Genomic DNA, 72089 nt, shown 5'->3' with positions numbered 1-72089 from the left:
TGACATCATCCATGACATCAAAATTCTCCATTGAATTTTCAAGATCATCCTTTATGATTATGTTTATTTATTATTAAGTCCCTCCTCCACACTTATAAATACCCATCTTATTTCCTCATTTTATTCACCAAGCTTTCTTAACCAACTATTCTCTCTATATACTTCTTTACTCCTTCTCAAATATAGTTTTAGTTTTAGTAGTATAAATATACTACTCTAATGATTCTTATACTCCGGGTAGTACACAAAATAAACCGGCGAGAAGAAAAGGCTAGGGGTCCAAGAGTGTTCCAATTCGAAGTAAAACTTCCGATTTAAGGTATGTAAGGCTTTCATAGCATTGGATTGAGTTCGTCCATGCGCCCAATATTTAAATTCATTATAATTGAGTTATAGTTGAGTTTTATCCAAATCTTGAATTCTAAGTAAATTAATTCTTCTTCTATTGAGTTTGATATTTATGCATTAATATTATTATTATTATCTCTTATATTATTGGAATTATTATTCATGGCTACTTTCCCATGAATCCTAATTGAATTTGATGTTCATGAATATTTTTATACATGTTTTGAGTAAAGATGTTGTCTTTTTATTATTTTCATTGATAAAAAGAAAGTTATATGAATTAATACTATATATGTATTTTATTGAGTTTTGAAAGAGCAAAAGAGTTGAGTTTGAATGAATTTGAGCAAATGATATTTTGAGCAAGATATTTTGATGAGATGTAAATGATGTTTTGGAAATATAATGATTGATGAACATAAAATGAGATGAGTTTGATGATTTAAATTAAAGTCCAATGAGACTAGATGATGAGTTTAATATGAGCACATATTTTGAGAGTAGTATTGAGCACCGAGTTGGGTAAGAGTTTAATTGACTCAAACCCCAGAACTACGTAGCCAACGTAGGATGGAGGCTATGCCTCTTAAGTCCCAAAAAGAGGACTTTGATGAGTGGATCCAAGATGGTGATGTCCTTTACCCTGGCAAGGTATTGGATGGATGTGGCAACGACATCGCTTCGTTGTATCATCGCTAGCTCATAAGTGATGGTTGTCGGTTAGAGAAACTCCCAACTGAGTAAGCATTGCTTATTACTATTATTTTTATTATTATATTTTAAACTTGCATTACATATTGATGTTGAGATGATGTTGAGTTCTGAGCTGAGTTTTCTTGAGAGGAGTTTTCTTGATATTTGTCCTTACCTTCCTGCCATTTTACATACTCGTACATTCCACGTACTGACGTCATTCGACCTGCATCGTTTTATGATGCAGATATAGGTGTTAGAGATCCTCAACAAGCGCTTCATTGAAGATCATTATTTTTCAGCTATTTGGTGAGTCCTTCTTATATTCGGAGGAACCCTTTATCCTTTAAGTATTGTTGAGTATTATGTTTCTTTTAAGGTAGCCATGGATATGTCATTGGCACCATCTAAGAGTATTAGAGGCTTCATAGACAGAGTTTAATGATGTAATTGGAGTAGTTCTCCTTTGAAACTACTTCTTCTAAAAAAAATATTTCTTCTTTCATTAGATGTTGTTAATGGAGAGCCCATATAAATATTCTTATTAAGTCTTCCGCTGATGAATGAATAAGTGATGAGACCAAGTGGTTCTCTCAGAGGCCAGAGATGGTTTCTGAGTGCCGGCCACGCCTAGGGTACCCTCTCGGGGCGTGACACAAATGGGGTTCAATATTTTGTCTTAGCTTATCTCAGCTCATGGTTCGAATTCGAATAAGCACATTTTTTCCCTAATTAGCGTGTTTAATTTTTTTTGAACCCCCTTCATAAAATTTCTGGGTCCGCCACTTGTGGTAGAATATGTATATTGAGGGGATGGGCCATACGCTTCATGGCAGGTGACATGGACAAAAATATCCTCCATGGGTTCTGGACTGTAATTCTGCGGATGTGTACCGATAGGACAGACATATATCATTTCATTGCATTGCATCGCATTTTGTTGATATTTGTGGATTCATGTTTACCAGTTATTGCTCTGTAAATGTTGAATTTGACTTGATATGATTCACTTGATAAGAATATCGATGAATATTCGTGGAATGTATTGTTATTATTGTGTAAAGTGTAAAGTTGGGCTGATTTTATGCAGGTTGTAATTGAGGAGATTCGGTTAGGATGACAGGAGTACTTGTATCTATCGAGCTTTGCTTAGTTTTAGTTATCTACTTGATGAGTACCGTGTTGTTTGGTACTCACCCCTTGCTTCTACACTTGTGTAGGTTGTGAGCATGGACTTGCTTAATCTCCTCGCATTTTCTACCATATCCACGACAGTCATTTCGAGTGTTGAGATAGCTATTACATCCATCAAACAGATACCTCTTACTCTTTTATTATATTTTAGTCCTATTCTAAAGATAAAGACATTGTAACTGTATTTCTTTTGTGCATCGATAATGTATTAGTGGCTTGTACACATGACAACTAATCTTGGGGGAATTGAATTTGTTTTACGTGCTTTCGGTTAAGTTAAATTTTGATTCATTTCTTCTTCTTCCGCATCTACTTTCTGTTAAGTTTTAGGCTGACTTGTCTCGATGGATTGAGATGAGTGACATCACATCCGGATTTGGGTCGTGACAGTTTAGAACAAAGCAGCAGTGACAAAGATATATTGGGGTCTAGCAAGCACAGCCAATAAGCTGTGGATAAAATGGATATACAATTATTAAATAAAAGATCAAAACATATGGCAAGTACCAAAATAAGCTAGCTGGATGGTTAGGAAAGTCATAGAGACCAAGAATGTGTTTGATCAAATTAGGGCTGTTCAAAACCGTCCGCTATTGATAACCCAACCGCAAAATTGGCTTATTGGCTTATTGGTATTGAGTTATCGGCTTAACGGGTGGGGAATGGATTTAAATTTTATAATTAACGGTTTATCGGTGTGGGTAACGGATTACTCAATTTTGTTATTGGGTAAACTGTTAACCCATTAAGAATTTATTATATTTTACTATATTTTTATCCCTAAACATATAAAATATGTATGATAATTATAATTTATAAATCTAAAATAAGCCTCAATAGGCCAAACTCATTTAATTAAACAGGCCAAGCCCATTTAAAGTATACTCAGCAACTAATTACTAAACATAATTTTTCCTAAACCTAAATAAGAGTATAAGAGATTCAGAGTGCCACTTTGCCAGTTGCCCTCTGTCTCATCTCTATTCTCTCATTCTCTCTCAAAGCTCAGTGTAGTGTTAAGTTGTGTATACTGTGTACTCTTCTTGACTGCCATGGTGGCTTGAAATAATTTAAACTAGTTTGATGTTGCTTGAGCATTTATTGGTCTCCAAGATGTCAACAGAAACGTTGTGGCTCCAAACTCCGACGAACAACAGGCTATGCGCCGTTGGGATATTATAAATATGTATTTATTTTCTAAGATTTGTGTTTATCTAGATATTCTGGATTATATTTGTTATAGTTTAATTTTATTATTTTTGTCCAAGTCTATTTTCAGTGACTAGTTTACTACTTTTTTTTAATCCTCAAATAAGTTATGCATTGTTAAATTGTCTTTATTCTTTTATTTTTGGTTTCTCACTGATCTTGTCCTCCATTATTTCATGATATTATTTTCTATCATTTTATCTTCTAAAAATGACGTGTTGGTGATCTATTTAGATTAGCTTTTATTTCTGCATTTAAGATATATGAATATATGTGATGTTTTTTTTTAACAACGTTGGATTTGTATTGCTGCTCCACTTGGTTCACAGTTAATTTTTCTTAATTTATTTGAATGGATTTCATTCACTGTTTAAGAATTTGTTGGCAACCCTTGTGTATGTCATTTTCATTTGACTACTTTTTGTTGTTTGTCTTTCCTTTACATGTTACCATACCACCGATACACCGTCCGATAACCGTCCGATAATTGCTAATCCGATACCGAATCAACCGATATCTTATAGGTTGGCTAGTGGATTAGTACTTTTAAAAGCCGATAACCGTTAAGTCAAACCGTTAAGCATAATAATCCGTCCGATCCGGCCGATAAGCACCCCTAGATCAAATGCAACTGCTTGGACACAGAAAAGATAGTTTGATCAGACAGTTTTACTTCCACATGATAGGAGAACAACCAAGAATGAAATGGGAATGTCTTATGTTAAAAAATATACCTCGACCTAAAACCTATTTTACTATATGGCTTATGTTTTACAAGAGATTGGCAACTATTGATAGATTAGCTCAATGGGGAATATGAGTGCCTCAAGTATGTGTACTGTGTAAGACTACAAATGCGACTATAGAGCACTTGTTTGTACAATGCCAATTTGGACAAAGCTTATGGAACAGACTGCTCGAATGGAGTCATAACCAGAGATTTAGCTCTATCAACTGGGATCAATTTTTGAGATGGAGCATACAACATGAAAAAGGAAAGTCATCATCAGCACAAATATTCAAGATTATATTGGCTGAATGTATCTATGGTATATGGATTGAGAGAAATAGTTGAATCATTGTGAAGAAGAGTAGCAATATAGATTACATAACAAAAGAGATAGCTTATACTACTATTGTTAGATCAAAGTCCAACTTAAGGACTGTTTTGAATAGTTTTAAATTTTGAGCAATAGGTATGATAGAGCTCTAGTTTATTGAATGATTTAATTGAGAACAAAGTATGATGTGATGGCTGCTTACTTGTAATGATTTGCTCTTGGTAATTAAATAATAAAGTTATTTATCAAAAAAAATATTTATGTCGTTTTATTATTTTTTATTTATTCTTCTATTTATTAAAGTGGGAATGTATGATAGTCAAATAAATATCGATATGCATGACCATCTTTAATTTTTTTTAAATTCTTTTTTTTGTTATTAAAAAAAACTTTTTTGTTGTTTACATTTTTTTGTTACCCTTTTAAATCCTTTGTCCTTTTCTAATTCTTTGGCTTCTTTTGTTGAAAAAAATGAATTTTTATGTCGTTTTATTATTTTTGTATTTATTCTTCTATTTATTAAGGTGAAAATGCATGATAGACAAATAAGTATTGATATAGATACATTACATGATTGTTTGTATAATATCGATACATGATTATACATCATTTATACAATGTCGATATATTACATATCAATTTATACAATATCGATATATTACATATACACTACATAACTATTTATACATTATATATACATGTTTATACACTATTTATACAATATCGATACACATTTATACACTATTTAAACAATACCGATACATTATATATACATTACATAAGTACTTATAAAATATTGATACATTACATATGCACTACATAATTATTTGTACATCATATATAGTTGTTTTTACACCATTTATACACATACTGATATATGAAAAAGTTTTGAAAAAAACGGAATTTTTTTTTCTTTTTAATCTAAAAATGCAGCAAAAAAACAAACAAACAAAATAAATATATATATTTTTTAAAAAATTAACGTTGAATTTGTTTTAGAGAGCAACAATGGACTAATGACCTTGGGCTGAGCTCTGTTGAGCCCATGACTCTTTTGGGCTATTTTTTCAGGAAAGAAAAATAGATTTCTTTTTTGGTAAGCTTTTTATTTTTCTATATATAACTGAAATTAGGCCAGAAAGAAAAGGAAGCAAAAATGGTCGGCCTTGAACTGATTTGGGCCTTTTAGTCTTGAGCCCATGGCTTTGCCTTGGGCCGATTTCAACTTTGTAGTCTTGAGTCCATGATCTGGCTTGAGCCGAATTCGATTATTTTTTTTATAAATAGAAACATGACTATATTTATGAATATACCGATGACTATATTTTATGAATATTCATGACATCATATAGGACTGAACTAAGTTCTCTGTGATACTCCATCAGTATATTGATACCATATCGGTATCATATAGGAGTGAACTCTTTTTTTAAGAAATAAAAATAAAACAATTAAAAAAAAATTATTAAAGTCATAATCTTATTTATTAAACTCTAAATTAGTAGAAAATATATTCTTGGTACTACTCCGTCGGTATATTGATACCATATCGGTATCATATAAGATTGAGTTTAATTCCTTGTGATACTCCGTTGGTATATTAATATCCTATCGGTATCATATAGATTGGGCGCTGATGTCAGCGTGCAAATTTTAAAATAAATTTATGTCATTTAAAAATAAAAATGGAATATGAAAATAATGAGACATTTTAAAATAAATACTTTTCCTTTTTGGGTATAAGGGATCATTTCCCAAAAATATTTAGTCGATTGACAGATGACATTGTGCATGCTGGGGAGGGAGGAGGGCACGACTTCTTCTTAGGCTAGAATATGTCAAATGGTTAAATCCCATTAATTTTCATCTTCTTCTCTTCACATCACTACCTGTGAAGGTGGGGCCTCTTGAATCAACAAAGTGTGCGGTCAGTCTCTTAAATGCTTAAAGATGTTCTACAGAATATCTCAAGAAAACTAAGAATTGAATGTCATGAAAAATTTATGCATCTTGGTCATGTCTCATTGAGCAATAGGTTGCCCCATCTAATTATGAGTAACTATTTCACTGTTTTCTTTTGTCTCCAAAATGAAGCTCATCATTCTAATGAGCAGTTTGATTTCTTCCAAAACATGAATTTAAGAACTTGGACATGGTCCTCGATATAACTTCAAGTCCTTGAGTGGTCTACTGTCACATTGAAATAGTATAAAATAAAAACTTTGACAATTTCTTCTCTTCTTTAAGAGGTGCGTACATCAAATTAGTTAGAAGACCAGAAAAGGACTTAAGCCACATTAATTAATCTGATAATTGGGTTTCCTCACTTACCAAAATCCTGGGCCAATTCGTCTTAGATGTTACTACATGTGAGACTTGGAGTCAACACGAGATCCACAACTTAATGTTAAGATCAAATGCTTATCATCATGTCAAAAGTTATAGCTAATAACAGAGGAACAACTTTATTTATTAACTACGTCCATCAAGCAAACACTATGATCGATCATGACTCCGACCCACGTCAATCCAGCCCCTTGTAGGCCCTGCCATAGGTAGGATGTTGGCATTACCTAACACTTGGTATCATAATTCATATGGGAGGAGGAGTTTAATTTGTCCTTGGTCGCTCACACCTAATAAGCTAGTCTTTTGGGTTGGACTCTCCTAACAATTGGTACCAGAGCAGGTCTGATCAATCATCAATGCTTACCCAATCTATGCATCACATGCTCTTACTTGGATCCCGCACATAATTTGCTAAACACTTGGCCAATTTCATTTATATATAACAGAGAAGTAGCAACATCAAATTTTATCAATAGAACAAAAGAAGGTACTGTCATAGGCACCAAATTAAAGGCTTAGGCATTACAAATGGAAGCTGAGTTTTTCCTACTTTTTCTACTGTCTTTCTACTCTTTTATATCCAAGATTATTTCTACTACGACAAATGTAATCACTACAAATCACAACATCACAGGTGGTGAAACTATTGTTTCATCTGGCGGAACCTTTGAGATGGGATTTTTCAGTCCCAGTGGTTCCTCAAACCGATATATCGGGATATGGTACAAGCAAATTCTTCCTGTGCAAACAGTTGTATGGGTTGCAAACAGAGAGAAACCACTCACCAATACATCTTCAGTCGTTTTAAAGGTCACCAAGCCGGGAATACTTGCTCTTGTCAATGACAAGAATGAAACTATATGGTCCACCAACACCTCACGATCAGTCCAAAATCCAGTTGCACTACTTTTAGAGTCTGGTAATCTTGTAGTAAAAGATGCAAATGATGGCAACACCGATAAATTCCTCTGGCAGAGCTTCAATTTTCCAACGGATACGTTCTTGCCTAATATGAAGCTTGGAAAGAATTTTCAAACTGGCCAAGAGGTTTACCTTTCAGCATGGAAGAACGATAGTGATCCAACTCCAAGGGAAATCACTCTTCACATTGATCCTACTGGATATCCACAGACTGTCGTCAAACATGGAACAAGTGTATTAGTTAGTTCCGGACCATGGAATGGTTTACGTTGGAGTGGTGATCGCGTGCCACCACCAAACCAAAGCAGCATTTATAAAATTCAGTTTGTTTTCAATAAGCAGGAGGTTTCCTATAGTTATTATTTCATTAACAATTTGGATTTACCAAGGCTAGTCCTGACTAGCAGTGGTTATGTACAAGGCCTCATGTGGGTGAATGAGACCAAGAATTGGCTTCACGTCAGTTTACCTCCTAATACGTGTGATTTATATAGCGTATGTGGTGCCTATGGGAGCTGTGACATAGATCATTCCCCTGTTTGTACTTGTTTGGAAAAGTTTGTCGCCAAATATCCACAACAATGGGAAAAAGGAGATTGGTCAAAAGGGTGTGTTCGGAGGAAACCTTACGATTGCAACGAGGAACATGTATTTCTAAAATATTCTGGAGTTAAGTTGCCAGATACTAAGTACTCTCAGTACAATAAGACCATGACACTCGATGAGTGTACGCAAGTATGCTTGAGGAACTGCTCTTGCACAGCTTATTCAAGTCTAGATATAAGCAATGGCAAAGGTTGCTTGTTTTGGTTTGGGGAGTTGATTGACATCAAAAGGATATCAGGAGGGCAGGACATTTACATCAGGATGGATTCTTCAGAACTAGGTAAGAACTTATGTTTAAGAAATTCCCAACTATAAATTTTCATTGCATGGATACAATGTAATGCAACAATAGTGGCCCATCTTGATTTGTTGTAGCTGATAGAAAAAATTGGTTGTAGTATCTGAGGCAGGTTCGAATAGAAAGACGGCAAAGATACTCGCAGTGAGTTTCTCACTATTGATAGCAATGGTTCTACTAGGGCTTATACTGCTGTTGTACAAAAGGAAAAAGAACAAACTGAAACTCAAAGACGAATTTGAGCTTCCACTGTTTCAATTGTCGACAATAACAAGAGCCACAAACAACTTTTCGGTGAACAACAAGATTGGAGAAGGTGGATTTGGACCAGTTTACAAGGTATACATTGAAATTTGTTGGAACAATACCCAATCTCTCCTTAGATTAGTGTATCAGAGATGGATCTTCATACTACCATAGTCTTGTCTTTATAAAATTTATGCTCACTTGATATACTTTCGCCATTCCTAGGGGATCCTGGAAGAGGGACAAGAAGTGGCCGTGAAGAGATTGTCAAGGACTTCCAAGCAAGGACTTGATGAATTCAAGAACGAAGTTATCTATATTTCCAAGCTTCAGCATCGGAATCTTGTGAGACTTCTAGGTTGCTGCATTCAAGGGGAAGAAAGGATGTTGATCTATGAATACATGTCTAATAAAAGCTTGGACTCATACATATTTGGTTTGGATTTCTCACCTACTACACAAGCTATACTAATATATAAACTTCGTTATATTAGTCATAACATGTACATCTAGAACTAGGCAAAACCATGTTCACAAAAACAAATAATTTATTAGAAAGTTTATTTTGTAGATCAAACAAAGAGCAAACTACTTGATTGGCCAAAGCGTTTCGACATCATAAATGGAATTGCACGTGGCTTATTGTATCTCCATCAAGATTCTCGGCTACGAATTATCCATAGAGACCTTAAAGCAAGCAACATTTTGCTAGATATAGAAATGAATCCAAAGATATCAGACTTTGGCTTGGCTAGAAGTGTTGCAGGGAATGAGATGGGAGCAAACACAAGCCGTGTGGTTGGAACACAGTAAGAATCTCTAATATCAAACAAATTATACTCTACTTTAACATATCGCTTCTTTAATTCGATTAGTGTTCTGTTTTTTTTTTCCTGGCACAGCGGCTACATGTCTCCAGAATATGCAGTAGAAGGGATCTTCTCTGTAAAATCTGATGTGTTTAGCTTTGGCGTCTTGGTTTTAGAGATTGTGAGTTGCAAGAAAAATAGAAGCTTTTTCGATCAAGATCAAAGCCTTAACCTTCTCGGACATGTAGGCAATTTATTATAGCCTGTATAAGGCATACATAACTCATTTTCTTTCTGTACAACACATGGAACTTATTCTGATCCCTGATAAACACTCAAACAGGCATGGAAGCTTTACAAAGAAGATAGGTCATTGGAACTAATAGATGAGCAACTAGCTGATTCTTGCCATATATCTCAAGTTTTAAGGTCAATCCAAGTCGGTCTATTATGCGTGCAACAATATCCTGAAGATAGGCCAAACATGTCTTCTGTCATTATGATGTTCGGTAACAGTCATGGGAGTCTACTGCCAGAAGCTAAAGAACCAGGGTTCTTCACACAAAGAGAGGTACTTGATGCAGACAAGTCAGGATCGCAAAATGAACTCACAATCACATCTTTACATCCTCGGTAGAGTGAAAAAATTAACTAATTTGAACATGAGTAGTAATTTCGAAGGAAAAAAACTTAAGCTTTGATTCTTGAAAAATGAAAAGTACAGCAATATCTAAATAAAACAGCAAGTTACATGTTATCTACTTATGGATGAACCTCTATCCTATTTCTATTGTACTTCGAATATAAACTTTACATATGTTTCTTGTAACAATTTTTAAAGATGTTACTTAATGTGCTCTCCAGGACTAATTAGCTATAACAATTAACAAAGCTTATCGTGATAATTAGAAATCCCAAAACCATATTAGTGGTTAAAATATATTTAGAAAATGGTACAGAGTTGATACAAATTTTAAAGCAGCACTTTACTCATCTCAAACCAAACATCCTTGCGCGAGACACAACATAGAATGATAGAAACAATAAATGAATAGCAAAGTAGGGCTTTGAGGTGTGATAGACAGATTGTCTTTATATTCTTTACAGATTATTTGGTTGTCTCATTGAGCTATTATATTTCTTTTGCACGTAATGAATTCCTCTCATTCAAAAATAATATTAAAAGAACGTTTTATTATGGTAATAGAACACCATTAATGGACTATTCTCAGTATCAATCTACTAAGAAATGAATCTATTGCATCTCTTTTTCTGATACTGTCAAAGATAACCAGAAAAAGAAGGCAAAAAGAGAAAATAAAAGGGGCAAAGGGGAATCTTAGTAGCTCAGTTGGTTGGCTACCTCAACTTTCACACCTTGTTGGTGAAGGTTTGATTCCTTACTTTGTAATCCCCTTCCCCGACCCCCATTTTAAAAAGAAGAAGAAAAGCGGGAAGAACACTTTCCTTAGAGCTATCTGCAGAGTAAAATTGGATGGATGACTGTAGATTACAACGATACAAATTCACAGATCAGAGGCAGGTTTCAATTGTTGATGCTGGCCATCTACCATGCTCAACTGTCTTCTCAATCTTGCGATATGACCTTGCACCTGCTGCCGAGCTGCTGTAAGTTTTAACAGTTCGTCTGCTTCAGAGAAATTTGTGAACCATTGACATAGAGGATGATCTTTGGTGTCACCACGTTTCTTTTGATCAACATCTTCTTGTGGTACAGGAGGGGGAAAATTTAGGCCAGGTGGTAGTCTAGGCACATTGACTGTTGGATGGTTCTGTACACGAGCAAAGAAAGACTCTGAAGGTTCCGCAAACACAATTTCATCATATGACTCTACTACAACAGGTTTCTTAGTGGAAAGAGCCCCAGATTCATCCTCTGGATATAGTTTCAAATGGTGATATAAGTGTAATGGCTTATCACAAACATCACTGTGGAAATGAAGGGTCATCACAATTTCAAATTCACCCCATCCGGATTCTGATAACTCAAAAGGCGGGTGGTCCACAACCCTTGTAGGATTGTTAAAACTTGAGTGCAATTGAAAAACCACACGTTTCACCACCACACCCAGATCCTCATTAGTTGCACCACGAACATAAATAGTCCATTTATGAGACTGGAACTCGCTCGCTTTCTTACCAAGCCAAAATGCAACATTTCCATACACTATTGGAACACCAACTTCAAGCTCTTTCAGCTTCTTACCAGAACTCTTTTTTTCACTGTCATCAGAAGTATTCACCATTTTGGTACGCTGTGATTTTAGGGTGGGTCCAGTAATGTCCGTCGGATCTTGATCGTGCTTCTTTGTCAACGAGCTTTGAGGCATTCTACAGGTATTCTCCGATTGGTCAAAATTAGAATTTCTGATCGATAATCAGAGTAAGAGTATTTCACTGTTTGCTTTTGATTCTTTCATCATCTTACTGTAAAGAAAATCATGGGAGGAAACAACAAATTAAATGACTGTTATATGTGGAAAGTGTTTTAAGTTTAAGAAAAGCTTATAAGTAGGTATCTTTTTAGATACCCTAATAATATAAAAAAGGGACTGACGGTATATAAAACTTAAACTCTAGTTATAGAGTTTAAATGACCATATAGATTGAAGTACATACTCTTAAAAAAAGGATATTGTATGACTGCCACATACATAAACGGTTTTTAAGCTGATTAAAAAGTAAGGAAAAACTGAAGACCTTTCCCTCAAAGAGAACTGTTTATGCCATGTGTAATCCAAAGTAAACTGGGTGTCGAATCACCAGGGGTTGATCCACAATATGATATATGGATTCACAAAAACCCAGTGCTTTTTTCTAGCCCCTATATATACATACATACATATTTATATATATATATATATATATATATAAATATTTGATGATGAACTCAGTTATTATTGTATATTAAGTTGAGGTTGTTGTACTTGTATGTGGGAGCTCATAAAATTCAATCTTTGAATCAGCCCCTGCGAATCACTGTCTCCCAAGAGAGATGCTCATCATTGTAATGAGCAGTTTGATGACTTACAAAACATGAATTTAAGAGTACGTTGGACATGGTTCTCGATATAACTTCAACAGTCCTTGAGTGACCTACTAACATAGAAATAGTATAAAAACTTTGACAATTTCTTTTCTTCTTTAAGAAGTGCATAGAGCTACTTAGTTAGAAGACAGAAAAGGACTTAAGCCACATTTATTAGTCTGACAATTGGGTTTCCTCACTATCTAAAATCCTGGCCAAGTTGTCTTAGATATTACTCTATGTGAGACTTGGGGTAAACACAAGATAACTTGGTATCATATGGGAGGGGGGTGTTTGTCCTTGATCATTCGCACCTAATAGGCTAGTCGTTAGGGTTGGACTCTCCCGTTCAGTTTGAAACAATTGATACCAGAGCAGGTCAATCAATGCTTCAGGCTGTTGGTCCTCAAGAGGGAGATGGTTGTGTGCCAGTTGTCCCTCATGGATTTCAAGGAGAAAGGGAGAGGAGGGAAATAAGGGAATACATAGAACATTTAACACAATTGCCTACTTAATTTTTCCTATCCTACTAGTACTATTAATTTATTTTCACCAGAAATGCAAATAATCAAACTTAATCAATAGAACAAAAGAAGGTACTGTCATATGCAGTATATAGGTGACCAAATTAAAGGCTCAGGCATGAAGGCATCACAGATGGAAGCTAGTTTTTTCCTACTTTTTCAACTGACTTTCTACTCTTCTGTGCACAAGATTTCTACTACAGCAGATGTAATCACTACAAATCACTCCGTCACAGATGGTGAAACTATTGTTTCATCTGGCGAAACCTTTGAGATGGATTTTTTGGTCCCAATGTTTCCTCAAAGCGATATATTGGGATATGGTACAAGCAAATTCTTCCTATGCAGACAGTTGTATGCCAACAGAGAAAAACCAGTCACAAATACATCTTCAAGCTGGGAATACTTACTTTTCTCAATGGCAAGAATGCAATTATATGGTCCACCAACACCTCACGATCAGTCCAAGATCCAGTTGCACTACTTTTAGATTCTGGTAATCTTGTTGTAAAGGATGCAAATGATGGCAACCAGAAAAATTCCTCTGGCAGAGCTTCATACGTTCGTCTAGTATGAAGCGTGGCAAGAATTTTCAAACTGGCAAGGAGGTTAACCATAGAAGAACTACAGTGATTCAACTCCAGTTGAATTCACTCTACCCACTGATCCTACTGGGTGTGTGTCGGATACTCCAAAAGTAGTGCATTTTTGGAGAATCCGATGCGGGTGCGGCAACATTTTTGGAGAGTCCGGGCATCATAGGCTAGAAGTGTTGCAGGGAATGAGATGGTAGCAAACACAAGCCATGTGGTTGGACACGGTAAGAATCTCTAATATCAAACAAATTACTTTTGTATAACATCTCGCTTCTTAAATGCAATTGGTGTTTTTTGGTTTGTTTTTCTGACATGGTGGCTACATTCCCCAGAATATGCAGTAGACGGATCTTCTCCATAAAATCAGATGTGTTTAGCTTTGCGTCTTGGTTTCAGAGATCGTGAGTTGCAAGAGAAACAGAAGGTTTTTCAATCAAAGCGTAAACCTTCTCGGACACGTAGGCATTATTGGGCATACATAACTCATTTATTTCTGTACATAACCACATGAGTAGTAATTTTAGAAAGAAAGAAAAACTTAGAACTTCGATTCCTGAAAAAAATACAGCAATATATCTAAATAAAACAGCAAGTTACATGTTATCTACTTATGGATGAATTTTGTTTCTATTTCTATTGTTCTTTGATCATACACCTTAGATATGTTTCTTAAAACAAAACTCTTAAAGATGTTTGCTTAATTTGTTCTCCAGAACTATTAGCTATAACAAAGTTTGTCGTGTATTTAGAAACCACAAATCCACATTAATAGTTAAAATATTTCACTTTGCAACTCCATTTCTTAGTTAACATATATTTAGAAAATGGTACAGAATTGTTACAAGATTTTAAGCAGCACTTCACTCATCTAAAACCAAATATTAGAACATATGTAGTATAGTCCCCACATAAGTGGGGGTGTATGCAGACGTTAACTCTACCTTGTCAGGTAGAGAGGTAGTCTAGATAGACCCTCCGCCCAAAGAAAACAATAACACAACATTTATAACAGAAATTGATACTTAAGGAACATTAATAAGTAAAACGAAAATTGCATTACCTGTTCCTAGAAGCAAAGGGTTTATTCCTGAATCAATTCACCATTGAAAGGTACAATAATTGGCTTCTCCTGAGTAGTACCACAGCTGCAATCAAGCTTATCAACATATTAGATTTCCTATTTTAACTTCTAAATCTGTCAGCATTACAATGCTCGCACCTCAATATTCAAATCCAAAAAATAAAAGACAGGGCATTATCAACTCGCACCTCAATATTCAGATCTAATTGCAGCAGGTATTATGTTTTCCCCATTCCTCTTCTACAAATCTTTCCGGCATCGTTCGTCAAGGACTTTCACCGATGAGTGGAGAAGTGGAGGCGGAAAGGGTAAGAAATTATTTTCCAGGAAATTTCAACAGAGGGTATGGGCTGTTTGGCTAAACTTTGGGAATTTACTTATTTTGGGACGTGCTCTTGTAAAAGTGTTTTTCTAAAATATTACTCTCATAAATTATTGGACAAGTTCTTTTGCTAGTATTAAAAAGTTAATTTGTTTGTAATCAACCTTCTAAAAGGTGCTCTCAAATTTTATTTATCGAAAATAGTTTCTTTAGCCACTGGATTTTTTGGTTTCTCTCTTATTTTTTGTTTGCTTAATTGCTTACAACTCAAATAGTCACCTCTATTTATAAGTAGAGATAAAAGGATCTAATAACTTATTTTAGAAGTTCAGGATTTTTTCTTCTTTGCCCTATCTAGAACTACACTTGTAGAATTTCGATTCTCGAGTTCTCAATAACTCTTTAATATTCTCAATTCCTTATGAAATATCTTAGGTATCTATTAAGTTGATGATGAATCTTCATATTTTACTTGTGCAACTATACTGAATATGATGTTGTTATAATATCAAATTATAAAAAAGACATGTAAGAATTACTTTATAATTTATCTTATATTATAAATGATTTATTTATTTATATTAGAGACTTAAGTCAAAACTTTTAATTAAAATGTTCCATGTTGTTTGAATTTTTGACTTCATTTGTCTTATGGGCATAATTCACTTGCACCAGTACAAACACAAAGCAGCATACATACATTTCAACTTGTTTTCAATGAGGTGGTGGTCTACTATATATAGTTAACAGTTGGGTTTTATCAAGACTAGTCCTGACTAACAATGATTACTTCCAACGCTTCATATGGGTGGATCGGACCAAGAGCTGGCATCTTTACCTCGATATACTTTTGAATACTTGTGATACATATAGCTTATGTGGTGCCTATGGGAGCTGTGACATTGATAATTCCCCTGTTTGTGGATGTTTGGAAAAGTTTGTACCTAAATATTCACAACAATGGGAAAGGGAGACTGGTCAGAAGGGTTTGTTCGGAGGACACCCTTAGATTTCAACAAGGAACATGCATTTCTAAAATATTCTGTATTCAAGTTGTCGGATACTAAGTAGTAATGTTATATTTGTGTTTTGATGACTTAACAAACAATGAGACCTGATAAAGAAGATGGGATGTGTTCATGGTATGTCTTGATTATATGTGACTAGAGGAATTGCCCGGCAGGGGAATTGTATGAGGGACCTGGTTAGTAGAAACATAAACACAGGTTCGCATGGTTTGTCATCATCAAAAAGGGGAAAGATGTTATATTTGTGTTTTGATGACTTAACAAACCATGAGAGCTGGTAGAGAGACCCGGTTCCATGATGAACGCTTGTCAAAGGCAAGAAAGTGAAGTACAGTTGTAAAGCTGCAAAAGTTATAGAGGTTGGTGGGCACTGCAGAAGAAGTGCACTTGTGTGTTGACAAACCAAGAGACCTGATCGGCGGACCTGGTCCCATGAACGATGCGTGTCACAAACAAAATGAGAACCAGTTGTAAAAGCTTTCACGACCTGTTGTGGTTGGTGGGCAGGAACTGAAGGAAGCAGACGTCCAGCCAATCAGAGAAGACTAGGTTGTTTTTTCCACAAGTCATATACTATCCTAAGGACACAATACAACTTAGTTCTACACATTACATTTACAAGGAAAAAGAAAAAATGTGTGTGTGCTCAAAAGAAAGAACAACCTCCTCAAGGCAGCAAGGGACCTGATCGAGCTACTATTGAAGAATAATTTTTAGGTTGTTGCTTTGTTGTAATGTTGAGTCTTGCGTGATAAATATTGTAGTGGGCAATAGTCTTTTGCTTAGTTTCTGAGTCATTGCTAGAGTTAGCCTAGTGTTGAAGTCTACGTCAACTAGAGTGAGATGGGGTAGTGGATAATAAAGATATTTCTTAGGCTTAAAGTCTTGTAATAAAGGTATTGCAAGCCGAGGAGTGGAGAGGGTTAGTGTCTAGTTACAATACGTTGTAATAGATCACTTTGCTCTTGTATCTTTAGTGAAGAATGGTTGGTTAAATCCTGTTAGACAAGTCATGGTTTTTCCTCCCTTGAACAAGAAGTCTTTCCACGTAAAATCTTGTCTTGTTCATTACTTGCATTAGTTGTTCATTTATTAATTATTCTGTTTAGGGACTTGTTTCCTAAGTGATAGTGGACGCACACATTCTAACAGTTGGTATCAGAGCGGGGCTCTATAATCGGCTAATACCTAGAGAGATTCTTTTAAAAGAAGGGTTGCTCCACTAAATCTAGAGGAAGGACAATCATCTACAAGACCCCTCGTTTCAATGGACAGTTCTATAGCTGGTGGAAAACTAGCATGCATGACTTTCTTATGGCCAAAGTAGTGAATTGTGGGATATTGTTCTTGATGGCCCTTTTGTTCCCACAACTGACCTGAAGGAAGGAGAGGTTACTAAAATTTTTCCCAAAACTAAGCAACAATACTGAAGCTGACAAGAAGAAGATTGAGAAGAACTACACGACTAAAAAGCTTCTTGTATGTGGTATTGGAGCTGAAGAATTTGGTCATCATCAAAAAGGGGGAAAATGGTAATGTTATATTTATGTTTTGATGACTTAACAAACTATGGGACCTGATAGAGAAGGTGGGATATGTTCATGGTATGTTTCGATTATATATGACTGGGGGAACTGCCGATAGGGGAATTGTATGAGGGACTTAGTTAGTAGAAACATAAACACAGGTTCTCATGGTTTATCATCATCAAAAAGGGGAAAGATGTTATATTTATGTTTTGATGACTTAACAAACCATGAGAGCTGGTAGAGGGACCTGATTCCATGATGAACACTTGTCAAGGGAAAGAAAGTGAAGTACAGTTGTAAAGCTGCAAAAGCTACAAAGGTTGGTGGGCACTACAACAGAAGTGCACTTTCGCAATTTGTGTGTCGACAAACCAAGGGACCTGATTGGTGGACCTGGTCCCATGAACGATGTGTGCCATAAACCAAATGAGAACCAGCTGTAAAAGTTTCCACAACTTGCTGTGGTTGGTAGGCAGCAATTGAAAGAAGCAGACGTCCAGCCAATCAGAGAAGACTAGGTTGTTTTGTCCACAAGTCATATACTATCCTAAGGACACAAAGCAACTTAGTTCTACACATTACATTTATAAGGAAAAAGGAAAAAAAATGTGTGTGCTAAAAAAAAAGAACAACTTCCTCAAGGCAGCAAGAGACCTGATCGAGCTACTATTGAAGAATAGTTTTTAGGTTGTTGCTTTGTTGTAATGTTGAGTCTTGTGTGATAAATATTGTAAAACCAGTTTCTATCATATAAAGGGAATATTGATTACTTCTTTTTGTATTGTGGTATTGTGACTTCATTGCTAAAGTTAGCTTTGAAGTGGTTAGAAAAGTCTAAATTAACCTAAGGATGGTGTTGTAGTGGGCAATAGTCTTATTTCTTATTTTTGAGTTATTGATAGAGTTAGGCTTGATCAGAGTGTTGAAAGTCTACGTCAATTAGAGTAAGTTGGGGTAGTGGGCAATAGAGATATTGCTTAGGCTCAAAGTCTTGTAATAAAGGTATTGCAAGCCGAGGAGTGGAGAGGGTTAGTGTCTAGTTATAATAGGTTGTAATAGATCACTTTGCTCTTGCATCTTTAGTGAAGAATAGTTGGCTAAATCATGTTGGACAGGTCGTGGTTTTTCCTCCTTTGAGCAAGGAGCCTTTCCACGTAAAATCTTGTCTTGTTCATTATTTGCATTAACTGTTCATTCATTGATTATTCTGTTTAGGGACCTGATCCCTAAGTGACAGTGAATGCACATATTCTAACACTAAGTACTCTCAATACGATAAAAACATGACATTTGAAGGGTGTAAGCAATTATGCTCGAGGAACTGTTCTTACCCAACTTATTCAAGTCTAGATATGACCAATAGAGACAAAGGCTGCTTGTTTCTAGGTTGCTGCATTCAAGGGGAAGAAAAGATGTTGATCTATGAATACATGCCTAACAAAAGCCTGGACTCATACATATTTGGTTTGGATTTCTCACAAGCTAAAATAATATATTTAGCTTTTATATTAGTAATAACATGTGCATCTAGATCAAGGCAAAACCATGTTCACAATAACAGCTAATTCATTAGAAAGGTTATTTTGTAGATCAAACAAAGAGGAAACTTGATTGGCCAACACTTTTCCACATCACAAATGGAATTGCTCGTGGCTTATTGTATCTCCATCAAGAAAGGTACTTGATGCACCAAAATCAGGATCACAGATGAAAAATTCAAAAAATGAAGTCACAATCACATTGTTAGATCCTCGGTAGTGTGTGAACACAATAGCTATCGAGTTGAAATGACCTGAGCTAATAAATGGAATCAATAACATATTAGGTGGATTATATTTTCGGACTAATTTTACCACCTTCAGTAGTACTCAACTACTCATTAATCAATATTTTCTGGCAAGGCAATGTTTGTTTTAGAATTTTATCAATTACTTCAACTTAAAGTAAAATAAAATTGAAGTTAAACTTTGATTTAAAGAGAGTTTTAAATGGATTATGATTTGACAATTCAAAAATTTACTTTGATGATGATAGTGGCGGACTCAGAAATTTTACGAAGGGGGTTCAAAAAAAAAGAAACACGCTAATTATAGTCATAAATAAATGGGTCGGGTCAAATATACCTGTTTTGCAAGAAGCGGGGTCTTTCTCCAATTTTTTCAGTTTCTTTTGAATTCTCTTTAGCTCCTGAAAGTGCAAATAGAGAGCAAACATAAACTTTTACATTTAAAAAGACTTAAAATAAACACCATTTCAAAATAAAAGCACTCTTCCTCCACAAAAAAAAATGACAAAAAATGGCTTCAAAACAATACAAAAATACCCTGAACAATATAAATTATTATATCTTGATATGTATTACAAAATATAGTGATAATTACACCACCTTGAAGGGGGATTAAGAAACCAAACATACGAATAAGCCTATCAAAATATTGTTTTACAATTAAAATTCAACCACAATTACAATTGTATACTACGAGGTTTCATATCTTGAAAAGTCTTAATAATAGCATCATTAGAAATACTATCAAATACATCTTTTTCTAAATAAGGCACCAAACAACCACTAAAAAAATCATCACTCATTTGGCTCCGCAAGTCATTCTTAATAAACTTCATTGCCGAAAAATCTCTTTCAACAGAGACAGTGACAACTGATAGAAGTAGAGCAAGTTTTACTAAACGGAATACCAAAGGATAAGTAAAATGTTTCTTTGTCTGAACCAATCTTTTGGAAAGATCACAAAGCCCATTTGTATTGGAGAACCTTTCATCAACATCACGAACATCAACAATATAACTTGCAAGTTGATTCTTAAGAGCACTCATATTAGATTCATCAAAGTCATCTGGATATAATTCCACCATTCTCATTACTTTTTTGATGTCAAAACTTGAAAATGAGTTAATTGGATTCAAGCAAGCAATTCCATGGAGCAAATCGGTAATCACCTCATCAAAACGATTATTAAGCTCTTGAAGTTGCCAATCAATAATATTGCAAAACACTTCAACACGATAATGATGTGAGATTGTATAGTTAGCAAGCTTTTGTTGTGATCTTAAAGAGCTAATATATGGCTCCTCAAAGTTAGGTATCAAAAGATCATGTTGGATACAAAATGTAGATACCTTGACAATAAGAGAGTCCCATTCATCATCCCTTAAAACTTGCAACCTTCTCTTTGCTACTTCAACAAGTAGCATGGCATTTGCAATATCTTGCTCCTTTTTTTGTAAGCATTTATGAAGCTCATTTGTAATTCCTAAGACATCCCTCATCAAATGCAACATGAAAGCAACCTCATATGTTCGGCAAGCTTCGAGATGTCCCATTGCCTTAGCTCTTTCATCCAAATTTCGTGCATCAAGATCAAGTGATTCAAGAACATCAAGAATAGAGCCAAACATAATAATAAAATTATTAAAGGATTTATAATGAGATCCCCAACGAGTGTCACAAGCTCTTGAAAGACCAAGTTGTTGATTCAAGCCCCTACCGGTTGTAAGTTCACCCATATCTAATGCCTCTTTAATTATTTTTTTTTGAGAATCATGTAATTCATCCATACGTTTAAAAGATGATCCCAATACATTTAAAATATTTGATACCAATACTACAAGTTTTCTCACTTCAACACACTTTTTAGAGACCCCAACAAGAGTTAGTTAAAGTTGATGAGCAAAACAATGGATGGAATGAGCTGATCTACTTTGTTGCCTAATCAACATTTTAAGGTCATTGATCTCACCTTGCATATTACTTGCCCCATAATAACATTGTCCACGCACACTCGATAGACTCAAAGAATGTTGAGCAAGTAAATTAACAATTACCTCCTTTAGAGATGAAGCACTGGTATCTTGAACATGAACAATGTCAATAAGTCACTCCATCACAATTCCTTTTTTATCAATATATCGAAATATAATAGCCATTTGCTCCTTGCATGACACATCAAAGGATTCATCAACGAGCAAGGCAAAGTAATCACCATTTAATTCATCAAGAATAACTTTAACGGTCTCTATTTTACATGCACTCACAATATCTTTTTGAATCTTTGGAGAAGTCATTTGATCATTTTGAGGAGCATGTTCTAGTATATAATCACAAATTTTATCACATTTGTTTGCATACCATGAGAGAATTTCAAGAAAGTTACCCCTACTAAGTGATGATTTAGATTCATCATGACCTCGAAATGCAAATTCCTGAGTTATGAGAAGTCTTACTACATCAACCGAAGCACTTAAGCGAATCCAATATCCATACTTGAGTTGATTAGATTGCCTCTCAAATGAAAATTGAATAGACTGCCGTTGTCGTAATAAATCTTGACATTTCTTTTTTGATTGATTATATATGCTATTTGGTTGACCAATATGTTTGTTAAGACTACTCTTTTTATTCCAACTCTTAAATCCACCACTTGAAAATACTTCAACTCCTCCTTGATGAATGTTATGGTCTTTAAATAGATAACAATACAAACAATAGACTGCATCTTTACTAACACTATACTCCAACCAATCATGATATACATCATCAAACCATTCATGATTAAAACGACGTATTGATCTAGAAATATTTGTTTGAGGATACTCGTGCACCGCTAAACGAGGTTGGCAAGAACCATTCAAAAGGCATGCTCTTCTAATAATATCACGATGATTTGGATGATGGTTCAATATTGAGATTCTTTCACCGGGATCAAACTTTAAAGAATCCAAATCAAATTCTTGAGAAGAATGTAATGATACTTCCGAATGATTAGCATTTTCTTCTTGGTTAGATTGACTATGACTTTGAGAGGCTAAACTTGATTTTGAAACTTTGGTGAAATACTTCTTCATTGAAGCTTGAGACTGAATCGTAAAGACTAAGAACACATAAATAAGACAATAAATACCATTATACCAAAGCCAAAGCCATATAAATTTCTGAAAATTTTAAGAACAAATAAAATGAAGAAGAACTAAGAACTTACTCTTACAGGCAGTGGCTGAGAGAGAGAAACGGACAGCGGCAGCAGGCAGCAACGGGCGACGGCGGTCTGGCGGAGAATGGACAGCAGCAGGCAGCAGGGCACTCAATTTGCTTGGAATCGAACCCGCGAGCTATGCTATCTAAGGCGAATTGTTGAACCCCCTTTGCCACTGAGCTAGTCCTTTGGCTTATGCTCAAAGGGTTCAATGTTAAATATATACACATAAATTAAAAAAATTATCTTTTATATACAGTGTAATTTTTTAACGAAAGGGGTTCAGATGACCCCCTGCTGTCCATGTGGGTCCGCCCCTGGATGGTGATATAAGTGATGGAAGTCTTGGGCAGGAACCTACGAGAGCAAAATTAAGGAATGTAAAAGCCACCATATATCACATTAGATCTTTTTTTAGTTTAAAAATTTGGTGTTCGATATTTGTTTTGAAATTTATATTAATTCAGTTTCATGATTTCGCATCATGTAAGACCTATTTAAAGAGAAAGCACTCCGTAATGGAATTTTTATCATATCTAAAACTCGAACACTTTAAATTAAGAACAAATATTTTTTATTCATCCACCATAATCCTTGCTAGCTGGTCATACATATTATTAGATCTGCGTGAGGATACTCTTCAACGGCAACAAAAGTGAGCGCTTTCTTCTCGGCTTGTTTTCTCCAGTTGTGTATTAATTGCATTGGTCGGGAAATATAGAATATATAAATTGATGCATAACTTATAATACATATTTTATTGACGTAACATTTTAAAATAAAAATCAAATATCATACTTGATATGCTGAATTTTATAAAAAAAACTAGCAAATATAATTTTAACTATGCTTATTTTTAATACATGAATAACTGTCAACCATCTCCAACAATACAAAAATTTCTATGTTTTTTAACATGTTGCAACAAAATAGCATAACATGTTTTTCAAGTGACTAATCCGTTAATCGCGGAAAGCTACGTTATCTTTTAATGGTCTAATAGTGTGAAAATATTATATTATCAAAGTATAAAAGTTATAATCATTGATTAAATACTGTATAATTTGATATTTGCTCCACAATATCATTTCTTGGCTACAACATTCAGTCCTGCTTCTGAAATTGGTCATAAGATGGTTAGTTCACCCGTTGACAAGTTGCCACAAGAGACTTTCTTGTACTAACTTTGGACCAAAATATTTCCTAATTCCAGATGTTACAAAGTCATTGACATTTGACAATATTGATTAAACGAAAAAGAAAAACAAAGGGAGAAAGAAGGTGCAATTTTAGCAATAACTGAAGATTTTCTTTCGTGGAAAGTTTTCAATGATAGTACTCATTCCATTTCATATTACTTGGTCTCCATTTTGAAAATATTTGTTTCAATTTACTTATTCTCATTCTAAAAAATAATTGTTTTAATTTACTTATCTAATTTATGAAATCAAGATAATTTTATTATATATATATATATATATATATATATATATATATACTAGTCAAATAGTATCATCCTGAAAAGTCAGGTGGTGATGGACCCAAAATGGGAACGGAGTTTCTCTATTCAAATATTGGACGTAAGCTTTGTCAAAAGACGTTAAGAACCATACCAACTTCCAATGCTTGTCTACAGCCGCCATTGTTAACTATTATTCAAACAGAATAAAATATGAAGTAAATACGAATTTCAGAAATGTATTTGCCACTTTCCAGAAGTTGAATCACAGCATCATCTATGGAATCTAGTTGCTTCCTGCTTTTTCTGTTGGCTTTCTGCTCTTCTATACACAATAGTTTTTCTAATACAACAAGAGACTTGATCAATACAAATCAATTCATCATAGATGGTGAAACTATTGTTTCATCCGATGGAACCTTTGAGCTGGGATTCTTCAACCCCAGCGGTTCCTCAAATCGATATATTGGGATATGGTACAAGCGAATTCTTCCTCATGTCCAAACAGTTGTATGGGTTGCAAACAGAGAAAATCCACTCACCAATACATCTTCAATACAACTGAAGGTAACCAAGCCAGGAATACTTGCTCTTTTCAACGACAAGAATGAATCTATATGGTCCACTATTACCTCAAGATCAGTCCAAAATCCAGTTGCAGTGCTTTTAGATTCTGGTAATCTTGTTGTAAAAGATGCAAATGATAACAACCCAGAAGATTTCCTCTGGCAGAGCTTCAATTTTCCAACTGATACGCACTTGCCTGATATGAAGCTTGGCAAGAATTTTAAAACTGGACATGAGGTTTACCTTTCAGCATGGAAGACGGATAATGATCCAGCTCCAGGAGAATTCACTCGTAACATTGATCCTACAGGATATCCACAGATTTTCACCAAAAGTGACACAGATGTATTATATCGTATAGGACCATGGAATGGTTTGCGATGGAGTGGAGCACCCACACCACTACTAACACAAAGCAAACTATATACATTTCAATTTATTTTCAATGAGGAGGAGGTTTACTATATTTTCTCTCTCGTTAATCACAGCTCAGTTTTATCAAGAATAGTCATGACTAGCAACGGTGATATACAACGCTTCATGTGGGTGGATCAGACAAAGAGATGGCATAGTCACTACAAGTTACCTGCGGATAATTGTGATACATATAGTTTGTGTGGTGAGTATGGGAGCTGTGACATAGATAATGAACCTATTTGTGGATGTTTGGAGAAGTTTGTACCTAAATATCCACAACAATGGGAGAAGGGAGATTGGACAAGAGGGTGTGTTCGGAGGACACCCTTAGATTGCAACAGGGAACATGTCTTTATAAGATATTCTGGAATCAAGCTGCCAGATACTAAGCACTCTCGGTACGATAAAACCATGACACTTGAAGGGTGTAGGCAAGTATGCTCCACGAACTGCGCCTGTACAGCTTATTCAAGTCTAGATATAAGCAATGGAGACAAAGGTTGCTTATTATGGTTTGGGGAAGTGATTGACATCAGAAAGTTGTCGGATAGAGGACAAGACATTTACATCAAGATGGATTCTTCAGAGCAAGGTAAGAGCTTGTTTAAGAAATTTCCCATCAACTGTTTCTAACTTAGTTTTTCAACACATGGAGATGGTATTATGCAAAGTTAGTGGCCTGTCTTGATTTGCAGTGGCTGACTTAAAAAAATTAATTGTAGAATCTGAGGCAGGTTCAAAAAGAAAGAAGGCAAAGATACTTGCAGTGAGTTTCTCATTGTTGATGGCAACGATTCTGCTAATCCTGATTTTGTTGTGGTACAAATGGAAAAAGAAGAAACTGAAACTCAAAGAAGATTTTGAGCTGCCACTGTTCCCATTGTCGACAATAACAAGAGCCACAAATAACTTTTCAGTCAACAACAAGATTGGAGAGGGTGGATTTGGACCTGTTTACAAGGTATACAGTGCAAATTTATTGGAACGGTAACTAGTTTATGCTCAAAATCAGAGTGCTAGAGATGATTTTCATTCTGCAATATTCTCATCTTTGTAAAATCTATGTTCTGTTATTATACATTTGCCATTTTAAGGGAGTGCTGGAGGAAGGACAAGATATTGCAGTGAAGCGACTGTCAAGGACTTCCATGCAAGGACTTGCTGAATACACGAACGAAGTTATCTATATTGCCAAGCTTCAGCACCGAAATCTTGTGAGACTTCTGGGCTGCTGCATCCAAGGGGAAGAAAAGATGTTGATCTATGAATACATGGCTAACAGAAGCCTGGATTCATACATATTTGGTTTGGATTTCTTACCTACTACACAAGCTAAAATGACTAATATTTTGATCTATTAGTCATAACATGAAAGAAATTGCTAACAAGAAAGCTTATTTTGTAGATCAAACAAAGAACAAATTACTTGATTGGCCAAAGCGTTACCACATCATCAACGGAATTGCTCGTGGCTTATTGTATCTCCATCAAGATTCTCGACTACGGATTATCCATAGAGACCTTAAAGCAAGCAATGTTTTGCTGGATATAGAAATGAATCCAAAGATATCAGACTTTGGAATGGCTAGATGTGTTGCAGGAAATGAGATGGGATCTAGAACACGCAATGTGGTTGGGACACAGTAAGAACCTCTAATAGCATACAGTGTACTCTCATGACATCTTGCTTCTTTAATTCTCATGGTGTTGTTTTATTGGCACAGTGGTTACATGTCCCCAGAATATGCAGTAGATGGGATCTTCTCGGTAAAATCAGATGTGTTTAGCTTTGGCGTATTGGTGTTAGAGATTGTGAGTGGCAAGAGAAATAGAGGATTTGTTCATCAAGATCACGACCTTAACCTTCTCGGTCATGTAAGCACTGTATAACCTGTTGTATTACACACACAACTCATATTTTTCTTTATAAAAATAGAATTTGTCATGATTCATACGATCTAAATTCAAACAGGCATGGAAGCTTTACAAAGATGATAGGTCCTTGGAACTGGTTGATGAACAGCTAGATGATTCTTGCAATATTTCTCAAGTTTTAAGGTCAATCCAAGTGGGTTTATTATGCGTGCAACAACATCCAAATGATAGACCAAGCATGTTTTCAGTGGTTCATATGTTGGCTAATGAGAGTCTACTGCCAAAAGCAAAAGAACCGGGATTTTTCACAGAACGAAATGTATATGACGATGAAAACTCAGGAGGATCGCAGACAAGAAGTTCCAAAAATGAATTCACAATCACAGTGTTAGATCCTCGGTAGGTGTGACAAAATAACAATTCTAACTTGTGTGCACATGATCGAATAGGAAGAACTTTTGTTATTGTGAAATACAGTAGTACTTAAAATAAACATCAAATTGAATTTTTCTACTTGAAGATCTATATTATCTACTTATGGATGAATCTTTTTATCTATTTCTATTGTTCTTTGAATATATTTAGTACTTTAGATATGTTACTTATATAACAACAAAGAAGAAGAAATTGATTTCAATTAACCAAATGCTCCCCTTTCAAAACCCACCTAACATGAGGCCAAATTGTCGTTTCATATTCACTAAATCAGCTAAAACGAAGCAATATATTTTGAACAATTCAAGACACAGACAAGTCTTTAAAGGTTAATACCACTCTAATTAGAGATAGAAATATGTAAATGATACTCTTCTTAAATAAAGTTAAATCGATAAGTGAATGGAAAATTAACTCAAATGAGTGCGCAGGTAATGTACGGATGGCAATGGGGGCGGGGTGGGGCGGGGCGGGTGTGGAGCGAAATTAGCAATTAGTATTTTTTTGGCTAATTAACTCTAATTCACATTTGTCTAGTTTTTTTTTTTTTAAAGAAAAGTTAAAATTAAAATTAAACTTTAATATAAAAAGTTTATATCTTAAATCTTTACTAATTACAAAATTTAATAATTACTTCAATCCACCGCATCCGCCCCGCCCCGTACCCGCCCCCATTGCCATCCCTAAGGTAATGTAGTATCACTCCACAACAATTTGCCACAAATATCAAAATCATCAAAGTAGCAGCAAAGAGCTATACCAAAATATGCAGCCCAGAGTGGAAATGGAAAGGGAGAATTCCGCAAGATTAGCCTGAAAAGTCTCAAAGTAGATCTGACAAGTATCGATTTCGTTGTAAACGCCAAAAAGGAAAATAGGGTAAAGTCACATTTTTTCTATTTTTAATTTATTCCTAGCTTCTGATGATATTTTTTGAGGTATAATTACTAGTACTACTATTTTTTTAGTGTAACTTTCTATGTTGCACGTACTAGAATTTGATGATTATTTTTTTATATATATATTTATGAATTAAAAAAATTCTCACCATTTTCCTCAAATCTAAATAACGTAGATTGTTAAATATCTGATTTAAACTAAAAATGTTATTTGTGATGAATTTTAAGGACTAAAATTATTAGTGCTACTAAAGAGATTATTTGAACCTACACTCAAATACAAAAGATTTTTTTAAAAAAATTTTCTCAACTAGTCATTGAGTAGCTTTATTCACCCTTAAACTTTTAATCTGATATTATTTTACTAGTAGAAAAAAATTGTTTTTACTCCTAATTCTTAAAGGAGCTTTAATTTGGGAAAAGAATTTTATTTTACTCTTGATTCTTGATGGAGTTTCAATTTGCGAGTAATTTTAAGTTAGAGTAAGAAGCTAAGTGATAATTTTGACCTTTTTGTGTCGGAGAATTTTCATATACCACATCAAAAAATTTTTATTTCTTTTAATTCTAATATCTTGTTAATCATTTATGTTTAGAATATAAGCTATAACAATGTAATTTGTTTAAAAATTCTCTATTGGCATGTATACAGATAAAATGATGAATGCACGATGACGTGTTATTTTCTGATGTAAAAGAAAAATATCAGTGAATTATATTTTTTGAACAACTAATACATCATTTAAATAGTCATTATGTAAATAATAATATAATTTCTCAGTGATTTGTATTTTCTTGAGCAAATTTTTAGCCCCTATGTAAAAAATAGTCATTATCCCAAATTTGTCAATGCACAAGCTGAATGATGCTCATTAGACAATGTTGGAAAATAAAGAAGAAGAAGCACTTTCAATCATTCAAATTCTCATGATATAATGTTGGAAAATAGAGAGAAAGAACCATTCTCAATCATTTAAATTATTTCTTAAAAATAAGTGGATTAAATAATTTTTCTTTACATCACTTTACTTTTTTATTCAATCAATAATTTTCGTTGAAGATAAGTGAACTTCTATCAATTTGATTTTGCATCTTGACGTATCATACCTAGATATTTATAAAATTCTTCCGACATATACTACTCTAGTACATATATCATAATTTAATTCTAAAGTTTTCCTATTCTCTAGTTCATGAATAAATTTAAAACAATTCATTTATCTAAAACTAATACATTTACCTTCCTAGGTCGTGAACTAAGATAATTTATGTATCACAAAAATTAAAAAAAGAGAGGATTTTTTCTTCTTCCAACACAAGAAAAATTACTCCATACTGAAGTTAGTACTATTAACAAGAATATTTTTTTTATTAAATAAGAAAATGAAAGAAACATTTTTTAAGAAAATCACTAATTAATTAAAAATAAAAATAAAAATAATTTTCAATGCTGAATAACCCAAGAATGGTAGAAGAAGAATGCTCTCAAGTATAGAAAGAGTATTTGCAACTTCTGCTTCAGTTTTGTTCCACAGTGGGTTTCTGGATCAATAACCGCCAAATCACTTATCAAAGAGCATATTTTGAAGAGATTCTTCCTCACTTCTCCGAACACCCTTCCTCAAGCAGTTCGACTAGAGCTACTTATAGATTTTTTTTAAGACTAAGTATAAATTTTTTCTTCAACTTGGCAAGTAGACAATTATACTTGCAAAAAATTATGCTCAAGGCAATACTGTTTTGCAAGTTGGCAAGTGGCAGCTACAACAGGAGAAATTTTATTATTTCCAAGAAAACTCAATTTTTTACGTTGAAATCTCCTTTTTCTTTATCCTTAGTTTTTCAAAAAAAAAAAAAAATAGTATCTGTGCGGCCTTTTTACTTTCAAAACAAGATTATTATTTGATCCTCGTTCAATAAAAAGTTGTCAAAGTTTGTATCCTTAATGCTTAAATAGTCGTTCTTATAGTCAAGCTATATTAGATTGCTTCGAAGGAAAACAAAAAAGAAAATGTATAGAAAAACACATCAAATTATAGCAAGTTCATTTTCTTTTAATTTGGAGCAAAAGTTCGTATAATTATTACTTATTTAAAAGTCACAAAGAGAGGAGATTAGTGTCGACAAAATTAGATTCCCCTTCAATCTTAAATTTTAATAGTGAATTTTATAATTGTTTTTGTACAATTCAAGCTTTTAGAACCGATTGTATAAGAGTTCAATACTTACACAAGTGAAGTTCATGGATTTCTTTTAAAGTTTAAACTTGTTCTGCTTGGCCTCAATTAGTATCTCAATATTTTAATAGCTTTCTTGATTTCAACAATATTTTAGTTGTTAACTAGCTATGACTTTTAAGATGAATGCAAATTGAATTTAGTGGAAATGAAGGGGATACCACGGAGGGAAAAAAATGAAAGAGGGAAAAACAAAAGCAAATATCCATAGAGAATAGCTGAAAAAAGATATAATTACGGAAGACCTTTAATTGCTAGGCGCTAGTCCAAGATGTGAACTAGGATTGAAGGGTGCCAATTGTCCTGCCGATACTCGATAGAAATATCGACTTTACAAAGGCTAGCGGATAACTTGGTTATGGAAGAATATTTCTTGAATTGCTTTGAATTATCTTTTGGCTAATAACAAATGACTAAGGTCATCGTTATTTATATTTGTGTAAGGATGATTCTAGATATTAAATATTGTATCTTGGATTTTGATGATTTAACAAACAATCGTATAATGAATGATGCAAAGAGGGACATGGGAGACAACGGGAAGCATACTGATAGGGGAAATATGCAAGCAGTGACAATAATTGAAAAGGTTTATCATCCTGATATAGTTTGTCATCATCAAAAATGGGGGAAATGTTATATTCGTGTTTTGATGATTTAAAAAACTATGGGATCTGGTTCCATGAATAACATCGACCTAAGACAAGAAAGTGAAAGTACAGCTGAAAAGCTGCAGAGGTAATTGGGCACAACAATAGAGGTGCACTTTCGTGTTTGATGATTGAACAAATTATGGACCTGGTAGAGGGACATGGTCCTATGAGCAACGTCTGTTGAGAACAAAAAAGTGGATTACAACTGTAAAGCAGCAGTGGTTGTGGGCACGGCAGCAGAGGCGCAGAAAGGTCAGCAAACCTCGATCATGTGTTGCTCCTAGATTTTTTGCCTCTCTTACGAAGAGAACAAATTGGCAAAAAACACTAGTTTTTGCACATCAAGAATATACAAGCAAAAACCATTATTCTCTCAAGGAAGAATAATTTCACCGAGGCAGCAAGGGACCTAATAGAGTCATTTAAGAAATATCTTTCTTTGTTGCTTTGCTGTAATGTTGTTTCTTATGTTCTAACATTGTAAGATCATCTTCCTAATCTATAAAGGAACTTTGATCAGTCTGTTGTCAAAAATGTGTTGGGTTTTTGGTTAAGTGTTGACCTTGAATCAGTGAATTAAAGTCTACATTAACTAAGAGGTAGTTGTGTAGTGGGCAATAGTTGTATTGCTTAGGCTCAAAGTCTTGTAATAGAGGTATTGCAAGCCAAGGGGTGGAGAGAGTTAGTGTCTAGTAACAGTAAATTGTAAAAGACTACTTTGCTCTTGCATCTTAGCAAAGTTGGTTGTGAAATCCCATGGAACAGGTCGTGGGTTTTCCTCCATTGAGCAAAGATGTTTTCCATGTAAACATTGTGCGTCATTTTACCTTCTGCATCTAACTTGAACATTCTGTTAACTGATTGTGTCAAGGGACCTGATCCCCTGACTTGTGTAGTGGACACATATATTTCATCAATTCTAGATACATCTACGAGAACAATCAGTTGTAACATTTATTCCTAAATGTAGTTGACTTTACAAAATTGAACAATCTATCATAAAATAATCAGGCATTATTTTCATTACTTTTTTATTTTGTGTACACAAAAAAATATAAAATATTTAATTTGATGGCATATATATACTCATTTTCAAAACTCTAGCAGCAAGTTTCCTTTCTCTTTTATCTACTTGTCCATAAACACTCATAGATGTGCCATGACAAATCTTTGATGATGGAAGAAATTTTTATTTTACATTACACTATTTTTTTATTTGGATGTTCATAATCTAATCATGGAAAAGATAAACCGCTCATAAAAAAATATAACATAAGAAGACTTTATAAGAGATTCAATGTAAAAGTCATATTCATTTAGTAGTACTTTCTGTCCATCGATTAATATGAGTCATTCAAATAATAGAAGGGTATATGCTTATCTTCACGGAGTGCTATACACCAAACCGATGTAGCTTACCATAGTTAAATGGTTCAATAAAGTAAAAAAATATTTAATTAACCATAACTAAATAATAAAAGTGTATGTTCACACATATATCATGGATTCATTAATTGATTTAAACAGATGGTGTATAAACACTTTAACACACATTGTACTGTTTGAAGAGTTGCCCTTGAAACATGTATCTACTTAACCCTTCTAAAATGGGCAGGGATTTACCCTTACAATAGAAAACAAATATATAACTCAAATGAAATGAACTCATAATTCCAAATTGAAATGATGATTATCAAAATCCAAAGTTCAGGTTGATTTTCTGAATGATAAGAAAATGATGATTAGTAAAATGCAAAGTCCAAGTTGATTTTCTCATTCACAAACATGACAATCAACTATATCTACACCTTATGGTAAGGGGAAAACAAATAAGAGAAGGACAAAAAAAGAAAAACAATAATGGTGAAATATGGAAAGCTCCAGGGACCTGCTAATTGAACAATATTAATATTGCTCAAAAGTTTAATTTACATTTACATGGCCGAATGCACTGTAATGCTGTAGAATTAAAAAAAAAAATGAAATGAATAAGCGAGTGATACGAGAAGGAATCGCATTCAGCTGGAGCACTAAAAGACATGCTATCTCTTCTTATAACAATAAGAGACAAATCAATGCACTAAGCTCCCAAATTATGAGTATAACAATAGTAATAATATGCTCAAACATGAGCAAAAATTTAGGACAACAAACTGCTAGCTCTTTATTGTGAGATCAAGAGCAGCTCCCACACATACCAAAGCTTGGTACATTGCCAGTGATCATGTGACCGAATTCCCCATTAGCTATTGTGGCTAAATATTTCTCACAAGTAGAGGATGCAAAACAATAGCAGCCCTGCCTGAAAAGTGAAGGTTCTTTGACGAAGACACATTCTACTCAACAAATTTAATAGTGCTATAGACAGCTTACTGAATCAGAAAAGCACTGGACGATAAAGCAATGGTAAATATGGATACTGAAATAACGTTGTTCAGCATGAGGATTTGAGTCTATGTTACCAACTATAGCCTACACCTTCACTGAATTACTCTTTCTGCCTATAAAAATATGATGAAAGGAAAGTAAATGTTGGTCTTCATTAACAATTTAACTATCCAAATCACTTGGAAATCAGCTGCAAAATGAAAATCTACGTCATTTGGAGGTAGGGATGCTCCCCATCATCAAAGACCTCTTGAGAACCCACTTCTCAATCCTTGCTCTAACTTTAATTTGTACTAGCCTGGTGCACGAAAGCTCCCGCTATGCACAGGTTCCGGGGAAGAGCCCGACCACAAGGGTCTATTGTACGCAGTCTTAGTACAGTACAGACCGTCGGAATCCACATTTTCTCAACTCCTCATCTTGTCTAATAAGATGCAAAACAATGAAGCACTTTCTTACCGAGCCATATGTCTTCTTGTGGCCGAACTCTTCCTTGTTAGGAACCGTGTGATGGTACAAGTAGTCATTCTGCAAAAAAGTAATGTAAGATCATAAAATGCCGGAAAACGCAGTCAGCCTTTATAGTTCTCATTTAAATAGTTTCCCTGATCAATCAAAACACATGGCGAAGAGATTCGAAGTTTCAAATGAATTGCCTGGCAGACCCCCAAATGGCTAGTGGAACACCTTGTCTTTGGGCTTTTTAATCCATTGGTATTGCTGTGATGTTATGGTATATTTTTTTGGACAACCCTATTCTATTTCCACGTAAAATCTGTTTATGTAGTGTCCTATAAGCGTATTCAATGTTTTGTCAACTTAATATAGGGTACCGTTAAGATGTGATTGTTTTGAAGTTGTTAAAATCGATCATTACGTGAATGATTACCTCTCACCTCTCGAATTCTTGTATGTAGCACAATAAGTTTATAGCAAACTTTTGGGAAGTTGGATGACATATAAACAACACAACTTTAAAATACATTCACATTTAGAAGTTTGCAAAAAAAAGATTATTACTTTTTTTAATAGTAGGTCACGGGTTCAAGCCTTAGAAACAGCCTCTGGCAGAAATGCAAGGTAAGGCTGCGTACAATAGACCCTTGTGGTCAGGCCCTTCCCCGGACCCTGCGCATACCGGGAGCCTTAGTGCACCGGACTGCCCTTTTTTTTAGGTCAAATCAATACTGAATAAGTAAAAATGAATGAAGGGAGTAACATTTAATTCTGAATGTCTCAATCTTGTCCAATAGTATCACATATGAATAGTCATAAAGTATTAAATTGAAATGTCAAGTGGCTAGTGCCACGGGCCCATGCCCAACACATCAAAGATTAAGAAATTTCACGTGCCACCACTAACTGTTCACTTAAGTTTCATTTTTTCCATTAAGAAATTTCTCTGAGAACAAACAAACTTTGTTTATGTATAGGAAGTTGGTAAACAACTAGCTCAATTTATACACAGCTTTTCATTTTATTTGTGGTACACTAATTTGAATCCCACAGAACTTTTGCTTTAAAAACATAAAAAAAAAAACAGTTTTCAGGTTCAACCATTTCTTGGATAGAATTTTAGCTGTACATTTTGGATGTCCAACAGTATTGTATAGCACTTGGAGATTGAAGAAAAAGAACGTTGCCACTAAAAGGAGTTGTTCTTCATGAATTCTGGCAGTGAACTACTTCATGTTGATGAATTTGGGCGACTCAAGAAGAGTTTCCCAAGAAAAAGGTAAATTTTATAGCTTTTTCCAGTTTGGCTTAATAAATCTTTTTAAAATGGCTAACATGCCATAGAGCTGTCTCACTCACTCAAATAATAATTTGATTGTAATCAAGATTGTGAAGTTTTCAAATCCAAAATGTAACTTATAGGCATCATTAGAAGTGATGATGAGGAAAAAATGACGTGAGGTCATGGAGTATGACCTTGACACCAACAGTTGGTCACATAGACTTCCAAGATTTTATTATTAATGGGAAAGATAATGTCTCAAAAGAATTTGTAGTACCTTTATCCAAGGATGAGTAAATATTTAGGAGTGAAATGTTTGGATACAATTTTTTTTTAGCTTTTTAGAGAAGATATTTTAACATTAGAGAAGATACTTTAACAGTAACCAAAAATCTATGTTTGATCAGACTCTTTAAAAATGTCAGCGGGTGCGTGTCGAATTCTCCAAAAGTAGTGTATTTTTGAAGAATCCGACACGGGTGCGGCATCGAAAGTGAAGGCCGAAAACTAGTTCATAAACTTCATCAGTAAAATGAAAAATGAGTTGCATAATATTGAAAACAAAACCTATATCCTTATCTTAGGCTATGCATTTTAATTCAAGACCAGCAAATAACATTTCACTAACTATATTTTAAGTGGTTAAAATGCTAAACTACAGTCAATATCTAATGTAATTAGATAATATGAAAATGAAGAAATCCTTATATGAAAAGAACAATTAGAGGAAACTATAACGAATATGAAAAGCACCATACTTAACATTTATACAATAATTACACCTCATTATTATATCGAAGGGATTAGAAGTCGGGACTGACGCGACTATTTTTTTTTCTTTAGAAGCGAGGTTTTGTATAGGAAAAATAGAGAGAAAAGATAAATAATACTAATACTAAAATAAGAGACAGCCACATCACCGGGTGAAGGATTCTCACAATAACATCTTCATTCATTCATTCAGTTTTAAAACAACAATAGCATCTAATGGACCATACAGTCTAACTATCAATTAGTAGATTCATCCCTATGCAATAGTGAAATGACCTAGAGTTTTGTGGGTTCATAAAAGCACAACAAATATCTTTCACCAACTTAAATAAGAGAAAAATAGTTGAAGTCTCATAATTCCATATTCTCGCATAAAAATATTCTATCCAAAAAATAAAAGTACTAAATTCAATAAGAAAGGAACAATGAAGGAAGATGCATATAAGTGAAAAGAAATCAGAATTAGCAGGGAAGATGGGGGAATAAGAAGAGAGAAGAAAATGAAAGCTGAGAAAAAAGTTGAACGATCAAGCACAAGTATGGAATATTTAATACAATATTCAAGATGGGGCCAACATGAAGGAGAGGGAAACAAAAGAAAGAAAGAGAGAAACAAATAAACCAATTATACCAATAAGGAGGATAGCCGGAACTATAAACTTGTACCTTCTTTTCGCTTTCTAAAGATCTCTTTTCAGAAGGTTTAGGTCATTGAACATCATGTATTCATTTTGCTTATTTTAAAAAGGCTCCTAAACATCATTTTGGAACAAACCTAATATTGACTAAAAGTTATAAACACCATTGAATTTAATTCTTCAAGCACTTGGGCTATTGGGGGTGCGAATGCATGTATGCTTTATCTTAGTTTACTTTATAGATTATTTTTTTTCCACAAGCAAGCACTTTTAAAGAATAAACTCAAAGACCAAGCACACAGGGTTCCCTTTCAGCACTATGTGTTGTGTTTACTATAGCACTCAAAGTCGAGAAAACTTCAAATTATTTAGTTAATCCTATCAGCGGGTAAAACGTAAAAGCTACTGAATTATAGAGAAAAACTCAACTCACATATGCAGATTTCAAACAATCAATCAGACTGAAAATTGAAGCTTATAAGGCAATATCAACAATTTCTGATGTGTTCATTGAGAAAACTCAACTCACATATGCAGATTTTAAACATTAAATTGGAGTACGAAAATGGAAGCTTAAAAGGCGATTTCAATATCCAAAAAAAGCTTCATGTGTTTTTTGCATCTGATCCTTTAGTTCCCTATTAGTATTCACTTTCTTATCATCTATATCACAAATAAGATGCAAAATTGAAATTTATACTTATAAATCAAGACTGTAAGGCAAAGTAAAAGAGCAAAATACCTTCAAGCACTATATTTCTTGAGTCGAGAGGTCTTTGAGATGAGACAACACCTACCATTAAAAATATCGAAATAAATCAAAAAAGAAGAGCCCAGAAAATATTAAATACAAGTACTACATGGGGAATGAAACACAGATGAGGCAATACCTACCATTGACAACATCGAAATAAATCAAAAAATAAGAGCCCAGAAAACATTAAATACAAGTATGGGGAATGAAACATGAAATGTTAGTAATTAGAAGTAGAATTTTAATAACCTCACACTTCTCTTCTAGTTCTTCGATTTGAATTCTTTAATGGCTAAACTACATCAAACCCATATGTGGAATAGTGTCGAACCATTTCCTAAAGTCGTGGGTAATATTTCTATGTCGGGCATTTTTTCAAACACTTCATGGGCATTAAAGAATTAATATCGTATTTATTTGCTTCTTCTCAGAATAAACTTGGTAAGCACTTGTGATCGTATATATAAGATTGGTTAAATATAAGGTATGAAAATATAGGCTCGTTTGATAATAAGCTTAAGCTCGGTGATATATGCGTAAAAATTTCATAAAATGCAAGTAAGAGTAATATATTAACATTCCTAAATCCTAATTCATAAACTAAGATAACTCATGTATATTACAATAATAATAATAAAAAATATGTTCTTCCAACACAAGATACACATTCCAACGTATAATACGAGTCTACCAATTTTAGTGACTTCCAAAATATGAATTTAAGAGTGGGGTTAAACGTGTGGTCCTCCATATAGTCCATTTCACGTAGTTTACTATCACGTGAAAGTTATACTAATTTTTCCCAACTTCCACGGCATTGAGAGGCGGCCCCAAGGAATTAAAGTGTTGGGACAATCACTATATCTTTAATATAAATTTGTTACGAGAATATTTTCTTCAAATGATTTAGATATGTCATAATGTCAATTACTTACTACAAAGTTTGACGTGAACTCCTTGAAAACTAAGAAAAGAGAAATAACAATAACAAAAACAAAATTTTATTACTTTTTCTCCGTATTATCCTTAATATTAGATAAATATATAAAGTAAAAATAGTCATATTTACAGAAGTGTGTCACATGAACACTTGTGTACATGAATTTGCACAAGTGAAAAACTTGGAAAAATTAGGTTTGTTTAAGAAGTGGAGAAGGAGGAGGAATGAGAAAATTTGCGACAATCTCGATATCATCTTTATGGGCTTCTTTCGAAATCTCGATTTCATTGTCACCATTATTGGACACGACGGATCCATATCATTCTTTGAGTATGACAATTGACACAGTCATGTCATAATTTTCAAGGCATATTACATAAACAAAAAATACACAAACTTGGCTTCAACAGTCAAATAAGCATATCAACTTTGAAAATACATATTTGTACACCTCAATTTGTTTTTATTGTGTTAGTTGAAGTGTTGAATAATATAACTTACAAAATAATCATCTAGACTTCTTCAAAATTTATGTGTCCTGTCGGCGCCAGGTGTTCACAAGACATAGTGTAGACGAGTCGAAGTATTTTTTTTTTTTGCTAAATTGAGATCAAGTTGAGGTATCTAGATGTCCACTCTCAAAGTTGAGATATTTACTTGCCAGAGAAGATCAAATTTGAATACTTGTTCATGTGTTGTGCCTAAAAATTAATGTGAACATTAAGAATTTTGAGGTTCTTGATTTTCAGTTGAGCTTGAAAATGGTTAAAAGAAGAGCAGAAATATTGACAAAAGGATGTTGAAATTTTTTAGGAGTAAAAGAAAAAGAATAAAAAAAATTTAAGCTTTTCACCGCTCAAATTTAAGTGTAAAACACATGATTTGTTACGACAGCATGAAGTATTTATGTGACACACTTTTATTAAGTATAAATGTTTATCTGATCACTATCTAAGTAAAAATGTCTACTGAAAGTAATAACTAGTTGCATCGTCAAAAAATCAGCTAATTGCAATAGACTACTTATACAAACACTCGAAGAAAGGCGCGAACCTTAAGTCTCAATTTGTTGTATGACAAACTTTGTGAAACCTGATGTATTTGTCTTAAATGATCATATTAAGTTTTATCAAATTTAATTACATCATACGCAGTTTCCGAATTTGATTTTCTATAATTTAATTTGTGTAGCATTTTGATTAATGGAATTAAATTGTTTTTCTCTTTTGATCCAATAGTTTGATGTGTCATTTAGATTCAATTAATTGGTTTTAAGTCAACAAACAGATCATATTGCAATTCGTCAAGACTTATATTTTTATTAGACGGGTAACATAAGAATGGATTGATTTTGTCACATCTATAAAGAGCCAAAACGGTTTGTGAGAAATAAACACCCAAACACAGCAAAATAACAAATATGAAACACCACAGATTGTGGTGGGACAAACTAGGTTCCTTCACCCTTAACTAGAGCTCTCAGATTGGAGTAATAGATATAAAAAAAATCTCGATAAGAACGCTTCTATCTTTAGTAAATCTTATATGACGTGAATTCAAATTAATCGGAACCCCAATGCTATACTAGACACCAGGAGAGAGTACCAAAGAAAGATGATCATTGAGGTGCAACTCAAATCATAGACAAAAACCACTAAATGAAAAATGAACTTAATTATAATCGGACAGTATTTTGTTGGATTTTGGATGAGAAGAGGGAAGAAATCTGTAGATGTCAAAGTATAAGTAGTTGAAATCTTCTTTCTGCAGTGACTTCAATTTTCGCAACATTGATTGTAGAGATTGATGGTAAATGTTGAGTAACGTTTTGAGATATTTACTCGACAAACTTTGTGAGGAATCTCATATGCGATAATGACTAGTAGAAAACAACACTAGTATATGCCGTGTCCCAAAGGCATGAGGAGAAGTAATTAACACAATTTAATTCAAGAGTGTGAAACAACACCTGAAGTCTAATATCTAACTATCGTAGGCGATATATAGGCCACACAAATCAAAACTTCAGGCATCAAGGCATAATTAATGGGAACTGTTTTCTTCCGACTAATTTTCCTACTGTCTTTCTACTCTTGTATACCCAAGATTATTTCCACTACAACAAATATAATCACGACAAATCAGCCAATTACAGACGGTGAAACTGTTGTTTCATCCGGCGGAACCTTTGAGCTGGGATTTTTCAGCCCCAATGATTCCACAAAGCGATACATCGGGATATGGTACAAACAAATTCTTCCTCATGTGCAAACCGTTGTGTGGGTTGCAAACAGAGAGAAACCACTCACCAACACATCTTCAGTCGTTTTGAAGGTCAGCAAGCCGGGGATACTTGCTCTTCTCAATGTCAAGAATGAAATGATATGGTCCACAAACACCTCAAGATCGGTCCAAAATCCAGTTGCAATTCTTTTAGATTCTGGTAATCTTGTTGTCAAAGATGCAAATGATGACAACCCAGAAAATTTCCTCTGGCAGAGCTTCCATTTTCCAACTGATACACACTTGCCTGAAATGAAGCTTGGCAAGAATTTTAAAACTGGCCATGAGGTTTACCTTTCAGCATGGAATAACGATAATGATCCAGCTCCAGGCAAATTCACACGTCACATCGATCCTACTGGATATCCACAAGCCCTCACCAAATGTGGCACAAGTGTAGCGGCTCGTGTAGGACCATGGAATGGTTTACAATGGAGTGGGTCACCCATACCACTACTAGAATGCTGCTTTTTTCAATTTATTTTCAATAAGGAGGTGGTGTACTATAGCTTTTCACTCATTAACAGCTCGGATTTAACAAGACTAGTCCTGACTAGCAATGGTTATATACAACATTTGAAGTGGGTGGATTGGACAAAGAGATGGCATATTTATTACAATTTACCAGCAGATTATTGTGATACACATAGCTTATGTGGTGCCTATGGGAGCTGTGACATAGATAATACACCGGTTTGTGGATGTTTGGAAAAGTTTGTAGCTAAATATCCACAACAATGGGAAAAAGGAGATTGGTCTGAAGGGTGTGTTCGGAGGACACCCATAAATTGCAAAAAGGAACATATATTTATAAAATATTCTGGAATCAAGTTGCCGAATACTAAGTACTCTCAGTATGAAAAAACCATGACACTCGAAGGGTGTAGGCAAGTATGCTCCAGGAACTGCTCTTGCACAGGTTATTCAAGCCTAGATATAAGCAACGGATACAAAGGTTGCTTGCTTTGGTTTGGGGAATTGATTGACATCAGAAAGCTGTATGAAAGAGGGCAAGACATTTACATCAAGATGGATTCTTCAGAGCGAGGTAAGAACTTGTTTAAGAAACTTCCCATCATGTGTTTCTTACACTTGGTGGCCTATCTCAATTCGCGGCTGATTTAAGAAATTGATTGTAGAATCTGAGGCAGGTTCAAAAAGAAATAAGGCAATGATACTCACACTCATGAGTTTCTCATTGTTGATGGCAATGATTCTGCTAAGTTTGATTTTGTTGTTGTACAAACGGAAAAAGATGAAGAAACTGCAACTCAAAGAAGATTTTGAGCTGCAAATGTTCCAATTGTCAACATTAACAAGAGCCACAAATAACTTTTCGCTCAACAACAAGATTGGAGAAGGTGGATTTGGACCTGTTTACAAGGTATATAGTGCTAATTTGTTTGTAAGGTAACTAGCTCAAGATTAGAGTGTTAGAGAAAAATTTAATTCTGCAATATTCTCGTCTTTGTAAAATCTCTGTTCTGCTATTGTACATTTTGTAAAGAAATGGACCTTGGCCGAACTCGACCCCAAAAGCTAGCTTATAGGGGAGGATTTCCAAAGATTATATAAGGAGTCCAAATTCTCATCATCCCGTTGATGTGGGACTCAACACATTTACCATTTCTAGGGATTGCTGGAAGAGGGGCAAGAAATTGCCGTGAAGAGACTGTCAAGGACTTCCATGCAAGGACTTGATGAATACAAGAATGAAGTTATCTATATTGCCAAGCTTCAGCATCGAAATCTTGTGAAACTTCTGGGCTGCTGCATCCAAGGAGAAGAAAAGATGTTGATCTATGAATACATGCCTAACAGAAGCCTGGATTCGTACATATTTGGTTTGGATTTCTAACCTATTACACAAGATAAAATGAGTAATACTTTGATCTATTAATCATAACATAAAAGAAACTGCTAACAAGAAAGCTTATTTTGTAGATCAAACAAAGAAAAAGTTACTTGATTGGCCAAAGCGTTTCCATATTATCAATGGTATTGCTCGTGGCTTAATATATCTTCATCAAGATTCTCGACTACGGATTATTCATAGAGACCTTAAAGCAAGCAATGTTTTGCTAGATATAGAAATGAATCCAAAGATATCAGACTTTGGCATGGCCAAAAGTGTTACGGGAAATGAGATGGGAGCAAAAACACGCAATGTGGTTGGGACATAGTAAGAATCTCTAAAATCATATAGTGTACACTCATATGATATCTTTCTTCTTTAATCCTCATGGTGTTGTTTTGTTGGCACAGTGGTTACATGTCCCCAGAATATGCAGTAGATGGGATCTTCTCAGTAAAATCAGATGTGTTTAGCTTTGGTGTATTGGTGTTAGAGATTCTAAGTGGCAAGAGAAATAGAGGATTTGTCCATCAAGATCACAACCTTAACCTTCTCGGTCATGTAAGCACTGTGTAACCTTTATTACACACACCACTTGTTCTTTCCTTTACAATAATCACTACTTAAAACAGTCAAAAAACCGACCTCAAAAGAGGTCGGAAAGGTCGGTTTTTTTAAAAATATATATATAAACAACAGAGGCCCCCAGATGGTCTAACTCTTTAGCTCCAAAAACCGGACTTTAAATTATATTTTATTTTATTGCAAAAACTGACATCATGATGTCGGTTTATGACATTTTTTTAGTAGTGAAGGGATTTGTCATGATTCATAAGATCTAAACTCAAACAGGCATGGAAGCTTTACAAAGAGGCTAGGTCCTTGGAACTAGTTGATGAGCAGCTAGCTGATTCTTGCAATATTTCTCAAGTTTTAAGGTCAATCCAAGTGGGTTTATTATGCGTCCAACAACATCCAGATGATAGACCAAGCATGTTTTCTGTGGTTCAGATGTTGGCTAATGAGAGTTTACTTCCAAAAGCAAATGAACCGGGATTTTTCTTAGAACGAAATGTATTTGATGAAGAAAAATCAGGATCGCAGACAGGAAGTTCAAAAAATGATGTCACAATCACATTGTTAGATCCTCGTTAGAGTGTGACCAAGTAACTATTTTTAGTGGCGGAGAAAAGATTTTTAACAAGGGGGTTCAAAATACAAAAATGTAAACATGTGAAAATTAAAGGATGATGAACAGAGAAGTAACCTTAATCCGCTAAATTTTAACTCGCCTCGACATGCCTTGCTCCATTGAGCCATTCTTAAGATTTCTTATGTTTTTTTTTCTTTCATTTTGTAGTGCTCTATTTTATTATAAACTTTTTCTTTTTTTTCAAGTGAATTAGTGACCCTTCAATCATTCATACATATGTGTATATATACATACATATATATACATATATATATATATATATATATATATATATATATATATATATATATATATGTAGATAGATAGTGTAACACCTCGAAAATTTCTACACTAAGAACCGAACTATTCTCCGAATGCGTAAAGGCCCAGACCCGATGATTTCTAATTGTGCGTAGTTGTTAAGATCAATTCTAAGTGTGGGAAGTGTATTGTATGTGAATTAAGGTCGTAAGGAACCTCTATCACAAAGTCGAGTTCAAAAATTCCTTACTAATTGAGTTTTTAAGATTTTACTTAGGTCAACTTCAAATGATCATATCTCCTAGAATATGAAGGGTTATGTGGTCCATAACCTATCAAATTAATGGTATTTGAATCTTCTTTCCAAGTAACAAACCGTTTATCAATCCGATATTTATACACAAAGTTATGTCCATTTTACTATCTTGTTGTGCTCCGGCCGCGCGCCTGAGGTATTTTCTGTGCGATAGCGCGTTGAGGAAGCAGCTATTGCCTTCCTGCGCGTTGGCTACGCGCCTGATACGTTTTCTGCATGATAGCGCGCATCTGAAGCCTCTTAAATAACCCCCGAAGACGTAGTTCACCTCCCTAGTTCAAAAACTTGCTCTAGAAAGAAAAGCTCTCAAGAACCTAACTTTCTCCAAGGTTTATCCATCATCCAAGGTAAGATTCGACCATAGAATTTCTTAATTTCTTCATCTTAACATCAATTAATACCTTTCACCCATGGAATTCATAGGTTTTCAAGAAAATACACCTCTAATGTTCAAGAAACAAATTCTTGCCATCTTTTCCTCCAAAGATCGCACCTTTCTCAAGAATTTGGAGTGTGTAAGGTATGTAAGGCTATTCATAGTGTTGGACTAAGTTCCTCCTCACGCCCTACATCTAAATTCAGTCAGTAAGATTTAAACCTAGGGTTTTCACCCTAAACGTCTCTTGATTTCCAAATGTGTCTTGATTTCCTCATCATTGAATTTCAAATATTATCATTGAGAATATATTTCTTCATGTATTTCTAGTTCTTGAATTGTTGTTCATGTTTATTTCGTCACATGAACCTTATATATCAGAATTGTTGGGAACTTTTGCATAATTATTTTCATACATTGATTTCACATTAAAGTTAAAGTATTTTACATTATCGTTTGAAAAGAGTTTTAACGGAGCCCAAATGGTCCCAAATGCTTTATTTTGTATTGAGAAAAGCATGACTATTTTAAAGAGAGCATAAATAGTTTCAGCCACTTAAAGTAAAGTTCAGTATATCATAAAGAAGTACTTTTGAACTATGAGCTAGAAGTCTTTTTACTTTCGTTTGGGCTTGAGTACTTACTCAACCCAAGTATTATTATGAGCGTTAATGCATGTTTTGGGAGTAGTATTGAGCACCGATTTGGGTAAGAGTTTAGATAACTCAAACCCCATAAATTGCGCTGCCAGCGTAGATAGGATCGTGCCGTTGGTTCAATCGATTCCTCACCCAACCTCTGATAAGGGCTTAGATATAGATCCATAAGTTCAGTGGCTGTCCCTTACTCTGGCAAGGTATTGGATGGCTCCTGCAACGTAGGCTAGACGTTGTATCATCACGAGGCTCATAATGATGGTTGTCGGTTAGAGAAACTCTCTAAGAAAAGTAAAGCTATTATTTTAGAAGTTGATATTGAATTATCTCAGTTGTAAAGTTGTACTTGTTTTCATTACATTTTCATGCTTTACTTTCAGACAAGTTATATTTCAATTTCCTTTCGGCATGTTCTTCCAGTTCTGTTAATTGTTTCATTCAGCTTTATTACATACCTTACATTCCATATACTAACGTCATTCAACGTTGCATCGTCCTATGATGTAGATACAGATATTCAGGATCATCAACAAGCGTTTCGATGAGATCATCATTTCGTCAACCTTTGGTGAAACCTCCTTGCTTTCAGAGGGCTCCATTTATTATGCTTTTCAGTATTAGTAGATTCTAGTTTTTATTAGGCAGTCGTTGGTCTTATCCCAGTACCTATCTTCAGTTAGTAAAGGCTTCATAGACAGGGTAGTAAGTCAGTTCAGTATTCAAATTTTCAGATGTTTCACAAAACTTTATCACGCCAAAAGTTCACTTGAAAATGATTTTCGAGTGCCAGTCAGGCCTTGGGTGTAGACTCGGGGCTAGCTACCTACCTAGCTAGATAGATAGAGAGTAAGTACTCAACAACAAAAAATAAAAAATAAAAAGTACACAACAATCAATATGTTAATAGACAAAAGTATAATTGAAAGGTGTGAGGAACACCATAGGCCTAAAGAATGCATCAAAGTTGTGCCAAAGATAAACAAAGAACGACAAAATGCACAAAGCAATGCATCGAAGTTGTGGATACACCAAGCTAAAAGAAAAAAGGTGATAAACACTAGAATGAGCGAGAATTGAAGCTCAGTTTCTCACTTATGTTAGGGGGGTTCATTATGGAGAATATATACATAAATATCAAATTTAACCCCTTGCAACCTTGCATATACAATGTAAGCTGACGAAGGCCCTTCTGCCCCCCTAGATACTCCCCTGTCTATTTTGACTTGCGTGCACATGAATAGGAAAGATATCCTATAACTTTGATTATTGAAAAATACAATAGTTGTTAAAAAAACATTAAGTTGAGTTTTTCTACTTGAAGATCTATATTATCTACTATGAATCTTTTTTTTTATCTATTTCAATTGTTCTTTGAATATATACTTTAGATATGTTACATGTATAACAAAAATTCTAGAGCTGTAAATTTGGTTTTCAGAAATCACAAAGTCAATAGTAGTAGTGGAAAATTCACACATTGTAACTCCAGTTTTAGTGAAAGTATATCCAGTATATGGTACAAAGCTGTAATTGGAATTTAAGCAGCACATCACCTTGATTTGTTTTTGCATTTGTAAGACATACAGCTGAATTTAGTATCTTAGTTGGAAAATGTAAATTCCAATAATAATTTCAGATTTTTAATTTGTACTTTTTCCTTTTCAGAGATTGGCATTCTATTTGTACCAAGAACTTTAATAATTTGATATTTTGAAGAAATGGAAAGATTTGAAATTTAGACGGACACAATTGACTAAAATGTTGGGCCAATTATTATGTTTTATCTTATACTAATTAATTAGCATTGTTAATCTTTTTTTATAACATGCTTATGTTAAATTTATTGAGTTAAGGAGGATAATAACATAATATTTTTTTGATAATTGAGAAATCCTTAAGGGTCAATGAAGCTCTATATGAGACTAAGTGGAAATGATCTGCCCCTCTATTAGAGTATAAGTTCTAAGCATTGGCGATGTAACATATATTCATATATAATCAAACCAGTTATAAGATGATTACAAATAAATCTCAATGAAGCATTAATTGGTAAGTTGGTAAAAATTGTGATCAACTTGTTATCAACATCAAATTGTATTGATAATGTAAAAGTATAATAATTAAAATGTCAAGGTATATTATCAAAATCTTTTCTCAAATAAGCATTATCATTTCTCCAAGCCTCCAAATAGACAAGCCTATTATTTCTTTATTACGTTTTGATTATTTTTCTAAGGTTCAACCAGTGTCAGACCGGGGATTTCAAGGTAATAGGCGCACCACTGCCTTTAATGTAGAGTTGGTACCACTCGTTTAAAAGAAAAAAACTTGACATGAAAAATTTTAATGAGAAAACACTATCATGTATATCATTACAAAAAATTCTTCACAATTGTCATCTATGAATTTTCACATTTGGGAAACAATGATAATAGCATAGTACTACGATTTACAAATACTTTACCCTCTGCATAATATATGAAAACAACTATTTAAAAATTCCTATTGGACACATGCTACTGTCTATCAACAATACAAACAACAAGGTAATGACGATTCAATAGGGAAATCACACATAATAAATCCTAACTATTTAAGTTTTTTAAAGATAAAAGAAAGACTTACGAACTTGTGAGCCAAAAGCTATGAGACCATACACACAAATTTACCAATCCGCGCAACTCATTTTGATGTCAAAAACCTGCATTCATCCCAAAAAGTAGTTTGCTCATTCTTTCATGTCACATGAATTGTCATATTGCATTATACCTCTTGGAAAATCATATAAAATTCTCAACAAAGTCAATTTTTGAGAAAGAAGCATATTTTATTTGAATAAACTATTTCAATAAACAAATGTTGCCCATTCACAACCCACCTAACATGAGGCCAATAGTCGATTCATTGGTCCTTAAATGAGACCACTCTAATCAGAGATAACAACAAGAACAAACGCAGTATAGTCCCCCCATGTGGGGGAAATATGCAAATGATACCTCTACACTATCCTCTCGAGTTATAATATCGGAAAATCACTTTTTGTGTTGATGGCAATTGGAATCAAGAACGTATATAACTATTAGTTCACCGACGAAATGAACACATATCCTCTGTTTTTTTCTTTCTAAAGAAACAAATAAGAAAAACCAGAAAGTAGTTTCAAAAGAATGAGATCAGATTTGTTTCTTCTCAAAATTAAGTGTTGTTATCGATAAGTGGATGCACAACTAACTCAAATGAGTGCGCAGGTAATGTAGAATCACTCGAACACCAATTTGCCCCAAATATCAAAATCATGAAAGTAGCAGCAAAGAAATATACCAAAATATGCAGCCCTCGGAGAAGCAACTGACACAGAGATGCCTGAGATGGAGTCGGGAAAGGGAGACTTCGGGATGCGGATCCTGAAAGTCCCAAAGTAAAGCTATTAATTTGTGGCTTTGAGCTTCGTGCCTGTGGAAGTAGGAGCTAACTGAAGGAAAAACGCAACACTGAATTATAAAATAAGAGGTTTTTAAAATTAGGGTTGTTAGCGCTAATTTTAAGATTATCACATCTACTAAATAATTAATATTTGGACCATTTTTTATTAATTTTGAAATTCTTTTATCATCTTTAATTAAAATTTTCAAAAAAGAGTGTATAAAAAATAAATAAAGAAAAGTATTGAAAATAACCCTTAAATTTGATGAGAATTATTAATTTCATCCTCAAACTATTAACAACTTAAAAATACTCTTTTACTTAGCTAACTGAACTTAAATATACTCCCGAGTTTTCAATATGAATGAAATACACCTCTAAATTATTGTCAAGTTTGAGGATATTTTCAACACTTCTTACTGCTTTTTATCAAGAGCCTCATACTCCGACTAGAGTTTGAATCTACATGCTATGTCACGTGGCAGATCGGGGTGTATCTAAGTTTAGATAGTCAAGTAAAATGTGTTTTTAAACCTATCAATAATTCGGCGACGAAACTAATAATTTGCGTCGAATTCAAGGATGTTTTCAATACTTCTCTCAAATAAAAAAGAAACAAAAAAGGATAAAAATGTTTGTTAATACTTTGATCCAAAAATGTCCATGTCATTAATAATTTGGTCCATCTGTCGGCTGACGCTAATAGTTTGATCCAAAAATTCTTTTGTTGGCTGACGCTAGTTATTTGGTTAAAAATATCGCTATTATTATTTAATTGGGTCAAAGATATGTTTTTCTTGATAAATATACTATTTCTCTTCTTTTTAAACATATTTTTCCCTAATAAAAGTATATTTTTTAAAAAAAAATCTCGTTTCTTTTCTTAAAATTTATTTGACTTACAAAAAAAAATGGGAAGTAATTTTTTCTTGTTAATGTTATTTTATCAATTAAAATACAATAATTTTATATAATTTTTTAATTAATACTATAATTCGTATATACAAAATTATAGTAATCGTCATTAATTTTCATATAGATAACGAAAAAATTATAAAGTTAAAGATGCAATTATCAAATACATATAAAAAATGTAGGGAGAAAACTCAAATATATCATCGAACTTTCAGAAAAGACTCATTTATACCATCTATTAAAAGTTTGGCTCATCTATGCCATTGTCGTTTGAGAAAAGGTTTATCTCTGCCATTATTTTTTAAATCTTGTTTTGCAAAATCACTCAAACAACTTTTAACACTTTTCAATTGGAGTTTTGGATCAAATGTACTCTTTTTTGCTTCTTCTTCAAGAAGAACACCAAGAACACATGAAGAACACCAAGAACTATAAATTTTCAACTTTTTTTATTTTTCTCGAAATCACCTCAAAATTCAATAGTAGTGTCCTTTCGAGTTAGATATCAAAACCCAGTATCTTTAGAGTCCATGTTCAAATTTTCAAGTGATTTAGAGTTGTGGAGAAAATCCTACTATTAAAGGAGGTTAAAAGGTTAAAGTTTTGAAACTATGAAAAAAAATTAAGTGTATCTCGTTGAATTAAGTTGAATTCGAGCTCAAAAGATATTGAATTTTGGTTTCTAGCTCGGAGGGACGCTACTCTTGAAATTTGAGGTGATTTTATTAAAAATTGAAGAAGTTGGAAATTTATAGTTCTTGGCGTTCTTCGTGTGGTCTTGGTGATTTTGAAGAAAAAGCAGCAAAAGGAGTACATATGATCCAAAACTCCAATTGAAAAAAAGTGTTAAAAGTTGTTTGGGTGGTTTTGCAAAACCGGAGTTAAAAAATAATGGCATAGATGAGCCAAAATTTTGACGGATGGCATAAAAATGAGTCTTTTTCTAAAAATTCGATGGCATATTTAAGTTTTTTCCCAAAAATGTATAAAACTATTCAACTATACCAATTTTGGGATGTGTCAACATTAAGACTAGGCATTGCATGTCCTCAAAAGTTAGGTCTTTTACCTATTTTGCAAATTATGGTGAAATTTTCAAACAAAGCCATTATTATGGAGTAAGTATATGAAGAATAAGTACAGTCGAAAGGAGCATGCAAATGAAGTGGTGTGGAGAATAGGAAATGGAGGATCACAGGTGTGGAAGATAATGCTACAAGCCAGAGATCTTATTGAGCATCAAATATTTTGGTTACTAAGAAAGAGATCAGCATCAGTGTGGCATGATAACTGAATGGGAATGGGGAACTTGTACACCACTACAGGAGAAGACTATGAATGAGAAGACAATTACAAAAGAGTTGATGAATTAGTAAAGAGGGAAAAATGGGACATAGAAGTTTTGAATGATATACTGCCACAGGAGTTAGTAGAGCATATCAGTTATAATATTCAACCTCCTAGACAAATGATTGAGTCAGATAAGCCCGTATGAATAATGGATAATAAAGGAACATTTTCTGTGAAATCAGCTTGGCAGTTTATAAGGTATAAAGAAGGAGAAAACAAAACTTACAAGTGGATCTCGATAAAAGGCATCACTTTTAAAGTGGCATAATGTGGAGATTATGAAAATTCAAATTAGTTGTAGATGACAGAGTGAGAAGATGGGGACTGGAAGGTTCATCTAGGTGCTGGTGTTGTGAAATACCTACTCATGAGACACTTGCTCATATGTTCCTGAGATCTTTTTTAGTTAACAGGATTTGGTCCTATTTTAGTTCTTTTGCAGGTTTTAACATTGAAGGACTGCACTTGAGGGACGTGATAATGCTATGGTGGGAGACAGATGTTAAAAAAGCAATGAGACCATACTATAGACCTATCCCTAGCTTTATAATATGGGAACTTTAGAGAAATGGGAATAGAATGAAGCATGAGTTAAAGAAGACATCAATTCAGAGAGTCATTCATAATATTACCAAGAACATTTTCATGATGATACAAATGAGGAAGCCTAATATGAAATATCCTAGTAATTGGCCAAATATGATTAAAGAATTGGAAGGTTACAGTCCCAAGATGAAGGTAACAAGAGTATTGTGGGATTTTCCATCAGTAGGCTAGCTAAAATACAATACAGATGGTGCTTCCAGGGGAAATCCAGGTATAAGCTCCTATGCCTTTTGTTTGAGGAATAAAAGAAGGGATTTACTGTATGCAAAGAGAGCTACTATTGAAAACACCACTAATACTGTAGCAGAGGTCAAAGCGATTCTAGAAGCATGTAAACATAGCAGGCAGGAGCAGCACAATAATATAATCATTCAAATAGACTCTATGCTATTGTACAAGATTGGACAGCCCGGTGCACTAAAGTTTCTGCTGTGCGCAGGGTCCGGAAAAAAGTCTGACCACAAGAGTCTATTATACGCACCCTTACCTTGCATTTCTACCAGAGACTGTTTCCAAGGGTTGAACCCGTGACCTCTTGGTCACATAGAAACAACTTTACCAGTTAATCTTAAGCTCCCCTTCATTGTACAAGATTCTAGAAGAAAAATGGTCATGCCCCTAGATAATCATAGAGATGGTGACAGAAATCAAAACATGCTTATATGACAAACAACATACATTCCAGCACATTCTCAGGGAAGGAAATCAACTAGCAGATTACTTGACAAATATTTCAATCGATAAAAAAGGGCGCAACTACCAAGATTTCAGCATTTCAGAAGTAGTAGAAAGAAAGATCATTAACAGTGATAAACTTTTTTTCCTACCCCTTTCTCATTTTTATTTCACTCACCGGGCTGACCAAAGAAAGCGAATCTTTCCATTTTTCTTATAGTTTCTATTATATAATAATAGAAACTAAAATGTTCTTATTTGAGAGTAACTCCAGCAAAGGAATAGAGGGGAGACGGAGGTTCAAAGTGTTAGGTATTTTATTTTTTGTTGTTTGTTTATTTCTTTTCTAATCGATTGGGCCATATAGAAAATGAACTTTGCCCGAAATGGTGTAAAGTAATATTTTATACTCATTACTTCATCAATAAATTATCAAAATTTAACCCAAAAAAAGTCTTTTTGAAATGGACATAGCCTTCTGATACTACTAGTTAATTAGGCAGAAAATGACTTATCATATTAACATCACAATCATGAAATTTCTATCTTGTTTTCTTCCTAAATGGTCCATTTGTTTCTTTTTAATTATAAATAAATGTTGTCGTTGTCCAGATGTTTCATTAAAATGAAAATTTTCATCCTTTTTTTCTTTCAGAGAGTCTGAAGTGTGAATGATTATATAATCATATCATATATTATTAAAAGTGGAAAGTATCAAATTTTAAAATTGAATTATCATTTTATTTTTATATTAAATTATTATTATAAAATATTCAATTAACAAAATAATAAATAGTGAATTATAAATAAAATAATAGTACTTTAATACTTAAGGCATCCAATTCTAAATTCAGTGAGGATGAGGGAGTTAGTTTCCCCCTTATTCATTTGTTTAGTTAATTGAAGAAACTCAAAAGTAGGTAACTAAAAATATTAGAACTTGAGAATTAAAAATCTTCATAAATATATAATAATAACATGTAACTGAAATGATAATAAGAGGAAAAAGATATATATTTATGAAACGTTATGAATTTGAGAAGTTGAATAAATCAAGGGATGAACTATATATGTGACTCAAAGTTTGCACATAAATTTTTTATTCCTCGAAAAGAGACTATGAATACTTATATATTTTAATTTGTTGCCAGGTATATGCTACCTTTGTTTTTTCTATTTCTTACACTTGATACCATTATATATATATTTATTTTTGAATGTAATCTTTCTCTTTTATAAGGTGATTGACAAGAGTTTTAAATAATTGCTAAAGAGTACACTATTGATTATATAGCTATAAGCCTATAACTCAACCTTACATATATTTGATTTTGTGAAACATACGATAACTGAGTTTATAATTTTACTTTTGATTGTGGTTTAAGATGCTTTTAATTGATCAATATAATAGTTTAGTCTTTTGGACTGCTCTTTCTTTCTGAATGCATCATGCAAACACATATTGGAATACATATTTTTTTAATTATTACGTACAAGTTTATTTATTATATCTTCGACGGTGAAGTTGCCATCAAGAAAATACTCATACAACCTTAGAAAATTGATGCCAACACTAAAAAAATAATGGCTATTAGCGACATAAAAATGCTTCCTAAAATAATGGTTATTAGCGACATAAAAATTGTTGTCAGTTCTAATGATTGATTCAACAAGTTTTGATGATTGGAAGAATGATATTAATTATTAAAAATTAGATATCATAGTTAGTTGTTTCATTTTAATCTTTTAGTTCATATTATTATTTCTCACCTTATAGTAACATAGAAACAAAGATCATATAGAATGGTCCAATCATATATGCATAGCCAACGAGGTATTTAAAATTATTGAGTAGCAAAATTAATGTTCTACGGAAATCTTTTTCATTTAAAAGAATAGTATATGAAAAAGAAGAATGTAATTCATATAAGCTCAAAATTTGAAAAATATTTTTATATTTGTGATTTCATCAATTACTAGAATAAAATCAAATTTGGTATAGATATATATTCAGAATTTAAACAAAATCAGCCTATTTTTGAATGTTTGAAGCTAAGATAAATATATATATTTATTGTGCTTTATTTGCAGGTTTTATACAAATTTATTTTTTCTTCATGTATTTGCTAATTTCGACAGAGACTTTTATATGCATTTATTAACTTTTCAAGTAGAAATTCTTCAACATATTCTTACCATTCAAGACTGTATTATCTTAACTATCTTCATATATTTATTGTTTGATAGAAAATATAATGTCCCACTTTTATGTTTTTATTATTTAATTAATAAAAATGTAAAAGGTAAAACTAATATCTTTTTTTAGCATTTCTATTTTATAATTTAACTTCATAATATATAAAAACTTTATAAAATAATAAGGGACGTTCGAAGATACTAGTATTAAAAACGTACTAGGGAATTTCAACACTGCAACATCACATTTGGTGAAATTTGGCTCTAAAGTCAAAATCATAGTCAATATATACGCGACCAAAGACTTTAGGAAACATGAATAATGTAAGCTAGCTAGTTTCTTCTATTGTCTTTCTATTTCTCAAAATGGGAACGGAGTTTCTCTATTCCAATATTGGATGTCAACTTTGTTAAAGACTTCAAGTGCCTGGCTACCGCTGATAGGAGTGTCAAGTTTAGACAGGTCAATCATCGAGAGGGGTACCACCAAGCGAGATCGAGACCAGCCTCTTGTATAGGTATAGGGTTTCAATTGGAAATTGAAAAAGAAACTATGGCTTTCAGCGAGGAAAATGTATGGATTAAGATAATAATTGAGTCAAGATTCAATTCAATCCAAATTAGTTTGAGACAATATAGGTTATATATTGAGTCAAGACCCATCTCAACTCAATTTTTACTAAGCTTAATTATTTTATTTGTTCTTTTAAACTATTTTAGTACTTAATAAAATTATTTTTTCTTTATTATGGCTATATATAATATATCAAATTGAAAAAAAAAGTTTTTTAAAAATATTTTAATAAGATTTCTCATGAGCCAATTCGGATTACATATCAACCCAAGTTTTTATGGATTGAAATGAGTTGGATTAAAATAAGTTGAACTAATAAATGAACAGATCAATAACTAGTCCAAACTCAAATGGGTTAGATTGAGTTGGACGGGTTGGATTTGATTTTGCCACACCTAACGACTGCCATTGTTAACGACTATTCAAACAGAATAAATATGGTTTCATATCTCAAAGGATAGGAAGTGAATACAAATTCTAGAAATTAATGTATAGGTGATCAAAGGCTTAGACCTCGGCGTCCATCATCTATGGAAACTAGTTTCTTCTTCCTACTTTTTCTGTTGGCTTTCTGCTCTTCTATACACAATAGTTTTTCTAATACAACAAGAGACTTGATCAATACAAATCAATTCATCATAGATGGTGAAACTATTGTTTCATCCGATGGAACCTTTGAGCTGGGATTCTTCAATCCCAGCGGTTCCTCAAATCGATATATTGGGATATGGTACAAGCGAATTCTTCCTCATGTCCAAACAGTTGTATGGGTTGCAAACAGAGAAAATCCACTCACCAATACATCTTCAATACAACTGAAGGTAACCAAGCCAGGAATACTTGCTCTTTTCAACGACAAGAATGAATCTATATGGTCCACTAATACCTCAAGATCAGTCCAAAATCCAGTTGCAGTGCTTTTAGATTCTGGTAATCTTGTTGTAAAGGATGCAAATGATAACAACCCAGAAGATTTCCTCTGGCAGAGCTTCAATTTTCCAACTGATACGCACTTGCCTGATATGAAGCTTGGCAAGAATTTTAAAACTGGACATGAGGTTTACCTTTCAGCATGGAAGACGGATAATGATCCAGCTCCAGGAGAATTCACTCGTAACATTGATCCTACAGGATATCCACAGATTTTTACCAAAAGTGGCACAGATGTATTATATCGTATAGGACCATGGAATGGTTTGCGATGGAGTGGAGCACCCACACCACTACTAGAATGCTGTTTTGCCCAAGTTATTTTCAATGAGGAGGAAGTTTACTATACCTATTCACTCATTAACAGCTCGATTATAGCAAGACTAGTCCTGACTAGCAACGGTTATATACAACGTTTGTTATGGGTGGATCGGACAAAGAGATGGCATATTTACTACAGTTTACCAGCGGATAATTGTGATACACATAGCTTATGTGGTGCCTATGGGAGCTGTGACATAGATAATATACCGGTTTGTGGATGTTTGGAAAAGTTTGTACCTAAACATCCACAACAATGGGAAAAGGGAGACTGGTTAGAAGGGTGCGTTCGGAAGACACCTCTAGACTGCAACAAGGAACATGTGTTTATAAAATATTCTGGAATCAAGTTACCGGATACTAAACACTCTCATTACGATAAAACCATGACACTTGAAGGGTGTAAGCAAGTATGCTCCAGGAGCTGCTCTTGCACAGCTTATTCAAGTCTAGATATAAAGAATGGAGACAAAGGTTGCTTACTATGGTTTGGGGAATTGATTGACATCAGAAAGCTGTCGGAAAGAGGACAAGACATTTACATCAAGATGGATTCTTCAGAGCAAGGTAAGAACTTGTTTAAGAAATTTCTCATGATGTGTTTCTTACACTTAGTTTTTTAACACATAGAGATGGTATTATGCAAAGTTAGTGTCCTATCTCAATTTGCAGTGTCTGATTTAAGAAATTGATTGTAGAATCTGAGGCAGGTTCAAAAAGAAAGAAGGCAAAGATATTCTCAGTGAGTTTCTCATTGTTGATGGCAATGATTCTGCTAAGCCTGATTTTGTTTTTGTACAAATGGAAAAAGAGAAAGAAACTGCAACTCAAAGAAGATTTTGAGCTGCCACTGTTCCAATTGTCAACAATAACAAGCACCACAAATAACTTTTCGCTCAACAACAAGATTGGAGAGGGTGGATTTGGACCTGTTTACAAGGTAATGCAAATTTGTTGGTAAAGTAACTAGCTTATGCTCAAGATAAGAGTGTTAGAGATAATTTTTATTCTGTAATATTCTCATCTTTGTAAAATCTATGTTCTGCTATTATACATTTGCCATTTCTAGGGAGTGTTGGAAGAGGGACAGGAAATTGCCGTGAAGAGACTGTCAAGGACTTCCATGCAAGGACTTGATCAATTCAAGAATGAAGTTATCTATATTGCCAAGCTTCAGCATCGAAATCTTGTGAGACTTCTGGGCTGCTGCATCCAAGGGGACGAAAAGATGTTGATCTATGAATACATGCCTAACAAAAGCCTGGATTCATACATATTTGGTTTGGATTTCTAACCTACTACACAAGCTAAAATGAGTAATACTTTGATCTATTAGTCAAAACATTAAAGAAACTGCTAACAAGAAAGCTTGTTTTGTAGATAAAACAAGGAGCAAATTACTTGATTGGCCAAAGCGTTTCAACATCATAAACGGAATTGCTCGCGGCTTATTATATCTTCATCAAGATTCTCGACTACGAATTATCCATAGAGACCTTAAACCAAGCAATATTTTGCTAGATACAGATATGAATCCTAAGATATCAGACTTTGGCATGGCTAGAAGTGTTGCAGGAAATGAGATGGGAGCAAAAACACGCAATGTGGTTGGGACACAGTAAGGATCTCTAATATTATACAGTGCATGTACTCTCATATGACATCTTGCTTATTTAATTCTCTTGGTGTTGTTTTGTTGGCACAGTGGTTACATGTCCCCAGAATATGCAGTAGATGGGATCTTCTCGGTAAAATCAGATGTGTTTAGCTTTGGTGTCTTGTTGTTAGAGATTGTAAGTTCCAAGAGAAACAGAGGATTTGTCCATCAAGATCACAACCTTAACCTTCTCGGTCATGTAAGCACTATAACCTTCTCCGTCATTCTTTTCTTTACAATTATTGATTTTGTCATGATTCATAAGATCTAAACTCAAACAGGCATGGAAGCTTTACAAAGAAGATATGTCCTTGGAACTAATTGATGAGCAACTAGCTGATTCTTGGGATATATCTCAAGTTTTGAGGTTAATCCACGTGGGTTTATTATGCGTGCAACAACATCCAGATGATAGACCAAACATGTCTTCCGTGGTTCATATGTTGGCTAATGACAATCTACTGCCAAAAGCAAAAGAACCGGGATTTTTCACAGAACGAAACATATTTGATGAAGCAAAATCAGGATCGCAGACAAGAAGTTCAAAAAATGAAGTCACAATCACATTGTTAGATCCTCGGTAGAGTGTGAACAAGAAAACTATTTTGACTTGTGTGCACATGAATAGTAATTTTAGAAATACCATAGAACTTTGATTCTTGAGTACTTATTCAACAATATCTAAATTAAACAGCAATTTGGATTTTTCTACCTAAAGATGTTATCTACTTATGGATGACATCTTCTTCTATTTCTACTGTTCTTTAAATAGAAATATCAGATATATCACAAAATGTCAAAATCTATGTTAGTAATGGAATTCGTGCATTGTAACTCTACTTTTTAGTTAAAATATATCTAGAAAATGGTACTAAGTTATTATCTGAGATCTGAATTTAAGCAGCCTTTACCTTAACTTGATTTATTTTTGCACTTGAGACATACAACTATATTTTAATTTATATCTTAGAAAGATATGTGAACTCTAATACCCGAAAAGTGCAATTTTCTAACTGAGCAAACAGAATCATCCTTAGCATTCACAATTGTCCATGTTAACAGACACTGTAGAAAAATAGAAAAGAGTAATCAAGACCATATCCTTCTTTCCTAACCAAGTAACCATCAGCCCCCACTCTTGTCAGCCATGAAAATACTCATCTTCAAGAATAGAACAGATCAATGGAATGCCATTACAATAACAACAAACACGGTGTAATCACACAAGTGGGATCTAAGGAGGGTAGTGTATATGCAGATCTTAACTTGAGAAGATAGAGAGTTGTTTTCAATAGACCCTCAGCTCAAAAAAGATGAAAAGGACGAAAATAGCAACAAGAAGGAACAACAAGAAGAAAATACAATAATTGAGGCTAAATAATCAATCGATAGAAATATAAATCTAAGAATACGAAAATACAAGACTAATACTAATACTCCGGGAATGGAAAAGCAAAACACTCGACTATCTACTAACCTTCTATTTTAATACTCGACCTACACACCCTCCTATCAAGGGTCATATCCTCAGAATACTTTTTCGGCCTACCACTACCCCTCCTCAAGCCCTCTACAACCAATTTCTCTCACCTCCTTACCGGGGCTCAACAGAATGTCATTGTGGAACAACTATAAGTAAATTGAAAATTGCATAACCTGTTTCTAATAGCAAATGAGGTCTTGAATATTGCATGGTGGAGTACTCCATCAATATAACATTCAAAAGTACTAACTTTGGCTTTCCATTGAGTAGTACCACAACAGCAACTTACTGAATGGCTCACTTAGAGAGGGGGGAGACGTCTCTTCAATTATTCATCCACTTAAGTGTAAAATTGTTTTTTATAAATAAGCGTTATGTGTCTAGACAAGCGCCTCATGTATTTGGTTAAAAATTGTTGATGAGTTACTTTTTAGTAGAATGATTAAAACTTCTACCAAAAAATATAAATTTAAAAGTATCTGTACTCAGAAAAGGAGGAATGACAAATATGAAGTGAAGAGAAAGATATTTTGAGAGTTAGAAAAAATATTAAGAAGAATAAAATAGTAAAAAAAAAATACTTGTCAAATCAAAAGAGCTTATGTGCTGAAAAGTGAGTTAGGGGTGAACAACTTATGATTTTGCATGATTTTAGCTTATAAACACTTGACTTTTAAGCACTTTGGTATTTACCAAACGTATAAATAAGCTAATAGGTGTTCTTGTAAATTCTCAATGTGTGATGATATCTCTCTCATTATATGTATCATGTTCAGATAGGTTTTTTTATATTGGACTTAGGAGAGTAAATTTAAATTTCAAAGAAACTGTTGTATTCATATTAGATTATTGCACACACCCAGATTGGATACATATCTATAAGTATAACAAAACCAGGCAACATAGGCAACAATGTCAATTTGTAACTAATATTCAAGTGCTTGTAAGAATGCGTACAATAGACACTTGTGGTCTGGTCCTCATGCATGTCGGGAGCTTACTACACCAGACTGACCCCTTTTTTATTCAAGAGCTGGTAAATGTACTCCTCTGCAATTCAAGCTTATAGACATTGAAAGATCTACATGAATATGAAAATTCAATTTACCGGGGATCTAACTGTGTAACAGTGATTTCGTTTATTGAATACATGCTTGTAGAATATTCAGAATCGGGGAATTTGCTTTCTGTGAAAAAACAAGGTTCCTTAGCTTCAGGCAAAATGGCATCATTAGCTAACATCACAACCACTTCAGACATGTCTGGCCTGTCTTCTGGACTATGTTGTACGCATAATAGAGCAACATGAATTAACCGTTGCAATTCAGTAAAATAACATGAATCTGTTAGCTGCACATCAATCAGCTCCAATGGTCTACCTTCTTTATAAAGTTTCCATACCTGTTAATAACACAATCAGTACATAATGAGGAACATGTATCAGAAATTGAAGCGTTTTTAGTGGATTTAAGTTATTTACACTGACAATTAGTAAGACTTTTTGCACTATCAGTGTAGTTACACTATCACTTGTAAATTACCTTACGGATGGACTGAATATATAAGTGCTTTTTAACATACAAGACTTACATGTCCGAGAAGGTTGATACTGTGACTTTCATGGAAAAATCCTCTGTTTCTTCGACCACTGATTATCTCTAGAACTAACACGCCAAAGCTAAATACATCTGATTTTATTGAGAAAACACCATGTATTAGATATTCTGGGGACATGTAGCCACTGCATCACATATTAAACAGAAAATAGTGTTAGATGATATTTATTGTAGTACATAAGAAAAATGCTAAAGAGGTGGTAGTGTGAAATTACTTACTGTGTCCCAACCACATGGTGTGTATTAGCACCTGTCTTGTTTCCTATCACACTTCTAGCTATGCCAAAATCCGAGATCTTAGGGTTCATGTCAGCATCTAGCAAAATGTTACTAGCTTTGAGGTCTCTATGGATAATTCTTAGCCGAGAATCATGATGGAGATACAAAAGTCCTCGAGCAATTCCATTTATGACGTTGAAGCGCTTAGGCCAGTCGAGTATTGAGCTCCTATTTTCATCTGTTAACAGGTCCAATTAGTATAGTTACTGATGCTGTAACTGCTTTTAGCATTCTAAACAGAAACTACTTCCATTTGAAAATTAACAAACTTGTTCAAATTCATGGTGAAAGATGCAAGTTCAACGCTACACTATGTGCAATATTTGAGGTATTATGTGTTAGCAAGAGTAAGCATACCAAATATGAAGAAATCAAGACTTCTATTGGGCATGTATTCGTAGACCAGAATTTTCTCTTCTCCTTCAATGCAGCAACCTATAAGCTTCACAAGGTTTCGATGCTGCAGTTTGGCAATGCAATTAACTTCATTCTTGAACTCGTTGACTCCTTGCGAAGAAGATTTTGAGAGCCTCTTTATAGCTACTTCTTGTCTTCCTTCCAGGATTCCCTACGATATCATAACATATACCTGACTAATATTGAAGCTAAACATGTTTTGACAGTGATAATTCAAAGTTATACTTATCTGTTTACTGTCAGTTATAGTACATAAAATGAACCTACAATGATATGCTACCTTGTAAACAGATCCAAATCCACCTTCTCCGAGCATGTTCTTGTCTGAAAAATTAGAGGCCGCTTTAGTTATTGTTGATAAGGAAAACAGTGGAAGTTCTAGATCATCTTTCAGGGTCATCTTCCTCTTCTTCTTCTTCGACTTTATCAAAATATACAGCCCTATGATCAGACCAATGACGGAGACTCCGCTCAACAGTGACAGACTCAGCACAAGTACTTTTGTTTTCTTCTTCGAGCCTGAAAAGAAAAAAATGGAGAGTAAAATAAACTAAATATATGCTATATATACTATGTGAACTTTTTAACAAATTTCTAAGGAAAACACAACTAAAGCTAAGAACTGTGAGGTTTACTTCATTCAGCTAATGCTTCATATTGATCAAATAGTAATAAATTTGTTGCACAAATTTTACCTAACTCTGAGTTAGCTATCCTTATGTAAATGTCCTGTCCTCCAGGTAATTCTCGAATGTCAATTAAGTCACCATACCAAAGCAAACAGCCTCTGCCACCATTGCGTATATCAAGATTTGAGTAAGCCATACAAGAGCAATTATTTAAGCAAACTTTCTCGCACTGTTGGAGTGACATACTCACATCAAACCATGAGTACTGCGTATCTGGAAGCTTTATACCAGAGTACTTGAGAAATCCATCTGCATTCTGGCAATTAAGGGGCCTCCTTCTAACACATCCACCGGACCACTTTGACACTACCCAATTTTTTGGATCTTTAGGAACAAACTTGTCTAAGCAACGACAAACAGGAGAAAGTATGATGTTGCAACTACCATATGAACCACATGTTCCATAATTCTCACATGCATCTGCTGGTGAAGCCAGATAAACATGCCATTCCTGTCTCTTCTCATCCCACGTCCAACGCTTAAGCATACCATGACTGTTCAAGGTTAATTTCGATACAACAGAATTATCCATGAGCGTGTAGCTGTAAATTGCTTTCTTTTCATCAAAATCCAGCTTAAATGTATAAATTGTATTTTTTGTCAGTCCTGGTACACCACTCCAGCGGAGTCCATTCCATGGTCCGGTACTGAACACCTTAACTTTACCTTTCCTCATGACATTCTGAGGATATCCCGTAGGATCACAGTGATACGTATATTCCCCTGGAGCTGGATCATATTCATTCTTCCACGAGGAGAGGTAAAGTTCTTGTCCTGTCACAAAGTTCTTACCAAGTTTCATGCCTGGTAAGAGCGTATCAGTTGGATAATCAAAACTCTGCCACAGGAAATTCTCAGGCTTACTATCATTTGCATCTCTTACGATAAGATTCCCTGAATTCAACAACTGTGCAATTGGATTCTTCACAGCCAAAGGCCTCGACGAATTAGTAGACCATATGCTCGTATTAGCAGAAGTAACAAGATCAAGTCGTCCTGGATCAACGATTTTCAGCATAACACCTGATGTATTGTTGAGTGGAGTTTCTCTATTGGCAACCCATACAACAGACTTGTCTGGTACATCGTCGTGCTTGTACCATATTCCAACATACCAATTATTCGTGAAACTTCCTGGGGAAAAAAATCCCAATTCAAAGCTTCCATCAGATGAAATAATGATCTTACCGTCTATTAGAAAGTCAGATACAGTAATTGTATCTTTTGCACTAGAAATTGAGCATAGAAAACCACATAACAATATCTGCAACATAAGCAGAAAACTTTCCATTTGCTTTCTGCTGGACAATACCATTCAATAGTGAAGACCATTTCTTTTTTCCAACATAATAACAAGGTGCAAAAATCAAGATCCGTGAAAGACATTAAATGGTTGCTTTATCACATGCTACCATATCTAATAGTTAACAAAAGTAGTGGACTAGTTGTATCATAATTAAATATATACACAAAAAGACTGCTGGGGAAAATGACTCTTGTTTCTCTTAACATATATAAGAAGTGTTTCAAGCTACTTTAATTTGTTGGCTGACCTTTTACAAAATGTGGAGCTTTAGATATCACAATGTTTGCAATTATATTAGGTGTTGACTTTATTTTCAAAATAAAGGTTTAGACTATTGAGAACATTTGGTATGTTGGTAATGACAACTTTTTAGAGTTAATTTCTCATATGGTTATCTTAGAAAGTCACTTTTTTTGTTGAAGTAAAATGGAATCAGGAAAAAAATTGACTTTCTGAGATAATAACTATTAATTGAGTCAACTTCAATTTTTTCCAACTGCATATGGCATTTGATGTTTATCCATAAAATCTTCTATTTCTGCACAGGAATTAATGGTTATAGGTGCTGATTAGCTGATGGAATGACTAGATCGTATGAGAAATCTGTTAAGATTAACTATACATGTTTGAGAAAATGGTTAAGAAAATGATTTGATTAGCTTTGATTGCTATAATTTGCTGGAATCGTTAAGGTTAAGCTGCTAATTAAATGGCTATATAGATCCTTTTAGAGTTTTAGTTACTCTCTGTAACACATCAAAATTTCTACGCTAAGATTTGGACCATTTTTCTTATGCGTATAGGCTTGAACTCGAAGGCTTCAAATTGTATATATGAGTTAGCATCAATTCCTAAGTATTTAAAGTGTATGATATGTGATTTAGGGTCATCAGGGATCCCTAAAACCAAGCCAAGTCCAAAGAATTCCTCTTGGCTAAGTTTCCGAATGAGTCTTTATAAGGGTCAACTTCAAACGACCATATCTTCTAAAATATAATGAATTGGATGGCCCATGACCTATCAAATTAAAGGTCTTTGAGTCTTCTTTCCAACGCCACCAAGATTTTTTTTCCGAGTTCGGAGTCAAAAGTTATGATTGGTCGAACAGAGAGGTCCGCGATAGGTCCGCGTCGCGGGCCTGAAGCGAACTTGTCCTGATTTCCAGATTTTTGAGGGGCATTTTGGGAAAATTTCCTAACACCTATATATACAACTTGGTCACGTTTTGGGATGATATTTTCAGTCTTTTGCCCCAACAAAGAACCCTAAACCCCATCCTCTTCTCTCACAATTCATCTCCAACAAGAAATCTTCTCAAAAAAACTAAAGGATTCAAGTTCCCCATTGAAGACCTAACATCAAGGTTCCTTCAAAATCTACTTCCAAGGTATGTAAGGCTACTCAAAACATGGGTTGAGTCCACCCATGTGCCCTACACTTTCTTGAGGTTAAATGTTCATAAGAATGAAGTTTCTTGATAGGCTTATGTCCAAATGAGTCTTGTCATCTATTAATTTGATTCTTGTTGTGTTGATGTTGTTGAGTCAAGAAATTTCTAAAAAGAACCTTCATGTTAGTATGAGTTGATGAATATGAGTTGTTAAACATGCTTTATTGACTTCCTTAACTATGTGGATTATGACAAAAATGTTAACTCTCTTAAATATGTTGTTCATCTTGAATTGTTGGTTTAAAACCTTGGAGTTGTAATGAGTTCCAAAGATGCGTTAAATAAATAGAGAAATGATTGGATATGTTTGTATGTTGCTATAAACGTACATTTAAATCTACTCTCGAAAGATATGATTGGGATTGATCGGATAATATGATTGGGAGATGTTTGATTGTGATAGAGTTGATGAGTTGATAAGGTTCTAAATGAGACTTGTCGATATGTTTTGATTGAGTTGATTTGATGGAGTTTTATGAGCATTGAGTCTTGGGAGGAGTATCGAGCACCGAATTGGGCAAGAGTATAGTCCATACTCGAACTCATAAACTACGCTGCCAATGTAAGAAGGGATTGAACCGTTAAAGTCGGATGCTTCCCATGGGATCGAACCGTTACAGTCGGATGTTGCCCATTTTATTGTCCTAAAATGATAGGACTTGACTGATCGATGGAATCTATGATTGGTTGATTCGTTCATGCCCTAGCAAGGCATGAACGGGTGTGGCAACAACCCCGGTTTGTTATACTATCACTGGCTCATAAGTGATGGTTGTCGGATAAGAGAAACTCCTACATAGGTCTTGATAGTACTTTGAGTCGGATTGAGTTGAATTGTGTGTGATTTTGTCCCATCTAAACTATATTCTTGCTTAGACTTAGGATGCTTGATTGAGTTGTACTTTTTTCTGAGTTAAGATTCCCGAGTTGATTTGGTCTTTTCTGATATTGTTTCATTCGGCCATTTTACATACTCGTACATTCCATGTACTGACGCCATTTGGACTACATCGTTTCATGATGCAGAGACAGGTACTAGAGATCATCAACCGGTGTACCATTGAAGATCCACACACTCCTAGCTAGTTGGTGAGTCCTCTTAGTTTTCAGAGGATGTTGAGCTTTCCTGTAGAGTCTATGTTGTTTTCCTTTATTTTGACTGTTGGTAGCCACGAGCTTGTCATTGGCACCTCCTAGATTATTGATAGAGGCTTCATAGACCGGAGTGTAGAAATGTTGGATTGTTCTTTTGAGTAGTTCTTCCATAACTGTTGTTGATTCGATAGTTGTTTGGCCTTTGGCCCAAATCTATGAATAATATTTCATTGATTGAGTCTTCCGCTGAGATAATGTGATTGAATGAATGTGTGACTGGACCACGTGGTTCGCTTGGAGGCCAAAAATGACTTTTGAGTGCCGGCCACGCCTAGGGTACCCTCCCGAGGTGTGACACTCTCTATCTTTAAGTGATTCTCAATTAATTTTTGTATATGAAATATTAATGATTAACCCGATAATTGAATTGATAATGATTAATTGATATCTTAACATTTTTTTAATGGTTATTTATAACTATAATTTGATAATCGATAAGTAAAAATAATAACTTTCAAAATCGATCCGACAAATATGGAACTCTAACTTTCTCATAATTTTAGCTAGATTTCATCAAGGATAATTAATTATAATAATCTTTACCTAAATCCTATAATGGAAAAGTCTAATTACTATACATCCCTCATTATATCAAAATTACCCAATTTTCCCTTTTTTCAATTTTTCGGATACATTAGTGATGTATCTGATACATCAATTTATCTGTAGAATAATTAATGAAAATCATCTATTTATGTATAGTATCTTAATATAAGGTATGATTAGTTCTTTAAATCAATTACTGATCTAATTAATGTGATTAATTTGGTTAAAAAAATAACGGTTGTGTACATGAAGATTCAAGCCAAAAAACAGAGCATAAATTCAAACCAAATTCGATTTCAATTTTTTTTCCAGTTTTGCTGATATATAAGTTATGTATCTGATACATCAAATTTAAATATAGAATACTTAATGCATATCAGCTATTTATGATTAGTATCTTAATGTAAGTTATGATTGGTTATTTAATTGAATCATTGATCTAATTAATGAGATTAATTTATTAAAAAAAGCAACTGTTATGTTTATGAAGATTCAAGCCAAAAAATAAAGCATCGTCTTGAATGGAAAAAAACAGAGCATCAATTCAAACCGAAGTCGATTTCAATTATTTTTTCAGTTTTGCTGATACATAAGTTATGTATCTGATACATCAACTTTAGCTATAGAATAGTTAATGCACATTAGCTATTTATGGATAGAAGATTGAGTTAAGGTATGATTGACTCTTTATATCAATTACTGATCTAATTAATGAGATTAATTGGTTAAAGAAGATGACAGTTATGTACATGAATTTTGAAGCCAAAAATCAGAGCATCGACTCCAAGGAGAACAACAGAGCATCAATTCAAAGTAAACTTCGCATTTCATCAATTAATCGATATGAATATCCCGATACTACTGAGACATTCTGGAGTTTGGCAATTCGATGTTAGTTATGAATAATACAAAAGTGATGGAATCGTTGTCGATGACAATGTATCTTACTCAAATCTAAAAACAGCAATCGCTGCTGAATTTAGTGTGGATGAATCAGAGAAAAATATTAAAATTCGATACATAGTTGAAGGTAACTCGTCGCCAATATATATTCGTAATGATATGGATGTTAATCTTTACATAGAGTTGAAGAAGAAAGAGCCTGGTTTCATAAATTATCTCATGTGCATATAAAGCTCTGATATAAAAAGATGTGAGATAAAATCATTTGATAGTACATCTGGAGCAATAGTTTGTGCCGAATCAAACGCGAATGAGTCCCACATTTTTGGTTTAGAAGAATCTGGTAATGTCGTAAATTATTATATAGCAGAATTGGATTTGACGAACTACATAGCTGATACAAATGGTGCAGAAGTGAAGGAGAATCAATTCTATAAGGACAAAGCAACTCTAGTTGACGTAATGGCCAAATACAAAATCAATAATGAATTTAATTTCAAGGTTAAAAGATCCGATAGTAAAAGGTATGCGCATATTCTGCATTTGGAAATTTTGGTTTTGGATATTATCAAACAGTATGTATCAGATACATATGAATATGTGTATCTGATACATGCTTTAAAAAATTATTTTTTCCTGTCATGATACATCAAAACTCTATTTCTGTAACTCAGTTAAAAAATGATGGTAGTTATACTGTTAAAAAATAATGTTGTCAGTATGTATTAGATTCATATGAATCTGTGTATCAGATGCTTTCATTTTTATTTTTTGTTCATGATACATACTAAGAAGCATGTATCAAGTACATGCATTGACACACTTCCTATCAGAATATCACTTTGTTTGGTGATATTATATATGAAAAAATATTGGTATGATACATGTCATTTTTTTTTATAAAAATGCAGTTATGTGTTAGTATTAGGGTTGTTCACAGTTTTGGTTAAAACCAAAACCAAACCAAAAATTTAACCAAACTGAATAAAAAAACCGGCATTCAGTTTGGTTTGGTTTGGTTTTAAATTTGAATAACCGATAATATTTGGTTTGGTTATGGTTATAGAAAAAAATAACCGAATAAATAACCGAACCAAACCGATAATTATATACTTAAAATTTATAATTATTTATATTTATAATATTAGTTTTTCATAAATAATTAAAGATATTTTATATGTTTTAATTATTAATTTAATATTAATATACTTATTTTTAAGGCCCAATAATCCAAACCCAACTCTCAAGCCCAATTATAAATTTTAATAAACACTAAACAGCGGTCCAAGTCCAACAATCCAAGCCCATTAGCCCAACTCTCAAGTTCAATTCTAAATCCTAAATTTCTAATAAGCACTAAACACTTGAGCAGTAGGCAACAACATAAAGTAAAAGTTAAAACTTTAAAACCCTAGTATTTGTTTTCCTTTTACATTTTTGTTCCTCTCACATTGGTTTCTCACAAAGTAACAGACTCACAGTCATAGACTAACAGTGAAGGCTCAAGAGCAACCTCAACTCCTCAACCCCAAGTATAAGATTGTCAAATTTTGAGAAGGTTTGTAAGGAGTTTTTCAAATTTTAAATTCATTTTAAGTTGTTTTCTTTTTTTTCCGAATGTTTAAGTTGTTTCATTTTCTGTTTTGAACCTCTGTGGGTCGTGAGGAAAAAAGAGCTTCATAAGAATTTGAAGAATGTAGAGAGAGAATATTTGAATTATCTCGGCTAGTCATAAACCGAATAACCGAATCAAACCGAACCAAACCGACAATAACCAAACCCGTGGTTAATATTTTACTTGGTTTGGTTATGGTTTTAGACATTTAATAACTGATTAAATTGGTTTGGTTATGGTTTTAATCAATAACCAACCCAAACCGAACCATGAACACCCCTAGTTAGTATGCTTTTCAGACGGCTGTTGTTGGAGAATGAAAGCTTCATGTTGGAAAAAATCCGATATATTCAAAGTTAGATATTTCAATAGTGAACATTTATGTGCACTAAAAGATAGGATTTTCAACAAAATTCATGCTACAAAGGCTTTTGTTAGTGCATTCACATCACCTAAATTGGTTAATCATAAGAGAATTCTCACCCCTAATGATATACGAGAGGATATTAAATCAGCGTATGGAATTGATATTACCTATCAACATGCATGACGTTCAAAAGAGCATGCTTTGCAGATGTTAAGGGAAAAACCTGTTGATGGATATAGACAGCTGCATGTATACATACATATGTTAAAAACCGTATATCCAAATTCATACATAAGTATGCACAAGTCATCAACTGATGAGTTCATGTATTTGTTCATAGCGTTAAGGCCCTTGATGAGGGGTTTCAGTTTTGTCGACCAGTAGTTGTTGTTGATGGTGTGCATCTTGATGGACCTTATAAAGGGACGTTTGTATCAGCTAGCACACTTGATGGGGCAGGTATTACTTTATGATACTGTTGCTTATTGAATAACAGTGTGTTGTCTCATTTGTCACGTTTGTTGTGAATCTGATGAATTCTAATAACTATTGTATCGCTATTATTGATTTTTTAGGTTGTATATTGTCGTTGGCATATGGTATTGTTGATATAGAAAATGATACATCATGGATGCGGTTTTTTCAGAATTTCAAGAATGCATTTGGTAAGAGGGACAATATGTGTGTTGTATTAGATAGGAACGAAAGCATAATCAAGAGTGTAAGCATGGTATTTCCCAATGTTCCTCATTTTGCATGCATATGTCATATATGGAAAAATATGTGTACTAAATACAGAAGGAGCAAAGTTGTACTACATGACATCTTCTATTCAATGGCCAAGGCATACCGAAAAGATGGAGTCGTTAAATTAATGGCCAAAGTTGAAAAAATCGATCAACGGGTGGCATAATATTTAAAAAATGCAGGATACGAAAAATGGTCAAGGGTTCATGCCACTGTCAACAGGGGTAGAATGATGACTTCTAACATCACAGAATGTATCAATGGATGTCTTGATGAAGCACGAGAGCTTCCTATAATTGACTTTTTGGAGCAAACGAGAATGTTATTTGGTGCTTGGACCTGCAAAAATAGGGAAATAGCATCTTATACAAAACATATTTTGGGTAGAAAATTAGAAGATATTCTAGTTTCAAACACGATCAAGTGTTGGAGAATAAATGTACACGACAGTTATTTTTAAGTAGATAAGTACTTGATACATAGTTATTTGATACATTAGTTAGGTATAACCTGTGCTAATTAAATAATGATACATCAGTTCTGATACATCAGTTCTGTAATTGATACATACTTTCTGATACATATATGTGAAATTTATTTCTTGCTGGTTGTTGATTCATCAGTTAGGTATAATATGTGCTAATTAAATAATGAAATATCAATTATGATACATAAGTCTACAGTTGATACATAAGTTCTGATACATATATGTAAAGTTTATTTCTTTCAGGTTGTTGATTAATCAGTTATGCATAACATGTTCTAAATATATACTGATACATCATTTCTATAATTGGTACATACTTTCTGATACATATATGTGAAATTTATTTCCTGCTGGTTGTTGATTCATAAGCTATGTATACCATGTTCTAATTAACTAATGAAACATCAATTATGATACATAAGTTCTACAGTTGATACATAAGTTCTGATATATATATGTGAAGTTTATTTCCTTTAGGTTGTAGATTAATCAGTTATGCATAACATGTTCTAAATATATACTGATACATCAGTGTAGATGATACATAAGTACTAATAGATATATGTGAAGTTTATTTATTGCAGTTTGTTGCTTCATCATTTAGGTATAGTCTGTGCTAATTATATACTGATATATCAATTCGAATACATCAAATGTGTAGTTGATACATAAGTACTGATACATATATGTGAAACTTGCTTCCTGCAGTATATTGCATCATCATTCAGGTATATCCTGTGATGATTATATACTGACACATCTGTTCAGATATATCAAATTTGTATTTGATACATGAGTTTTGATACATATATGTGAAGTTT

The 72089-nt window shown here is 33.8% G+C and overlaps 5 protein-coding genes and 1 long non-coding RNA gene across 10 annotated transcripts; 3 read left to right on the top strand and 3 right to left on the bottom strand.

Moving 5' to 3' along the window:
- The first annotated feature begins 7382 nt into the window (after window positions 1-7382).
- Window positions 7383-10513, top strand: LOC129902482 (G-type lectin S-receptor-like serine/threonine-protein kinase At4g27290). Its single transcript, XM_055977740.1, has 6 exons — window positions 7383-8661; window positions 8780-9018; window positions 9151-9361; window positions 9497-9734; window positions 9828-9978; window positions 10078-10513. The coding sequence occupies exons 1-6, from the start codon at window positions 7383-7385 to the stop codon at window positions 10369-10371; spliced, it is 2412 nt and encodes an 803-aa protein (XP_055833715.1). The 3' UTR covers window positions 10372-10513.
- A 373-nt stretch (window positions 10514-10886) lies between these two features.
- Window positions 10887-15444, bottom strand: LOC129902776 (transcription initiation factor TFIID subunit 14b-like). The gene is made up of 3 exons (XM_055978172.1): window positions 15173-15444; window positions 14964-15048; window positions 10887-12182 (listed from the first exon to the last, which is right to left on the bottom strand). The coding sequence occupies exon 3, from the start codon at window positions 12083-12085 to the stop codon at window positions 11261-11263; it is 825 nt and encodes a 274-aa protein (XP_055834147.1). The 5' UTR covers window positions 12086-12182; window positions 14964-15048; window positions 15173-15444; the 3' UTR covers window positions 10887-11260.
- Window positions 15445-24541: 9097 nt separating this feature from the next.
- LOC129902770 (G-type lectin S-receptor-like serine/threonine-protein kinase At4g27290) lies at window positions 24542-44166 on the top strand. 5 transcript variants are annotated; one of them, XM_055978165.1, is made up of 7 exons: window positions 24554-25886; window positions 26017-26255; window positions 26389-26599; window positions 42850-42903; window positions 42991-43087; window positions 43171-43321; window positions 43613-44166. In XM_055978165.1, exons 1-7 carry the CDS (start codon window positions 24590-24592, stop codon window positions 43913-43915), a joined length of 2352 nt encoding a protein of 783 aa, XP_055834140.1. In that variant the 5' UTR covers window positions 24554-24589; the 3' UTR covers window positions 43916-44166. The 5 variants fall into 5 exon arrangements, with proteins under 5 accessions (XP_055834137.1, XP_055834140.1, XP_055834138.1 ...); XM_055978166.1 differs by lacking the exons at window positions 24554-25886; window positions 26017-26255; window positions 26389-26599 and adding exons at window positions 40533-41953; window positions 42045-42289; window positions 42539-42749; XM_055978162.1 differs by lacking the exons at window positions 42850-42903; window positions 42991-43087; window positions 43171-43321; window positions 43613-44166 and adding exons at window positions 26700-26937; window positions 27019-27169; window positions 27267-27689 and having other exon boundaries at window positions 24542-25886.
- LOC129902777 (uncharacterized) lies at window positions 33283-38114 on the bottom strand. Its single transcript, XR_008770154.1, has 2 exons — window positions 37671-38114; window positions 33283-34309 (listed from the first exon to the last, which is right to left on the bottom strand). It is a non-coding gene; the product is annotated as an uncharacterized LOC129902777 (long non-coding RNA).
- Window positions 44167-55779: 11613 nt separating the features above from the next.
- On the top strand, window positions 55780-59042 carry LOC129902771 (G-type lectin S-receptor-like serine/threonine-protein kinase At4g27290). Its single transcript, XM_055978167.1, has 6 exons — window positions 55780-57118; window positions 57250-57491; window positions 57621-57831; window positions 57932-58169; window positions 58257-58407; window positions 58490-59042. The coding sequence occupies exons 1-6, from the start codon at window positions 55831-55833 to the stop codon at window positions 58790-58792; spliced, it is 2433 nt and encodes an 810-aa protein (XP_055834142.1). The 5' UTR covers window positions 55780-55830; the 3' UTR covers window positions 58793-59042.
- A 1552-nt stretch (window positions 59043-60594) lies between these two features.
- On the bottom strand, window positions 60595-63987 carry LOC129902774 (G-type lectin S-receptor-like serine/threonine-protein kinase At4g27290). Its single transcript, XM_055978169.1, has 6 exons — window positions 62699-63987; window positions 62284-62522; window positions 61944-62154; window positions 61527-61764; window positions 61282-61432; window positions 60595-61092 (listed from the first exon to the last, which is right to left on the bottom strand). The coding sequence occupies exons 1-6, from the start codon at window positions 63981-63983 to the stop codon at window positions 60796-60798; spliced, it is 2421 nt and encodes an 806-aa protein (XP_055834144.1). The 5' UTR covers window positions 63984-63987; the 3' UTR covers window positions 60595-60795.
- Between the last annotated feature and the right edge of the window lie 8102 nt (window positions 63988-72089).

This window comes from Solanum dulcamara, chromosome 9 (assembly GCF_947179165.1).
Source record: "Solanum dulcamara chromosome 9, daSolDulc1.2, whole genome shotgun sequence".
Taxonomy (NCBI): Eukaryota; Viridiplantae; Streptophyta; class Magnoliopsida; order Solanales; family Solanaceae; genus Solanum; species Solanum dulcamara.
Note: the sequence above shows the minus strand (reverse complement) of the source record. Positions and strands in the feature narration are given on the sequence as shown.

Excerpts from the sequence above, each read along its gene's own strand:
- LOC129902482 (XM_055977740.1), top strand. The coding sequence starts at position 7,383 with ATGGAAGCTGAGTTTTTCCTACTTTTTCTACTGTCTTTCTACTCTTTT. Across the intron at positions 9,019-9,150 it reads GATTTGGACCAGTTTACAAG|GGGATCCTGGAAGAGGGACA; the intron begins GTATACATTGAA and ends CGCCATTCCTAG. Across the intron at positions 9,735-9,827 it reads AGCCGTGTGGTTGGAACACA|CGGCTACATGTCTCCAGAAT; the intron begins GTAAGAATCTCT and ends TTCCTGGCACAG.
- LOC129902774 (XM_055978169.1), bottom strand. The coding sequence starts at position 63,983 with ATGGAAAGTTTTCTGCTTATGTTGCAGATATTGTTATGTGGTTTTCTA. Across the intron at positions 61,765-61,943 it reads TCTTGATTTCTTCATATTTG|ATGAAAATAGGAGCTCAATA; the intron begins GTATGCTTACTC and ends ACCTGTTAACAG. Across the intron at positions 61,433-61,526 it reads CACCATGTGGTTGGGACACA|TGGCTACATGTCCCCAGAAT; the intron begins GTAAGTAATTTC and ends TATGTGATGCAG.
- LOC129902771 (XM_055978167.1), top strand. The coding sequence starts at position 55,831 with ATGGAAACTAGTTTCTTCTTCCTACTTTTTCTGTTGGCTTTCTGCTCT. Across the intron at positions 57,119-57,249 it reads GATGGATTCTTCAGAGCAAG|AATCTGAGGCAGGTTCAAAA; the intron begins GTAAGAACTTGT and ends AATTGATTGTAG. Across the intron at positions 58,170-58,256 it reads CGCAATGTGGTTGGGACACA|TGGTTACATGTCCCCAGAAT; the intron begins GTAAGGATCTCT and ends TTGTTGGCACAG.
- LOC129902770 (XM_055978162.1), top strand. The coding sequence starts at position 24,590 with ATGGAATCTAGTTGCTTCCTGCTTTTTCTGTTGGCTTTCTGCTCTTCT. Across the intron at positions 25,887-26,016 it reads GATGGATTCTTCAGAGCAAG|AATCTGAGGCAGGTTCAAAA; the intron begins GTAAGAGCTTGT and ends AATTAATTGTAG. Across the intron at positions 26,938-27,018 it reads CGCAATGTGGTTGGGACACA|TGGTTACATGTCCCCAGAAT; the intron begins GTAAGAACCTCT and ends TTATTGGCACAG.
- LOC129902776 (XM_055978172.1), bottom strand. The coding sequence starts at position 12,085 with ATGCCTCAAAGCTCGTTGACAAAGAAGCACGATCAAGATCCGACGGAC.